This window comes from Hevea brasiliensis, chromosome 16 (genome assembly GCF_030052815.1).
Source record: "Hevea brasiliensis isolate MT/VB/25A 57/8 chromosome 16, ASM3005281v1, whole genome shotgun sequence".
Taxonomy (NCBI): Eukaryota; Viridiplantae; Streptophyta; class Magnoliopsida; order Malpighiales; family Euphorbiaceae; genus Hevea; species Hevea brasiliensis.
This window is the reverse complement of record NC_079508.1, coordinates 6888271-6960359: the sequence shown is the minus strand read 5'-3', so window position 1 is coordinate 6960359 and position 72089 is coordinate 6888271.

The following is a 72089-nucleotide window of genomic DNA, read 5'->3' as shown; positions in this document are numbered from 1 at the left end:
CAAGAAGGATACACCTTCGGAAGGTATGTCCATATCTTGTTATTTAGATTTTGATGATACTCATAGTTCATCTACAGCTTGGGTTTTAGATACTGGTGTCAGTTCTCACATTTCTAATGATATGCAGGAACTAGCAAACAGTAGCAGCTTGCGTTCTCAAGATATTAGAGTCCGGATTAGCAATGGTTCAACTGTTGAAGCTTTAGCCATAGGATCTAAATCTTTTTACATGTTTGGACATGTTTTGTGATTGGATAATATTTTATATGTACCTGATGCTTTTAAGAACATCATTTCTATATCTAGTTTGACTAGAAATGGCTATGAATTTCCGTTCACAAATGATGTTTGCAATATTTATTTTGGAAATAAATATGTTGGTTCGGATTATATGAATGATGGTCTTTATTATTTGGATAATAATGACAAAGACAAATTGAATGCAAGTGATCTAAAAGAATGCAATGCCATGGTGAAAACCAACTCAAGTTCAAAATATATTTGGCACTTAAGGTTATGTCATGTTGCAGAAGATAGGATTGCAAAATTGGAGAAAATGGGGATTCTATCCTCATTGGGCTCTGAGCCTACTCCAACTTGTGAATCTTGCCTTCAGGGCAAAATGACTAGATCACCCTTTATTGGACAAGGGCTAAGAGCTGAAAATATTTTGGAGCTAATACTTAGTGATGTATTTGGTCCATTTAAAGAAATGGCTAGAGGGGGTTTTCATTATTTTATTACCTTTACTGATGAAAAATCAAGGTTTGGGTATTTGTATTTCATGAAATATAAACATGAATCCTTTGAAAAGTTTAAGGAATTTAAATCTAAAGTAGAAAATCAAACAGGAAATAGTATCAAAGCTCTTCGATTAGATCGTGGAGGTGAATATTTGAGTACTGAATTTGATGAATACTTGAGAGAGCATGGCATTGTTTCTCAGCTGACTCCTCCAGGAACGCCACAACTAAATGGTGTATCTGAAAGGAGAAATCGTACCCTATTAGATATGGTACGTAGTATGATGAGCTATACTGATATGCCAATCTTCTTTTGGGGATTTGCATTAGAATCAACTTTGTATATTCTGAATAGGATTCCATCAAAATCAGTTTCTTCCACACCTTATGAGATATGGCATGGAAGAAAACCAAGTCTTAAGCATGTTAAGATTTGGGGTTGTCCAGCTTATATCAAAAAGCTGAACACTGATAAATTGGAGACCAGATAAAAAATAGGTCGATTTGTTGGATATCCAAAAGATAGTTTTGGATATTATTTTTACTTGCCTACTTCACAAAAGGTTGTGATAAGTAGAGATGCCACATTTCTTGAACAACAGTTTGTTCAAGAAGGAGGCAAAGGAAGACAAATAGAGTTAGAATTGGAGAATTCTGACCAACCAACAGATCAGATGGATATAGATCCATCTAGTCAACCTATACCCATTCATGAAACATCTACAGCTATTCCTCGTAGAACAACTAGGGTATCTCACCCACCAGTGAGATATGGTTTTCTTCATGAAAAAGAACAAGAGTTGTCTACTCATGAAGAAGTAGATCATGGAGATGATCCACTTACTTATGAAGAAGCTATATCAAATATAGACTCTTCAAAATGGATTGATGCTATGAAATCCGAGATTGATTCCATGTATAAGAATCAAGTTTGGGATCTTGTTGACCCTCCTGAAGGTATTATACCTATAGGGAACAAATGGGTTTTCAAGAAGAAAATTGGTTCTGATGGAAAGGTAGAGACCTATAAGGCAAGGCTAGTAGCGAAAGGGTTTCGCCAAAGGCAAGGAGTCAACTATGAGGAGACTTTCTCGCCTGTTGCCATGCTTAAATCAATTAGGATTTTATTAGCAATAGCTGCATACTATGATTATGAGATTTGGCAGATGGATGTCAAAACAGCTTTTCTCAATGGATACATTGAAGAAAACATTTTCATGGAACAACCTAGGGGTTTTGAATCCCAAGATGGTTCCAAGGTACGCAAGCTAAAGCGATCCATTTATGGGTTGAAACAAGCTTCGAGGAGTTGGAACATCCGTTTTGATGAAGCCATTAAATCCTTTGGTTTTATCAAAAATGAGGATGAGCCATGTGTATATAAGAAGGTTAGTGACAGTGCTATCACTTTCCTTGTCTTATATATGGATGACATACTGTTGATGGGTAATGACACAAGTATGTTGACGACTATAAAGGTATGGTTGTCAAATACATTCTCCATGAAAGACTTAGGGGAGGCAACCTATATTCTTGGGATTCGCATCTATGGAGATAGAGCGAAAAGAATAATTGGTTTATCCCAAAGTCTATACTTGGAAAAGGTGTTAAAGAGGTTTAACATGCTTGATTCCAAGAGAGGATTTTTACCAGTGAGACATGGTATCCATCTTTCTAAAGAGATGTCTCCAAAGACACTTGAAGAAAGAGATAAGATGGCTAGGATTCCATATGCTTCGGCTATTGGAAGTTTAATGTATGCAATGTTGTGTACTAGGCCGGATATCGCATATGTTGTTAGTTTGACTAGCAGGTATCAATCCAATCCAGGTTTGGAACAGTGGATAGCTGTCAAGAATATCCTTAAGTACTTAAGAAGAACTATGGATTTATTCTTTATTTATGGAGGTGGAGACTTGCAATTGGATGGTTATACATATTCTGATTTCCAATCAGATATCGATGATAGAAAGTCTACATTTGGATATGTGTTCATTTGTAATGGAGGTGCAGTCAGTTGGAAGAGTTCCAAACAGAGCACGACTGTAGATTCCACTACAGAGGCTGAGTATATTGCTGCATCAGATGCTGCAAAGGAAGCTATTTGGATAAAGAAGTTAGCGACAGAACTTACAGTAGTTCCTTCCATTGAGTCAGCAGTTCCACTACACTGTGACAATAATGGAGCAGTCATACAGGCTAGGAACTAAGGTCTCACCCAAAATCCAAACACATAGAAAGGCACTACCACATTATCAGAGATATAGTTGGGCGAGGCGATGTAGCCATGCAGAAAATAGCATCAGCTGAAAATCCAGCTGATCCATTCACTAAGCCTATGTCACAGACTCAGTTAGACCGACATCTTGAGAAGATAAGTCTAAGATATTGTAATGAATGGCTCTAGTGCTAGTGGGAGATTGTTAGTAGTATGCCCTAGAGCATATCATTTAGTATGTATCTTGTACATATTTTTATTAATAAAAGGCATTTTCACTTTTCCGTTTACATAATATATTTATGTGTAATAGAAAAGGTCCATTGATATTTTGTTAGAAATATTATTCTTAAGTTGTTAATAATATGAGTGACAATATTTCTGGCACAAAGTATCATAAATAGGTTCACAATCGAGGATACTTCATAATAAGAACATGACTTATCCAGAAAGATTGTATTCATGTTTGTTCCCAAGTTATTTATATGAGATATAAATAACTTGGAATGGTGAGTCTCATGCCATATAACAAACATGATAGGAACTTATAAATGATAAGTAGGCCGAACCAGTGACACTTATGACAAGCACATGGAGTTTACTCTTGTCAATGTTTTGTCATAAATCATATCAGTGCATATAATCTTTAGACCTGAGATAGCACAGTTATCTTATATATAGGTAGTTTGAGTTTGATACTCCTTTCATACTTGTACTTTGTATGGGTATATGGGCATGTGTTGGCTCCTACTAGTTATATATGGAGGTAGGTGTTGATCAAGATGGAATCTGTTCCTCTAAGTAAATAGAGATAAAATCCTATGTTCATTTAATTGTTCTTGATGTTTCAAGTTCCAGGCCAGGACAGATAGATTTATTCAGAAAAGAGTTTCTGATGAGAAAATCTTTTTAATCAAGAATTGGAATTAAAAGAGAACATAATATTCATAGCAAATGGAGTTTGACATAAACCATGACTCTAGCCTGAGTTGGGATTTTGTAACAGAGAGATTCTAGTGCATGGTAACATATGATTATAGGTTCATTTAAGGTAAACCTTATTACTAATTGGGTGGCCATGGCATGCTATGCTAGGTGTTAACCATGGTTTATGAGGTTCATAAAATGATTTAGAGAAATCATTTATGATAAGAAAGAGTTCTGATGATATTAAGAGTTGATATCATGTCTCATTGCCAATTAGTGATGAGCCTAGTAAGTCACACACATGCACAAGTTATCACCTATTTAAATATGATTTAATTAATTAATTAAAGAGTTTAATTGATTAATTAAATAGGTTTGGTTTGCAATTAAATTGCAAAGTCCCTAGCATGACTTGAAACCAAATCTAGATTATTGGATGTGTAGTATAAATTAAATTTATGTTTAAAGTGTTTAAATATGAATTTAATTAATGAGAAATTAATTAATAGAGATTAATTAATTAATTTATATTTGATATAAATTAATTAGAAGAAGAAAAATAATTATTTTGGGTTAAGAACTCAAAATTAAGACACAGGGGCATTTTGGTCATTTCACAGTGTGACACGTGGCACCATGAGATGGTGACACATGGGATTACACATAAGCTTGCCAAATGTTTTTTAATCATGTAAGATGATTAAAATCAAGATTAAATATAGGTTTGACACTTGGCACAATGTGATTGGGTCACTTAAACCTAGAGCTAATCAAAGGGTGATATGTGGCAAGAGTTTAATGTGTTAACCTAGCTATTTAAGTGTGGTTATGAAAAGAAAAATAACCAGCAGCCACTCCTCTCCTTTGTCACGCCACTTTAAGGCTTTTCATCTATTCTTCTTCATCTCTCATCAATTCAAAAAGATTAGCCATCAATCTCTTGAATTAAGAACACTAGAAATTATTTCTAATGTCCTGTTTACATCTCTAATCTCTTAAAAGGCAGAACTTGAATTTCTAATTAATAGAAAAGCTTTAGAAGCTGTTCAAGGGCTGCCATAGGTGTTCTTGGTGTGGACAAGCTAGAGAGACAACATCTGGTGTCCTGAAGATGAATCTCAAAGGCACAGCTGCATCAAGTGCATCAAGAGGTTAGTGTAATCGTTCTTGATTTAATCTAGGGTTCTAAAATTAATCTGATTAATTTTAAAATCTTAAATGGCAAATACAGATCAAAAAACATATTAAAAGAGTTTTAATATGTTGTTTATCGTTGAAATCAAATAGATAAAAATAAATCTTGCATGATGCATGTGACCCTAGGTGAAAATTTTTGAATTCAATGGTATAAACTTGTGTTTTTCACGCTTCCGTTCCATCACCTAATCACCTAGAAGACTAAGAAAAGACCACATTTACATGCCCTTATAGCACTTTTGCATATAAAAGAATGCCCTTTGGTCTTTGCAATTCCTCAGCTACTTTTTAAAGATGCATGATAGCTATTTTTTTTTATTATATTAAAAATATAATGGAAGTATTTATTGATAATTTCTCTATTTATGGAACCACTTTTGATAAGTGTTTAGCTAACCTATCCAAAGTGCTATAAAGATGTGAGGAGTCAAACTTGGTACTAAATTGGGAAAAATGCCATTTCATGGTAAGGGAGAGATGGTCCTTGGTCACCTAGTATCAGAAAGAGAAATTGAAGTGGACAAGGCAAAAATCAAAATAATTAAGAAAATTTCACCACCTTCATCAGTCAAAGGAGTGCGAAGCTTTTTGGGACATACAGGCTTTTACAGGAGATTTATCAAAGATTTGTCAAAAATAGCTAAGCCAATAACTAACTTACTAAATCAAGATGCTCCTTTTGACATTGATGAAAGTTGCCTTGATTCATTCAAAAGGATAAATGAGGCATTGATTTTTGCACTAATTATGCAACCACTAGATTAGGAGCTACCATTTGAGATAATGTGATATGCAAATGACTTTGCAGTAGGAGTGGTACTTGGACAGAGAAAGGACAGAAAAGTTCATGCCATTTACTATGCCAGCAAGACACTTGATGATGCATAGGTCAATTATGCAACCATAGAGAAAGAACTCCTAGTAGTAGTATTTGCAATTGATAAGTTTAGGTCCTACTTATTTAGATTAAAAGCCATTATATACACAGACCATGCTATTATCCGGTACCTCTTGAACAAGAAGCAAGCAAAATCAAGGTTGATCTGGTGGATCCTACTTATGCAGGAATTCGAACTTGAAATCAAAGACAAAAAAGGGAGCGAGACAGTAGTGGCTGACCACCTCTCCAGACTTAAAAAGGAAGACACAGGGGACTACTTTGAAGATTTTCCAATTGATGACTCCTTTTTGAAAGACCACCCATTAGCAATCTCCCAAGCCCCATGGTATGCTGACATTGTTAACTATCTTGTGTACAGGATTTTGCCACCCAACATGTCCCACTAACAGAAAAATAAATTCTTACATGACGTAAGGGACTATACTTAGAAATAACCTTTTCTATTCAAGAGATATTATGATGAGATGATAAGAAGATGCATACCAGAGGAGGAAATAGAAAGTATACTACAGTACTACCATTCATCACCCTAAGAAGGACACTTCAGCATAACAAAGATAGCAGCCAAGATCTTACAAGCATGATTTTACTGGCCAAACTTGTTTAAAGATGTGAGAAACTTTATACTGACATGCAATCAGGGTTAAAGGGTTAGAAATATCTCAAGAAGGAATGAGATGCCACTCCATGGCATACTTGAAGTTGAATTGTTCGATGTTTGGGGCATAGACTTTATAGATTCATTCCCATCTTTATTTGGCAACAAGCATATCCTTGTTAGTGTAGAATATGTATCAAAATGGGTAGAAGTGATAGCCACACTAATAAATGATGATGGAGTAGTGATTAAGTTCCTCAAGTACATCTTCATAAGATGTGGCACACGAAGAGCAATCATTAGTGATGGGGGAAGTTACTTCTGCAACAACCAGTTTAAAACATTATTAAGGAAGTATGGAGTGACACACAAAGTGAAAACAACTTACCACCCTCAAATAAGTGGACAAGTGAAAATTTTAAATAGCAAATTGAAGAGGATCCTTGAGAAAATGATAAATCACTCAAGGAAGGACTGATCCCTGAAACCAGATGATGCATTATAAGCCTACTACACTGCTTTTAAAACTCCCATTAGAATAACCCTCTTTCGCTTGGTATACAGGAAATCATGCCACCTACTCGTCGAGCTTAAACACAAAGCCTATTGGGCAATCCAAATCTTGAACTTCGATCTAAAAGCTGTTGGAGAAAAGAAACTTTTACAACTTAATGAATTGGAAGAGATTAGGCAAGATGCCTATGAAAATGCAAAAATCTTCAAGGAGAGGATTAAAAGCTGGCATGACAAGTGCATAACAAGAAGATAAATCAAAAAAGGAGATCTTGTCTTACTTTTTAACTCTAGACTGAAGCTATTTCCAAGAAAGCTAAGGTCAAGGTGGTCTGGACCCTTCAAGGTTATACAAGTCTTCCCACATGGAGCAGTAGAAGTATAGAGTGGGACCTTAATAACCTTCAAGGTCAATGAGCAGAGGCTAAAATCATACTTCTTGGGAGAACCAATAGAAAAAGGAGCTACACAATCTTTTAGCGACTCTACAGCATAGCCATGAGACAAGAGGAATAGTCAAGCTAAAGACTATAAATAAGTACTCCTTGAGAGGTAACCCAAGATTTTAATTTTCCTTATAGTTAATCTTATTTTACATACTCTATCATAATTCTTAAGTTTTGTAGGAACCCCAAACCCTCACTTTGAACACACACTGGTAGAAGTAAGGAGGGGATGGAATCACCAAGTCAAAGTCACACAAGAGAGAAAATCACAAAACCGGGAAAGTATTTTTATTGCAAAAACTCCATGTGCATTTCATTCATATATTTAGAAACATGCTAGCATCAAAACTTAGAAAGACAGGAAGAGAAAGCACTAAAAAATACTTAGAAATTCTGGATCAGAAAGTTACATGGGTCTGACCCATGTAGTGGTACACGGCCTATATAACCTACTTAACCTAGCAATTCACACACAAAGACACTCTAAAAAGTTACACGGGGGTACCCCGTGTAATGCTACATGACCCATGTAATTAAAATAGGAGAAAGAGGAATGGGACAAAAAAAGACAGAAACTTACATGGGGGTGCCCCGTGTAAAGAGGAAGGGGCTAACAGAAAAGGAAAAATTAAGGTAAAAAGTTACATGAGTCTGATGTTAGTAGTATGCCTTAGAGCATATCATTTAGTATGTATCTTGTACATGTTTTATTAATAGAAGGCATTTCCACTTTTCCGTTTACATAATATATTTGTGTGTAATAGAAAAGGTCCATTAATATTTTGTTAGAAATTCTATTCTTAAGTTGTTAAGAATATGAGTGACAGTATTTCTAGTATAAAATATCATAAATAGGTTCACGATGGATGATACTTCATAATAAGGACATGACTTATCCAGAAAGATTGTATTCATATTTATTCCCAAGTTATTTGTATGAGATATAAATAAGATGGAATGGTGAGTCTCATGCCATATGACAAACATGATAGGCACTTATAAATGATAAGTAGGTCGAACCAGTGACACTCATGACAAGCACATGGAGTTTACTCTTGTCAATGTATTGTCATAAATCATATTAGTGCATATAATCTTTGGACCTGAGATAGCATAGTTATCTTATGTATAGGTGGTTTGAGTTTGATACTGCTTTCATACTTGTATTGTGTATGGGTATATGGGCATGTGTTGGCTCCTACTAGTTATATATGGAGGTAGGTGTTGATCAAGATGGAATCTGTTCCTCTAAGTAAATAGAGATAAAATCCTATGTTCATTTAATTGTTCTTGATGTTTCAAGTTCCTGGCCAGGACAGATAGATTTAATCAGAAAAGAGTTTCTGATGAGAAAATCTTTTAATCAAGAACTAGAATTAAAAGAGAACATAATATTCATAGCAAATGGAGTTTGACATAAACCATGACTCCAGCTTGAGTTGGGATTTTGTAACAGAAATTCTAGTGCATAGTAACATATGATTATAGGTTCATTTAAGGTAATCCTTATTACTAATTAGGTGGCCATGGCATGCTATGCTAGGTGTTAACCATGGTCTATGAGGTGCATAAAATGATTTAGAGAAATCATTTATGGTAAGAAAGAGTTCTGATGATATTAAGAGTTGATATCATGTCACATTGCCAATTAGTGATGAGCCTAGTAAGTCACACACATACACAAGTAATCACCTAATTAAATATGATTTAATTAATTAATTAAAGAGTTTAATTGATTAATTAAATAGGTTTAGTTTGCAATTATATTGCAAAGTCCCTAGCATGACTTGAAACCAGATCTAGGTTATTGGATGTACAATATAAGTTAAATTTATATTTAAAGTGTTTAAATATAAACTTAATTAATGAGAAATTATTTAATAAAGATTAATTAATTGATTTATATTTGATATAAATTGATTAGAAGAAGAAAAATAATTATTTTGGGTTGAGAACTCAAAATTAAGACACAAGGGCATTTTGGTCATTTCACAGGGTGACATGTGGTACCATGAGATGGTGACACATGGCACTACACATAAGCTTGCCAAATGTCTTTTAATCATGTAAGATGATTAAAATTAAGATTAAATATAGGTTTGACACTTGGCACAATGTGATTGGGTCAATTAAACCTAGAACCAATCAGACGGTGACGTGTGGCGAGGATTAAATGTGTTGACCTAGCTATGTAAGTGTTGTTATGAAAAGAAAATAACACAACCAGCAGCCTCTTTCCTTGGTGCCGCCACCCAAGAAGGTTTCTCTCTTCTTCATCTTCTTCTCTCATCTTTCCAAGAGATTAACAAACAATCTCTTGAATTAAAAATACTAGAAATTGTTTCTAGTGTCCTGTTTACATTTTTAATCTCTTAAAAGGCAGAACTTCATTTTCTAAATAATAGAAAAAGCTTTATAAGCTGTTCAAGGGCTGCCATAGGTGTTCTTGGTGTGGACAAGCTAGAGGGACAACATCTGGTGTCCTGAAGACGCATCTCAAAGGCACAAATACACTGCAGTGCATCAAGAGGTTAGTGTGTTTGTTCTTGATTTAATCTAGGGTTCTAAAATTAATCTGATTAATTTTAAAATCTTAAATGGCAAATATAGATCCAAAAATATATTAAAAGAGTTTTAATATGTTGTTTATCAATGAAATCAAATAGATAAAAATAAATCTTCGATGATGCATGTGACCCTAGGTGAAAATTTTTGAATTCAATGGTATAAACTTGTGTTTTTCACGCTTCCGTTCCTTTAATTGGTATCAGAGCCACTATATTTGGCATTTAGATTGTTGATTATATGATTTAATTGTGTGTTTTGATAATGAGATGATTTATCCATTGCTGGTTGCAATGGATGTGTGGCGGTTTGCTTGAAGAACACCAACATGGTACGCATGGTGTGGCTTCATGGGTGGCTCAAGGTTTGGCTTTTTAATTTGCAATTGTTATATGATCTAAAAGCTCATCCTATGTCTAATTAAATTATTTAATTAGAATTTTACTCACACAATTATATTTTGATTCAAATCATAATTTTAAAAATTGTTTGAATGTGATTCAAATCTGAATTTTAAAAGTTGTTTGAATGTGATTCAAATTTGAATTTTAAAAGTTGTTTGAATGTGATTCAAATCTGAATTTTTAAAGTTGTTTGAATCATATTTAAATCTGATTTTTTAAAGTTGTTTGAATAATATTCAGATCTGAATTTTTAAAAATTGTTTGAATATGATTAAAAATCTGATTTTTTAAAAATTATTTGAATGTGATTCAAATCTGAATTTTTAAAGTTGTTTGAATGTGATTCAAAAATGAATTTTTAAATTTATTTGAATGAGATTCAAATCTGAATTTTTAAATTTATTTGAATCAGATTCAAATCTGGATTTTTAAGTTAAATATGAGATATTCAATTTAATATAAGTATGTATATTTTATTTAATTGTTAAATAGTGATATGCATGATGGATGATCATGGACTATAAAAGACCAATATGATTGGATTTATTTCTTTTATATTTCTTTGGGATTGTAAATTAATTAATTTATTTTAATTTATTTTGAGCATGTATTGTAACACCCCTTACCCATCTACAGTGTAGCCGAGCAAGATATGCCACGCAGTGTATCGGAACATCCTATTTTAATTCAATCATTTTTTTATTCTTCCTAATTTATTTTTTTCATAGTTATGAAGTACAATTTATGAAATATAATTCATTTAAGTCATTTATTGAAATTATAATTTATTTGAGGTTCCGTAAATTTTATAGAAAATTCGGCAGAGTACCGGCTAAAAATGGAGAAAATAGTTTTTCGGAACCTGTGAAAAACACTTCCAATATTTTCAATCAATCCCAAACTCCATTTCATCAACAAAATCTCAATATTTTTTTCAACAATATTTCCATTTCTCAATAATTCATCTCATATGATAATCATGTAAACGTTATAAATAAATATTCACTTTTTCATTCATAAACACAATTTTCACTATTTACATTAATACCAAAATACATTACATAAGTTTCAATTACATATGAGAAAATAAAAGTTAATTACAAAATACCCAAAATGAAACTTAGTGTCCTACCAATGCACTGACGTCGGTGAGGTGACACGGACACTATGCAGAGCTGCAGAAGGTCTCACCAAGTTTGTAGTCTACTGGGCTCTCGGTCGGTCTCTCCAGAACCTACGCGTGGCAAAAGCAATGCGCTAAACAATAATGTTTAGTGGTGCTAATAACAAAATAAAAAGAAATAATAGAAAATAAATATGCAGCGCATGTTCTGATGTCTTATGCAGCCAATTTTTCGATCATTATTGGTAATCTTATTTATTTTGTATTTGTTATATTCGTAATTTCATTAAATTTATCTACTTTCATTTTTAGTTGCCCAAGTAACCTATACTGGATGACTGGACTGGATAAACGGATAAACTGGCACTGGATATCAAGTACCTCAGGCTGTCACACCATCGGTCACATATGTGTCTCCCAGTGTGCAACAGAACAACTAATAAGCTATAATAACATTAGGCACAAGGCCAAGTCTCAACACAATGTCAGAATGGCTAAAAGCCATGAAATCACAGAATGGCATAATGCCATGTGCAGTACTGCTAACTGAACCCTATTGGCATGCCAACCTATCCAAACCAATCTTGCTAGGTGTACTAGGGCATGTTACACTTTTAAACTTTACAATTCTTGAAATTTAAGTTTAGGTGTTACTATTCATTTCATTAGTAAACTAAAATGTTGACTTTTGTATAGACAATAGGTACATTGGTTCTAATACTCCCAACATACCACATTTTGCATTCTAAAATTGTTGGTATTGGTTGCCAATACCATTTCTAAGCTTAGTGTTAGTTGTTCAAAATTTTCAGATTTCAAGCCTTGTGTTTACTGTTTCATTGGTCATTTTTACAGTAGCAATTTGGCAAAATTGTCTTCATGAAAGTTTTTTCTTATTTTGTCTAGTTACATTTCCTTTTTTGAATCACTCCATTTGGAGTTTTGTAACTCGAGTTATGGCCTAAACACCATAACTGGCCGGATTGGATAGAATCGAAAATTCTGGGCAAAACTGGTTCTGCCAAATTTGGTAACCTAAGTTTGCTTGGCAATTTGACTAGGTTATGGTCAGAATTTGGATTTGTGTTCTCCATGAAAGTTTTAGGTCTATGTCTCATCTTTCTTCTGGTAAAATTTCAGATCAATTGGACTTTTCTACACTGAGTTATAGCCAAATGAATAAGAACTGTTCATTTGGCCATTTTGCCCAAGCAGAATGCAAGTCACCCTGATTAGGGCGATTTTTAGGTTAACTTAGTTTGGTTTTCTAGGCTGGGTTTCTTCATCAAAGTTGTGCCATTATGTGTCTAGTTTCATTTCCGATTGGTCTTGCACCAATTGAACCTCTACAACTCTATTTATAGCTGCCCAAACCTGTTGGACTCATGCTCAGTCCTGCAGGTCAGCCAAGGCAGCTCACCCATACACAAATGCCAAGCCTCAACTCACTTCAATTCCACATCATACATAGCCAAATGGTCACTAATTGACCATTTAAACTTTCATTCACCAACACATGAACAAAATCCAAGTTTTGTGCCTCAAACCCTAACTCCAACAACTAAAATTTTTATACACATACAATCCATGAATTTCAACACCAAAATCATGTTCAATGGCAGCTATACAGAAAATTTTTAGAAGAAATCGCCACTAACCTTGACTTAGGCACTTTCCAAGGCTTCAAAACTTCACTTTCTTCCCTTCTTTTTGCTGTCCAAAGCTTGCTCTAGGTGTGAGGATGAGTTCTTGTGAAGGGAGGCTAGGGTTTTGAGGTAGTTTAATGGATGAACCAATGCTTGGAAAAGCTTTAATGGAGTTTTCCTTCCTCTCTCTCTCTCTCTCTCTCCACGTTTTTTGGCTGCCCAAAGGTTGAAGAAGCAACTGATTTTTCTTTCTTTTTTGCTGCCCATTAAGTCATTTTAAATAAGTTAATGCCATGTGTCAAAGTTTGATTTGGTGGGAGGATTTTTAATGACATCATAATGATGTCATAATTCTAATTCCTTTAATTTTCTTTCCTTTTCTTGTCTACTAAATTTCAATTTAATTTTTAGCAATACTTATTCACATATTATGTCATAACAATTATTTACTTAACTGGACAAGTCGGCCAAAAATCATCTCTAAAGACGAAATGACCAAAATACCCTCCGTTTGGCTTAACAGACTAAAATTGTCTATACTGATTGAAAAATTCTTCTAAGCATTTTCTTGGCATTCTAATGCCATAGAAACCTCAATGACCCTTCTCTAGAGTCCCAAAAATTATTTTATGAATTTTCCCCCAGGTCTAGGGCTCCTAGTTGTGAGAACCGCAACTTCCTACTAGGTTACCCATCGCTAGGGCACCTGCTCATTTTACTTAGTTGTATTTTATTTCTAAAATTTTTTCTAAATTTTTCTTATTAATATTTGAGTTAATTATGGTTCCTCACTTTAGTTTAAATATTTTTCCAGACATTCTAACTGTCTGGACTGACACTGGTCACTGAAACAGTAAAATGTACGGAGTTGCTATAGGGAAGATGTTACAACTCTTCCCCTCTAATTTAAATTTCGTCCTCGAAATTTACCTGATGCAAACAGTTAAGGGAACTATTGCCTCATCATCTCTTCACTTTCCCAAGTTGCCTCCTCGGTGTTGTGGTGCCTCCAAAGCACTTTCACCAGTGGAATCTGCTTATTCCTCAACTCTTTCACTTCCCGAGCCAGGATCCGTATGGGTTCTTCTTCATATGTTAAATCTGATTGTACTTCAATTTCTTCTATGGAGATGACATGTGAAGGATCTGAGCGGTATCTTCTTAGTATAGACACATGGAACACATTGTGGATCTTATCCAACTCTGGTGGTAAAGCTAGCCTGTAGGCCACTGGACCCACACGTTCAATGACTTCATATGGGCCAATGAACCTAGGGCTTAACTTACCTTTTCTTCCAAACCATAGTACCTTCTTCCACAGTGACACCTTGAGGAATACTTTGTCACCAACTGCATATTCTATTTCTTTTCTCTTCAGGTCAGCATAAGATTTTTGTCTATCTAAGGCAACCTTCAGATTGGCTTTGATTATCTTTACCTTCTCCTTAGTCTGTTTCACCAGGTCTGGCCCTACCAGTTTATTTTTGCCCAATTCAGTCTAGCACACTGGAGTTCTACGTTTCCTCCCATACAGTGTGCTTCATACGGGGCCATTTGGATGCTAGCTTGGTAGCTATTGTTGTATGCAAATTCTGCCAGTGGGAGGTATCTATCCCAACTTCCCTCAAATTCAATGACACAACTCCTCAGCATATCCTCAAGGACCTGACATATATTTCACATTATTATTACCATTTCAGTTCAATATGTGTATCAATTCAATTGGTTTCAATTGTTTACCTGGATTACTCTTTCTGATTGCCCATCCGTCTGAGGATGGAAAGCTATGCTGAAGTGGAGTTGTGTACCCAAGGACTCATGCAACTTCTTCCAAAATCTCGATGTAAACCTTGGGTCTCAATCATATATGATGGAAAGTGGAATTCCATGCAGTCTAACTATCTCACTGATATACAATTCTGCTAACTTCTCCAATGAGTAGTCAGTCCTTACTGGCAGAAAGTGTGCTGACTTCGTCAATCTATCTACTATCACCCACACTGCATCATGCTTCTTCTGGGTGAGAGGTAGACCACTTATAAAATCCTTAGTGACCCGATCCCATTTCCATTCAGGTATGCGTATAGGCTGTAGTAAACCCAATGGAACTTGATGTTCTGCCTTGACTTGCTGACATGTCAAGCATTTAGTCACATAGTCAGCTATATCCTTCTTCATACCAGGCCACCAATACTGAAGTTTCAGATCATGATACATTTTTGTACTTCCTGGGTGCATAGCATAGACACTGGTGTGTGCCTCTTTCAGAATACTGGCTTTCAATTCCCCATCATCTGGTACACATACTCGTCCTTAGTAGTACAGACACTCATTTGCTTTCATCTCATAGTCAGTTGCTTTCCCTTCTGAGATTTTAGTCACAGTAGTTATTAATTTCTCATCTACCTTTTGCCCATCTAAAATCTGTTGTAGCAGGTTTGGCCTCACTTACAACTCAGCCAAAATAGCTCCATCTCGAGCCAAAGATAGACGGGCATTCAATGATCTCAAAGTTGTGATGGATTTTCTGCTCAAAGCATCAGTAACTACATTTGCCTTCCCAGGATGATAGTCAATCACACAATCATAGTCCTTCAGGAACTCAATCCATCCCCTCTGTCTAAGGTTGAGCTCCTTCTGAGTTGGCAAATATTTTAGACTTTTATGGCCTGTGTAAATGTAGCACTATTCACCATATAAGTAGTGCCTCCATATCTTCAGTGTGAAGATAATTGTTGCAAGCTCTAGATCATGGGTAGGGTAATTCTGTTCATGTGGCCTTAGCTGCCTGGAAGCATAAGCGACCACCTTCTCTTCTTGCATCAATACACACCCTAACCCATTATGAGAGGCATCACTGTAGACCACAAAGTCCTTTTCTGACACTGGCTGTGTTAACACTAGTGCCTCTGTCAACATAGCCTTCAACTTCTCAAAATTGGTCTGACACTTGTCATTCCAGTCAAATCTGACATTCTTGTGTAACAACTTGGTCATTGGAGCAGTTATTAAGGAAAATCCCTTCACAAATCTTCTGTAATACCCAGCTAGCCCCAAGAAACTTCTGACCTCAGTTGTATTCCTGGGAGGCTTCCATTCCATCACTGCTTCTATTTTCTTGGGATCCACTCTAATCCCATCAGCTGACACTATGTGTCCAAGGAATGTAATTTCATTTAACCAGAAGTCACACTTAGACAATTTAGCATACAGCTTCTTTTCTCTTAGGATTTGCAGAACAATCCTCAAATGTTCATCATGTTCTTCCCTAGTCTTGGAATACACCAAAATATCATCAATAAAGACCACTACGAACCGATCTAGGTATGGATGGAAGATACAGTTCATAAGGTGTTAGTAGTATGCCCTAGAGCATATCATTTAGTATGTATCTTGTACATATTTTTATTAATAAAGGGAATTTCCACTTTTCCGTTTACATAATATATTTATGTGTAATAGAAAAGGTCCATTGATATTTTGTTAGAAATATTATTCTTAAGTTGTTAAGAATATGAGTGACAATATTGCTAGTGCAAAGTATCATAAATAGGTTCACAATCGAGGATACTTCATAATAAGGACATGACTTATCCAGAAAGATTGTATTCATGTTTGTTCCCAAGTTATTTATATGAGATATAAATAAGATGGAATGGTGAGTCTCATGCCATATAACAAACATGATAGGCACTTCTAAATGATAAGTAGGCCGAACCAGTGACACTTATAACAAGCACATGGAGTTTACTCTTGTCAATGTTTTGTCACAAATCATATCAGTGCATCTAATCTTTAGACCTGAGATAGCACAGTTATCTTGTATATAGGTAGTTTGAGTTTGATACTGCTTTCATACTTGTACTATGTATGGGTATATGGGCATGTGTTGGCTCCTACTAGTTATATATGGAGGTAGGTGTTGATCAAGATAGAATCTGTTCCTCTAAGTAAATAGAGATAAAATCCTATGTTCATTTAATTGTTCTTGATGTTTCAAGTTCCTGGCCAGGACATATAGATTTATTCTGAAAAGAGTTTCTGATGAGAAAATCTTTTTAATCAAGAACTGGAATTAAAAGAGAACATAATATTCATAGCAAATGGAGTTTGACATAAACTATGACTCCAGCTTGAGTTGGGATTTTGTAACAGAGAGATTCTAGTGCATGGTAACATATGATTATAAGTTCATTTAAGGTAAACCTTATTACTAATTGAGTGACCATGGCATGCTATGCTAGGTGTTAACCATAGTCTATGAGGTTCATAAAATGATTTAGAGAAATCATTTATGGTAAGAAAGAGTTATGATGATATTAAGAGTTGATATCATGTCTCATTGCCAATTAGTGATGAGCCTAGTAAGTCACACACATACACAAGTTATCACCTATTTAAATATGATTTAATTAATTAATTAAAGAGTTTAATTGATTAATTAAATAGGTTTGGTTTGCAATTTAATTGCAAAGTCCCTAGCATGACTTGAAACCAAATCTAGATTATTAGATGTGTAGTATAAATTAAATTTATATTTAAAGTGTTTAAATATGAATTTAATTAATGAGAAATTAATTAATAGAGATTAATTAATTAATTTATACTTGATATAAATTAATTAGAAGGAAAAAAATAATTATTTTGGGTTAAGAACTCAAAATTAAGACACAGGGGCATTATGGTCATTTCACAGTGTGACACGTGGCACCATGAGATGGTGACACATGGGATTACACATAAGCTTGCCAAATGTTTTTCAATCATGAAAGATGATTAAAATCAAGATTAAATATAGGTTTGACACTTGGCACAATGTGATTGGGTCACTTAAACCTAGAGCTAATCAAAGGGTGACATGTGGCAAGGTTTTATTGTGTTAACCTAGCTATTTAAGTGTGGTTATGAAAAGAAAAAATAACCAGTAGCTACTCCTCTCCTTTGTCACGCCACTTTGAGGCTTTTCATCTATTCTTCTTCATCTCTCATCAATTCAAAGAGATTAGCCATCAATCTCTTGAATTAAGAACATTAGAAATTGTTTCTAGTGTCCTGTTTACATCTCTAATCTCTTAAAAGGCAGAACTTGAATTTCTAATTAATAGAAAAAGCTTTAGAAGCTGTTCAAGGGCTGCCATAGGTGTTCTTGGTGTGGACAAGCTAGAGGTACAACATCTAGTGTCCTGAAGAGGAATCTCAAAGGCGCAGACATGTTGCAGTGCATCAAGAGGTTAGTGTAATCATTCTTGATTTAATCTAGGGTTCTAAAATTAATCTGATTAATTTTAAAATCTTAAATGGAAAATACAGATTCAAAAACATATTAAAAGAGTTTTAATATGTTGTTTATCATTGAAATCAAATAGATAAAAATAAATCTTGCATGATACATGTGACCCTAGGTGAAAATTTTTGAATTCAATGGTATAAACTTGTGTTTTTCACGCTTCCGTTCCTTCATAAGGTCCATGAATGCTGCTGGTGCATTTATTAGGCCAAAGGGCATCCCTAGGAACTCATAATGCCCATACCTGGTCCTGAATGCAGTCTTTGGCACATCTGCATGCTTCACCCTCAACTGATGATACCCTGATCTGAGATCAATTTTGGAAAATATTCCTGCACCCTTCAACTGATCAAACAGATCATCAATTCTAGGCAACGGATATTTATTCTTCACAGTTACTTTATTCAACCGCCGGTAATCGGTGCATAACCTCAAAGTCCCATTCTTTTTTTTCACAAACAGCACTGGAGCTCCCCATGGTGACACACTGGGGCATATGAACCCCTTATCCAGTAACTCCTATAACTGGATTTTCAGTTCTTTCAATTCTGTGGGTGCCATCCTATAAGAAGCAATAGAGATTGGTGTTGTACCCGATAATATCTCAATAGCAAATTCGACTTCCCTTATTAGTGGCAATCCAGGCAATTCTTCAGGGAATACATCTGGGAAGTCTCTTACTGTGGGTATGTCACACAGATTTGGCTTAGCCTGTCTAGTGTCCACCACATGTGCTAGGTAGGCTTCACAGCCTTTTCTCATCAGTTTTCTTGCAATTGTGGCTGAGATGACATTGGACAAGAAATCTGTCCTTTCCCCCACAACTGTAATCTCATTACCCTCATGAGTTTTCAATGAGATCCTCTTCAACCTACAATCAACCATTGCCTGATGACATGACAACCAGTCCATTCCCAAAATCACATCAAACTCATGGAAAGGTAACTCAATAAGGTCTGCCAAGAATTCATACCCCTGAATCCTTAACGGGCAACCCTTGTACACTTTGTTCACCACTATACTATGGCCCAATGGATTAGTAACCAGGATGTCCTGGTCACTCTCCCCTACTAGTATCCCCCTTTCTACGGGTGGGTTAATGCAGATGTATGAATGAGTGTATCCTGGATCCACCAATGCATGCACAGATGTATTGTAGAGGGAGAACGTACCCCTGATGACGTCCGGGGCATCTTGCTCCTCCTGAGCTCTCATGGCATAGGCTCTGGCAGGTGGTCTGCCCTCAGGCCTCTCTGCTGGCTCAGATGCAGGCCTCTGTGATGGTCCCACTGCCTCAGATTTGCCAGATTTCCTACCCCTTTGTGGTGCAGGAGCAGGTCTATCTGCTTGTGTTGGAGCAGCTATAGTAGTTCTACATGGATAGCTCCTCAGCTGATGCTCTGTCGACCCACACCTTAAGCAGGCATCGGTCACTCTCCAACACTCCCCCTTATGCCACTTCAGGCAATGCGGACATTCAGAAGATGCTGGGGCTGGTCCCTAAACCCCGTCCCTGGAGAGCTGCCTACTGATGGTGTGGACTGACCTCTCCTAGGGGTGAATTGTGGCCTGGATCCCTGGGACTGACCCTAACCTTGTGGTTAACCTGAACTCTGTGCAGGTGGACCTTTAAACTTCTTTCCTGGTGCAGGAGATGAGCTAGACTGACCCGGGCCCCTCTTCTGCTGTCTCTCTCTTCTGGTTTGCTCACTTATTCTCACTTTCTCCACTTTTAATGCAGCTTCCACTAACTTAGTGAAGTCTATAATTCCCAAGGTAGTGATCATGATCTTTATGTTGTCATTTAATCCCTCTTCAAATCTCTTACACCTTTCGACTTCATTAGGGACTATCTCCCTTCGATAGCGGCTTAGTCTGACAAATTCCTTTTCATACTCGACCACTGTCAACTGTCTCTGCCTCAGGTTAATGAACTCTCTTCTTCTCTCTTCTAGGTATACACTACCCACATATTTTTTCTTGAATTCTGAGAGGAAGAAGTCCCAAGTTATTACTTCTAGCTGCAATTCACTGGACACCGTATCCCACCATTCATATGCATCATCTTGCAACAGAGATACAGCAGCTTCTAAATTTTGTTCTGGAGTGCAGTGGAGTTGTTTTAAAACCTTTCCTGTTCTGTTCAACCAATTTTCTATTGCAACAGAATCATCTTCTCTCTTGCCAAAGAAATCCACTGCTCCAAATTTTCTCAGTCTTTCCAGGTGTGATTTTTGTTGTGGAGGTGGTGGTGGTGGTGGCATTACCCCAGCCATTTGTCTGAAGAATTCGGCCATTTGCTGGAACATGGCTTGTGGAGGCTGAGCAGGCTCTACTTGAGCTGGCGGAGCAGGTTCTCCCCTATCCCCAGTCTTAGCTACTACAGGTGGAGCATGATTCTCCATTTCCTCCTCAACTGCCCTCTGTGATGTAGGGTCCATATCCTATTCAAAATAACAAAGACAAATAAATCTGCATTAGTGTCACCTCGACTCTTATAAACGCAATGCATGGTATGGACTCAATCTAGGCCTAGAAACGCCTAAACTGTGCTCTGATACCACTAAATGTGACACCCCTTAGCCGTCTACAGTGTAGCCAAGCAAGATATGCCACGCAGTGTACCGGAACACCCTATTTTAATTCAATCATTTTTTTATTCTTCCTAATTTATTTTTTTTATAGTTATGAAGTACAATTTATGAAATATAATTCATTTAAGTCATTTATTGAAATTATAATTTATTTGAGGTTCTGCAAATTTTATAGAAAATCCGGCAGAGTACCTGCTAAAAATGGAAAAAACAGTTCTTCGGAACCTATGAAAAACACTTCCAATATTTTCAATCAATCCCAAACTCCATTTCATCAACAAAATCTCAATATTTTTTTCAACATTTCCATTTCCCAATAATTCATCTCATATGATAATCATGTAAAAGTCATAAATAAATATTCACTTTTACATTCATAAACACAATTTCCACTATTTACATTAATACCAAAATACATTACACAAGTTTCAATTACATATGAGACAATAAAAGTTAATTACAAAATACCCAAAATGAAACCTAGTGTCCTACCAATGCACTGACGTCGATGAGGTGACAAAGACACTATGCAGAGTTACAGAAGGTCTCACCCAGTCTGTGGTCTACTGGGCTCTCGGTCGGTCTCTCCAGAACCTACGCGTGGCAAAAGTAACGCGCTAAGCAATAATGCTTAGTGGTGCTAATAATAAAATAAAAATAAATAATAGAAAATAAATATGCAGTGCATGTTCTGATGTCTTATGCAGACAATTTTTCGATCATTATTGGTAATCTTATTTATTTTGTATTTGTTATATTCATAATTTCATTAAATTTATCCACTTCCATTTTTAGTTGCCCAAGTAACCTATACTAGATGACTGGACTGGATAAACAGGTAAACTGGCACTGGGTATCAAGTACCTCAGGCCGTCACACCATTGGTCACATATTTGTCTCCTGGTGTGCAACAAAACAGCTAATAAGCTGTAATAACATTAGGCACAAGGCCAAGTCTCAACACAATGTTAGAATGGCTAAAAGCCATGAAATCACATAATGGCATGATGCCATGTGCAGTACTACTAACTGAACCCTATTGGCATGCCAACCTATCCAAACCAATCTTGCTAGGTGTACTAGGGCATGTTACACTTTTAAACTTTAAAATTCTTGAAATTTAAGTTTAGGTGTTACTATTCATTTCATTAGTAAACTAAAATGTTGACTATTGTATAGACAATAGGTACATTGTTCTAATACTCCCAACATACCACATTTTGCATTCTAAAATTGTTGGTATTGGTTGCCAATACCATTTCTAAGCTTATTGTTAGTTGTTCAAAATTTTCAGATTTCAAGCCTTGTGTTTACTATTCCATTGGTCATTTTTACAGTAGAAATTTGGTAAAATTGTCTTAATGAAAGCTGTTCCTTATTTTGTCTACTTACATTTCCTTTTTTGAATCACTCCTTTTGGAGTTTTGTAGCTCAAGTTATGGCCTAAAAACCATAATTGGCCGGATTAGACAGAATCCAAAATTCTGGGCAAAACTGGTTCTGCCAGATTTGGTAACCTAAGTTTGCTTGGCAATTTGACTAGTTTATAGTCAGAATTTGGATTTGTGTTCCTCATGAAAGTTTTAGGTCTATGTCTCATATTTCTACTGGTAAAATTTCAGGTCAATTGGACCTTTCTACACTGAGTTGTAACCAAATGAATAAGCACTGTTCATTTGGTCATTTTGCCCAGGCAGAATGTAAGTCACCCGGATTAGGGTAATTTTTAGGTTAACTTAGTTTGGTTTTTTGGGCAGGGTTTCTTCACCAAAGTTGTGCCATTATATGTCTAGTTTCATGTCCAATTGGTCTTGCACCAATTGAACTTCTACAACTCCATTTATAGTTGCCCAAACCTGCTGGACTCATGCTCAGTCTTGCAGGTCAGCCAAGGCAGCTCACCCATACACAAATGCCAAGCCTCAACTCACATCAATTCCACATCATACACAGCCAAATGGTCACTAACTGACCATTTAAACTTTCATTCACTAACACATGAACAAAATCCAAGTTTTGTGCCTCAAACCCTAACTCCAACAATTAAAATTTTTATACACATACAATCCATGAATTTCAACATCAAAATCATGTTCAATGGCAGCCATACACAAAATTTTTAGAAGAAATTGGCACTAACCTTGACATAAGCACTTTCCAAGGCTTCAAAACTTCACTTTCTTCCCTTCTTTTTGCTGTCCAAAGCTTACTCTAGGTGTGAGATGAGTTCTTGTGAAGGGAGGCTAGGGTTTTGAGGTAGTTTGATGGATGAACCAAAGCTTGGAAAAGCTTTAATGGAGTTTTCCTTCCTCTCTCTCTCTCTCTCCACGTTTTTTGGCTGCCCAAAGGTTGAAGAAGCAACTAATTTTTCTTTCTTTTTTTCTGCCCATTAAGTCATTTTAAATAAGTTAATGCCATGTGTCAAAGTTTGATTGGGTGGGAGGATTTTTAATGACATCATAATGATGTCATAATTCTAATTCCTTTAATTTTCTTTCCTTTTCTTGTCTACTAAATTTCAATTTAATTTTTAGCAATATTTATTTACATATTATGTCATAATAATTATTTACTTAACCGGACAAGTTGGCCAAAAATCATCTCTAAGGACGAAATGACCAAAATGCCCTCCGTTTGGCTTAACAGACTAAAATTGTCTGTGCTAATTAAAAAAATTTTCTAAGCATTTTCTTGGCATTCAAATGCCATAGAAACCTCAATGACCCTTCTCTGGAGTCCCAAAAATTATTTTATGAAATTTTCCCCATGTCTAGGGCTCCTAGTTGCGAGAACCGTAACTTCCTACTAGGTTACCCATCGCTAGGGCACCGGCTCATTTAACTTGGTTGTATTTTATTTCTAAAATTTTTCCTAAGTTTTTCTTATTAATATTTGAGTTAATTATGGTTCCTCACTTTAGTTTAAATATTTTTCCGGACGTTCTAACTGTCTGGACTGACACTGGTCATCGGAACAGTTGAATGTACGGAGTTGCTATAGGGAGGGTGTTACATGTATTATTAAGTTTGTAATAATTTTTGGGTTGTAATTTCATTTATTTAAGTTCTTGTAAATTCTCCTTGGTATGCCAAGAATTACTAGGTAATATTGGATTGCAAGAAGTTCAAGGAGGTCAAGAGCATTGGTGGGACCAGTGGGAGGAATTCAAGATCAAGTATTGATTATGTACTCCTTCAGCAACTCTTGTAAAATGAATGAATGAAATGCACCTAGGAATGCCCTGATTCAATTCTTGGTGGCTCAGAATTGAATCCCTTAGAAAGTCCATGATCATACCATATTTACTGCTTGTCCATGAATGCATGAGATGTATGGGAATGTATGCAATTATATGATATATGCATGCTAAATGGATAATGTGCAAAGTGAGACCTTAATAGCAATTAGGATGACCATAAAATCTTCCAAACAAATGATTAAGTTGGAAATGCTATAATTAAAGTAATTATAACATGGGCCCTCCATTGGGGCAATTATTTTAAGAAATTTTAAATAGTTGCATAAGATGCAATTAATTTAAGAGATTTTCTTAAGAATAATTGTTAAGCATGAGATGTTGTAAATATGTAAATCATTTGGTGGCCAATATTGGATGTACCTAAGGACATTAAAATTATTTGCATAATTACTGGCCCAATGGGATCAACTTAACTAATGCAAGATAAGTCAACAATGGATGTACCTGAGATTTTGAGCATTAGGGGCTAGGTAAAGGATTGAACCTCACATGAGATGTGATGGGCAAGGAGTTCGTCACTTATAGTTTATTGTAATTCCAATAATGGATGTACCGGAGGATGATCAATAGAATTATAAGAATTCAATCACCCACTGGAAATCCATCCAACTAGGATTTCCGTTTTCTACTTTGAAAGTGTAGGATTCGCTAAGTTAGTGGGAGGACTAATTTGGTTAAAAGACCATAATAATTTTGGTTAATTACTTGATACATTTACTAATTAATCTGGTTATTTTCTACAGTTAATTTTCTAATAATAATGAGCACAGAACAACCACCACCATCCAATATCCTTGCAAGCATACTTGATCACAATAGGTTGACCGGACCTAATCTGTCTAATTGGCTAAGAAATTTGAAACTTGTCCTGAACCTTGAACATATAGGATATGTTCTAGATTCAAATGTTCCTGGTCCCTTACCTCCAGAGGCCACTCAAGAGGAACATGAAACTTTGGACAAGTGGAAGGAGCATGATATGAGAGCTAAGTGTTACGTGCTTGCTTCCATGAGTAATGAGTTACAGAAGCAGTATGAGAACATGCAGAGTGCGAGTGAGATCCTCCTTCACCTACAAGAGTTATATGGTGAGCACAGCAGGAATGCTAGGTATGAGATATCGAGGCAGCTGTTCCGCATGAGGATGTCTGAGGGACAGAATATTGGGGATCATGTCCACAAAATGATTCGGCTGATTGAGCAGTTGGAACATCTTGACTTCAACATGGATTTCCAACTACATATGGATTTGATCCTTCATTCCCTTCCTGAGTCTTTTGGGAATTTTGTGACAAATTTCTATATGACTAAACAGGAATGCACCTTAGCTGGTTTACTCAACATGCTGGTTATTGCCCAAAAGAATATGCAGGGCAACAAAGGAAAAGAGGTTGCTTTGATTGCATCTTCTTCTGCTGGAAAGTCCAACAAGAAAAAGGGCAATAAGAAAAAGAAACATCAGATTCCTGGTCCTTCCAAGAAAATAGCTAAACAGAAAGGGAAGACTAAAGCTAATGGAGGCAAAGGAAAGTGTTTATACTACCAGAAGGATGGGCACTAGAAAAGGAACTACCCAAAGTATAGCAATCTAAAAGAATGCAATGCCATGGTGAAAACCATTTCAAGTTCAAAATATATTTGTCACTTAAGGTTATGTCATGTTGCAGAAGATAGGATTGCAAAATTGGAGAAAATGGGGATTTTATCCTCATTGGGCTTTGAGCCTACTCCAACTTGTGAATCTTATCTTCAGGGCAAAATGACTAGATCACCCTTTGTTGGACAAGGGCTAAGGGCTGAAAATATTTTGGAGTTAATACATAGTGATGTATGTGAACCATTTAAGGAAATTGCTAGAGGCGATTTTCATTACTTTATTACCTTTACTGATGATAAATCAAGGTTTGGGTATTTGTATTTGATGAAATGCAAATATGAATCTTTTGAAAAGTTCAAAGAATTTAAATCTGAAGTAGAAAATCAAACAGGAAAGAGTATTAAAGCTCTTCGATCAGATCGTAGAGGATGAATACTTGAGAGAGCATGGCATTTTTTCCCATCTGACTCCTCTAGGAATGCCACAGCTGAATGGTGTATCTGAAAAGAGAAATCGTACCCTATTGGATATGGTACGTAGTATGATGAGCTGTACTGATATGCCAATCTCCTTTGGGGATTTGCATTAGAATCAGCTTTGTATATTCTGAATAGGATTCCATCAAAATCAGTTTCTTTCACACCTTATGAAATATGGCATGGAAGAAAACCAAGTCTTAAGCATGTTAAGATTTGGGGTTGTCCAGCTTATGTAAAAAAGCTGAACACTGATAAATTGGAAACCAGATCAGAAAAAGGTCAATTTGTTGGATATCCAAAAGATAGTTTTGGATATTATTTTTATTTGCCTACATCACAAATGGATGTGGTGAGTAGAGATGCCACATTTCTTGAACAACAGTTTGTTCAAGAAGGAGGCAAAGGAAGGCAAATATAGTTGGAATTAGAGAATTTTGACCAATCAACAGATCAGATGGATATAGATCCATCTAGTCAACCTACACCCATTGATGAAACATCTACAGCTGTTCCTCGTAGAACAATCAGGGTATCTCACCCACCAGTGAGATATGGTTTCCTTCATGAAGAAGAATAAGAGTTGTCTACTCATGAAGAAGTAGATCATGGAGATGATCTACTTACCTATGAAGAAGCTATATCAGATATAGACTCTTCAAAATGGATTGATTCTATGAAATTTGAAATTGGTTCCATGTATAAGAATCAAGTTTGGGACCTTATTGACCCACCTGAAGGTATTGTACCTATAGGGAACTAATGGGTTTTCAAGAAGAAAATTGGTTCTGATGGAAAGGTAGAGACCTATAAGGCAAGGCTAGTAGCGAAAGGGTTTCACCAAAGGCAAGGAATCGACTATGAGGAGACTTTCTCGCCTTTTGCCATGCTTAAATCAATTAGAATTCTATTAACAATTGCTGCATACTATGATTATGAGATTTGGCAGATGGATGTCAAAACGGCTTTTCTCATTGGATATATTAAAGAAAACATTTTCATGGAACAACCAAGGGGTTTTGAATCCCAAGATGGTTCCAAGGTATGCAAGCTAAAGCGATCCATTTATGGGTTGAAGCAACCTTCGAGGAGTTGGAACATCCGTTTTGATGAAGCCATTAAATCCTTTGGTTTTATAAAAAATGAGGATGAGCCATGTGTATATAAGAAGGTTAGTGACAGTGCTATCACTTTCCTTGTCTTATATGTGGATGATATACTATTAATGGGTAATGACATAAGTATGTTGATAACTGTAAAGGTATGGTTGTCAAATACATTCTCCATGAAAGACTTAGGGGAGGCAACCTATATTCTTGGGATTCAGATCTATAGAGATAGAGTGAAAAGAATAATTGGTTTATCCCAAAGTGTATACTTGGAAAAGGTGTTAAAGAGGTTTAACATGCTTGATTCCAAGAGAGGATTGTTACCAGTGAGACATGGTATCCATCTTTCTATAGATATGTCTCCAAAGACACCTGAAGAAAGAGATAAAATGGCCAGGATTCCATATGCTTCGGCTATTGGAAGTTTAATGTATGCAATGTTGTGTACTAGGCCGGATATCGCATATGCTATTAGTTTGACTAGCAGCTATCAATCCAATCTAGGTTTGGAACACTGGATAGCTGTCAAGAATATCCTTACGTACTTGATAAGAACTAAGGATTTATTTTTTATCTATAGAGGTGGAGACTTGCAATTAGATGGTTATACTGATTCTGATTTCCAATTAGATATCGATGATAAAAAGTCTATCTCTGGATATGTGTTCATTTGTAATAGAGGTGCAGTCAGTTGGAAGAGTTCCAAACAGAGCACGACTGCAGATTCCACTACCGAGGCTGAGTATATTGCTGCATCAGATGCTGCAAAGGAAGTTGTTTGGATAAATAAGTTCGTGACAGAACTTACAGTAGTTCCTTCCATTGAGTCAGCAGTTCCACTACACTGTGACAACAATGGAGCAGTCATATAGGCTAAGGAACCAAGGTCTCACCAAAAATCCAAACACAGAAAGGCGCTACCACATTATCAGAGAAATAGTTAGACGAGTCGATGTAGCCATGCAGAAAATAGCATCAGCTGAGAATCCAGCTGATCCATTCACTAAGCCTATATCACAGACTCAGCTAGACCGACATCTTGAGAAGATGGGTCTAAGATATTGTAATGAATGGCTCTAGTGCTAGTGGGAGATTGTTAGTAGTATGCCCTAGAGCATATCATTTAATATGTATCTTGTACATGTTTTATTAATAAAAGGCATTTCCACTTTTTCGTTTACATAATATATTTATGTGTAATAGAAAAGGTCCATTAATATTTTGTTAGAAATTCTATTCTTAAGTTGTTAAGAATATGAGAGACAGTATTTCTAGTACAAAGTATGATAAATAAGTTCATGATCGAGAATACTTCATAATAAGGACATGACTTATCCAGAAAGATTGTATTCATGTTTGTTCCCAAGTTATTTATATGAGATATAAATAAGATGGAATGGTGAGTCTCATGCCATATGACAAACATGATAGGCACTTATAAATGATAAGTAGGCCGAACCAGTGACATTTATGACAAGCATATGGAGTTTACTCTTGTCAATGTATTGTCATAAATCATATTAGTGCATATAATCTTTAGACCTGAGATAGCACAGTTATCTTGTGTATAGGTGGTTTGAGTTTGATACTGCTTTGATATTTGTACTGTGTATGGGTATATGGGCATGTGTTGGCTCCTACTAGTTATATATGGAGGTAGGTGTTGATCAAGACGAAATCTGTTCCTCTAAGTAAATAGAGATAAAATCCTATTTTCATTTAATTGTTCTTGATGTTTCAAGTTCCTAGCCAAGACAGATAGATTTAATTAGAAAAGAGTTTTTGATGAGAAAATCTTTTAATCAAGAACTGAAATTAAAAGAGAACATAATATTCATAGCAAATGGAGTTTGACATAAACCATGACTCCAGCTTGAGTTGGGATTTTCTAACAGAGAGATTCTAGTGCATGGTAAACTATGATTATAGGTTCATTTAAGGTAATCCTTATTATTAATTGGGTGGCCATGGCAAGCTATGCTAGGTGTTAACCATGGTCTATGAGGTGCATAAAGTGATTTAGAGAAATCATTTATGGTAAGAAAGAGTTCTAATGATATTAAGAGTTGATATCATGTCTCATTGCCAATTAGTGATGAGCCTAGTAAGTCACACACATACACAAGTAATCACCTAATTAAATATGATTTAATTAATTAATTAAAGAGTTTAATTGATTAATTAAATACATTTGGTTTGCAATTATATTGCAAAGTCTCTAGCATGACTTGAAATCAAATCTAGGTTATTGGATGTACAATATAAGTTAAATTTATATTTAAAGTATTTAAATATAAACTTAATTAATGAGAAATTAATTAATAAAGATTAATTAATTGATTTATATTTGATATAAATTGATTAGAAGAAGAGAAATAATTATTTTGGGTTGAGAACTCAAAATTAAAACACAGGGGCATTTTGGTCATTTCAAAGGGTAACATGTGGCACCATGAGATGGTGACACATGGCACTACACATAAGCTTGCCGAATGTCTTTTAATCATGTAAGATGATTAAAATTAAGATTAAATAGGTTTGACACTTAGCACAATGTGATTGGGTCAATTAAACCTATAACCAATCAGAGGGTGACATGTGGCAAGGTTTAATATATTGACCTAGCTATATAAGTGTTGTTATGAAAAGAAAATAACACAACCAGCAGCCTCTTTCTTTGGTGCCACCACCTAAGAAGGTTTCTCTCTTTTTCATCTTCTTCTCTCATCTTTCCAAGAGATTAACAAACAATCTCTTGAATTAAAAATACTAGAAATTATTTCTAGTATCCTATTTACATCTTTAATCTCTTAAAGGCAGAACTTGATTTTTCTAAATAATAGAAAAAGCTTTAGAAGCTGTTCAAGGGTTTCCATAGGTGTTCTTGGTGTGGACAAGCTAGAGGGACAACATCTGGTGTCCTGAAGATGCATCTCAATGGCACAAATACACTGCGGTGCATCAAGAGGTTAATGTGTTTGTTCTTGATTTAATCTAGGGTTCTAAAATTAATCTGAGTAATTTTAAAATCTTAAATGGCAAATACATATCCAAAAATATATAAAAAGAGTTTTAATATATTGTTTATCATTGAAATCAAATAGATAAAAATAAATCTTGCATGATGCATGTGACCTAGGTGAAAATTTTTGAATTCAATGGTATAAACTTGTGTTTTTCACGCTTCCATTCCTTCATCTGACCCATGTAGTGGTACACGACCCATGTAACCTACCAAGATGCAAATAAAAAAAAAGAGACAAAAGATTATAGGGGTCTGCCCCGTGTAGTGATACATGGACCCTTGTAATTCTTCACGGCTTCAACAGTGAAAAGGCATGAAACAGAAATCCAAAAGGCATGTGCATCCCTTTAAATAGCCCCCAAACCTTTCAAAACCCATTTAAACTCTCTAAAACCCTTCCTCTTCAAGAATCCCCATAAAACCTCCACTCAATCTTGATTTTCTCAAACCCTAACCCTTCTTTCATCTTTCTTCAATGGCTCCTGTGAAGAGACCTGCAAGAAGAATAGGTTCTTTTTCTAGGGAGAGAGATGACTCACAATCTCTACCCTAAAGACCAAGAACTAGGTAGGCAAGATAATAAGAACCTAAACCCCTGCCCCAACTACAGCCCTAACCCCAGCCCTAGCCCAAGCCCTTACCTCAGCCATAACCCCAACCCCAGCCCCAGCCCCAACCATAACCACAACCTGACTTTTCCCTAGCCTGGCCATTCAAAAACACAGAACACAAGGATATCTGCACTAGGCTCAATATCAGGAAGATTGTATCCACAAAATACATGGATACACTATTGTTGGAGCAATAGGGATGTTAAAAAGAAATAGACAGGCTCCTAGATAGCATTGGATGGATAAGATTCACCCAATTGCAGTATCCTGCATACAGGGACACAACCCTAGAATTCTTGGGCAGTTTTAAAGCAACACTTTGGGTCACGGAGAGAGGTAACAAGGGCAAGATCGAGTTTGGGCTTCTAAGTGTTGACAGAGTGATGAATATGGATGACTTTAATGCCATCTTCGAATTTGATAGTGAGGGACTCTTGGAGATCCCTCAAAATAGGATTGTATATGACAGCATTAAGTTTTGGAGGACCATTGCATCAAACACTGAAGTATACAACTCCAGCAGGTCAAAATCATTGGGATTGACCAGCCCTGCATTGAGGTATATGCATAGGTTTGCAGCCCTCACCATAATGGGCTGCAGTGATAGCCTGAGCATGGTTAATGCCAATAAGTTATTCTTCCTGTGGTGCATGGTGACAGGACAATGATACAGCGCTGGGTATTTCCTATGCAACTACCTGATGAGGATTTCTCACTAGGCTACCAAGTACATCATGTTGGGGGGCCTCATTACTATAATAGCCCTGCATTATGGATTCGTGCCAGCACATGTCACGTTGTGCCGCATCTTCGGTACCACCAGGATAAACCAGACCATCTACATATCCATGGAAATATGCAAAAAAGTTAGGGATGCATGCCTCTTAATTAATGCAGAGGGGAATATCATCCCTAAAAGACAACAAGTAGGAGTAGAACCAGGGGAGTCATCTACAGCACAAGAACAGAGAGAGGAGTAGCGATAAGAAGAGTAAGACCCCCTCCTCCAAGGATCACCAAACAGAGTCTCTCCATACACACTACCACCTGTAGACCCTGTACTTGCATATCTGCAAAGGATGGAGACAACTCTTACTACCAGGATAAGGACTCTGGATACCAACATCACAGACAGGATGCGAGCATTAGAAGACAATCTCCAGGAGGCCTATAACAAGTTATACATGATCCTTGAGAGGCAAGATGCAGATGCACCTTCCTCACCATCAGAGACCTTCTAGATATAAGACAGTATACTAGGACACCTCTTTGATGTACTACACAGGCATATGCCTTAGTCCTAGTCACTACCTACGTAGATAGGCCTATTTTGTTTAAACTATTCTTTCTATGTTTATTTTATCTTGCCTTAATACATAATATGCTTTTCTATATGTCTATTGTCCTATCTTTAATTATCTTTACATATTTTGTTGCCATTGTGGATAATGTCAGATTTGAATTTGGGGGTGCACACATGCATTTCATTCATACATTCTTTACCCTATTATATCTATATTATATTTGTGTATCAAAATCAAAAATTTTTGCAAATTTTGAAAATTTTAAACTTTTTCAAAGACTTTTAACTTAGAATTATAACTAAAACCTTAACAAGCTAATGATTGGACTCTCTAGGAAAGAGGAATCGATGTGACTTGATAGGTAAAAAGACTTCAATATGTTGTTTGTGAAAAATTTAATTACCTAAGTGAAGTCAAACTAGTTAAACCCCTTCATAGTCATTAGTTTGTCACATTAAACTTATAAAATTGGGAGAAAATTTTTGAAATAAAAACAAACCCAAAAATGCCTCACAAATCCTAAAACATGTCTCTTGGATCTATCAAGGTGAAATTCTAGCATATCCTTGATGAAGAGATAATTAAGGCGTTCTTTGTTCATAACCCCATTAAGCCTTAACAACCTTAATTAAAATATATATCCCTTGTAGCCAACTTAAGCCTATATTTTTACCTATATGATTTTCCTTGTTTACCCACACTATTTACCTAGCCTTTAGCCTAAACAGCTATCCTGCCCTTTGAGGAAGCTAAGTGCATAAGTAAAAAGGTAGACTAGGTGCCAAAGTAAATATGAAAAGAGGGTGTAAAACTCAAGAGCAGGTGCAAGTGTGTAATTAAAAGCAAAGGAAAAAAATTTATCTTTCCAACCCATTAAAAACAATGAGTTTAGGGGAGAGGATAAAAATGGATTCAAATATATATATATATATATATATATATATATATATATATATATATATATATATATATATATATATATAAAGAGAAGTCTAAAAGTGAGCATCAAGCAAGCATACTTGGCACTAAAAACTAAAAATCTCTCTGTTCCATACAAAATCTGTAAAATAAACTTAGTATATTTGGTTGCATAATAGCAATCCTCATATTTGTATTCCCTAGAAATCCTTCATTAGCAGCCAAATCACTATCTTTTATCCCCATTACAACCCTTTTAAAGACCTTTTGATCTTTTGAAAAGTATACTATATTAATAGAGATAGGGAATTGAGATATGCCTATGGGGTTGGAATTAACTTGCTTCAATCATCCATAGTAGAAGCAAGTTTAGGAGAGCGAGTGTTTCTCAAATCTATCCTGATAAAGCAGGTTATTTCTGACTTATTAATGGCCTTACAAGTGGAATAATTAGTTAAAACTCCATGAAGGGGATGAGATTCTAGCAAACAACTATTGATATCTTTATACCTTGAAAGTGGGAAATTGGTATAAAGGTTGAAGCATGCTCAATTATATACAAGTTAAGCTTTTGGTTATGTTTCTAAGTACCTAATGAGTTTTTAAAAGTTTTATTTTGCTTCAGGACAAGTAAAAATTTGAGTTTGGGGGTATTTAATACACCTGTATCATATAGGTATTTTTAGGCATAATTTTATTACATTCTATAGCATATAGGTAGTTAATTGCATACATTATAGTTAGTTTCATTAGTTTTTGTTAAAGTGGCTAATCTATATTAAACTTCATATTTTCTATATCTTTTCAGGTGTTCTAAAGGAAGACCAAGGCATAGGAATCAAATAGACAAACTTTGGGGGAAGGAAAAGTAGGGCAAGCTGCTACACCAAAGTACACGGGTCATGTACAAAGCAAGCTAGACCCGTGTAACCCTTTGATAAAAGAAAATTAGAGAGAACCTAAAAAAGCCATAGTACACAATTCATGTAAAGGACCTCGTGTACCCTGTAAAGCCCCGTGTAACTCACTGGACACCTAAAGATTGAGGAACCGAAAGAAGGAAGACAGTACACAGGCCATGTACTTCACCCTATGTAAAACTAAAAGCCTTGTGTAATCTTCTGTCTCCCATCTAAAGGAAGCCATGTGCAATCCAGAAACTTACAGGCCCCTGGGCCGTGTAGTGCCACATGAGTCGTGTACTATACAATAGCTAGGATTCTGATGCTACTCCAACTGCTCTTTTCTCGTGCTGAACAGACTTCTGATGCTCTTGAGACTCTGAAACATAACCCTAAGGCACTTAATATAAATACCAGAAGACCGAAAGTAGGAACAAGGACACATCTTCGGGGGAAGCCCTTTTAATTTAGTTTTAGCTTAGCAAATCTGAAGAGAAACTACATCAGTAATCAAGGAGGAGATCTCTCAGCTGAAGTTCCACAAGTCCAAGGCTGCAGAACCTTTTTCTGGGTTCTTTTGTTTTAATTCTTTAGATTGCTTTTATGTTCTTTTATTTTAAATACAATATGTTTGTTAAACTCACCATAAGTGAGTAGTTTATTTAATTATGGAATTAGGAGAGTAGCACTTTTAATTTCTATTATGGATGTATATTAAGTTTATTTAATGGAATTGAGCCTTGTGCTTTGATTCAATATTCTGTGTTCTCAATGTATGCTATGTGTTAGTACCCACTTACCCATGATATAAGATATTAATTGATGAACCGAAAGGTGAAGATTAGTATTGGAAATCAGGATTTTAAACTTAGGAAATCTGATATAGAGATAGGCTGACATCCTTTGTGAAATTTCACAATTAATCGAAGATCTTAAAGGGTTTTAATTAAGATTAATCACCATGAAAGTATGGTTTAGACTAATTAAAGTATACCTTAAGTGTCTTGAGAGAGGACCTAGGATACCTTAGGATTAATTTCCATAAAAGAAAGAATCCGCAATCTATTGAATAAACAAGGTTAAAAACCATAATAGGGTTAAAGTGTGAAATCTTAATTTTAGAGTTGCTTCCCTCATAGATTCTTTTAAATTAAAATCTCAACTTTATTCTCTCTTGTTTTCCAATATTCTCAACAGTAGTTTAGATTTAATCTCTTTATAAATTTGGTAATTTAAACAGTTAAAATTGTTATCTAGCTTAGTACTTATGCCTATAAATTCCTCATGGGAATGATACTTTACTCACTACTCTATTACTTGTTCGTGATCCATGCACTTGTGGGGTTATAAACCAGCAAAAACTAGGCCACACAGCCATCATGACACTCACAATACCTCATGGTCACATGCACATGATGGACACAAAAAGAGTGGTCACATGAGACCATATGCACACTCTTATGCATATAGACAAAGAACAAGAAGGTTCAATGGTCATTGTTATTATTGTGGCAAGTTTGGTCACACCAATTATATGTGTGCTATTAGGAAAGTTCATCTTGGGTATGGTAGAATGTTTGATTTTCATGATGATGGAACTACTAACCTCCAAGGACCCAAGTACGTTTGGGTACCTAAAGTTGCTTAAATTGTTTTGTGTGGATGTGCTTGAAATCCTCAAGGCTTGAGAGTAAATGGTATTTAGATAGTGGATGTTTAAGGTACATGACCCAAAATGCCAACCTCTTTATTTATCTGGAAAATAAGGATGGAGGTGGGCAAATAACCTTTAGTGACAATGACAGAGGTAAAATTATGGGGATAGGTAAGATTGATAAGGAAAACTCTCCTATTTTTGATAAAGTTCTTTTTATTGATGGTTTGAAGCATAATTTGCTTATCTTGTTTTGTTTCTAAGATGTGTGATAATAAAATATTATTTTTTGGTGAAATAGTTGAGAATATTTAAGTTATTGCTTTGCATATTATGTCCAATAAGGATGTCAAGTGTTTTGTGTCTGTTAGTGATAACTCTTAGACTTGGCATAGAAGGCTTACAGATACTAGCATGAAGCTTCTTGCAAACTTGAACAAGGATGAGCCAGTTGATGGGCTTCCAAAGATCAAGTTTCAAAAGGATAAGGTGTGAGATGCTTGCCAAATAGGTAAGCAAGTCAAAATTTCATTTAAATCAATTCATAAGATATTTACCTCTAGACCTCTTTAATTGTTGCATATGGATTTGTTTGGTCCTACTATAGTAGCTAGCTTTGGTGGCATACATTATGCATTTGTCATAGTTGATGACTACTCTAGGTATGCTTAGGTTGCATTCCTTGCTTATAAGAACGAATGTTTTCATGTATTTGAAAGATTTTCAAAAAAGGTTCAAAATGAAAAAGGTTTTTAAATTTCTTCTATTAGGAGTGATTACGGTAGAGAATTTAAAAATGAAATATTTGAAAAATATTGTGCTTACTAGGGATCACTCCTAACCTATCATCTCCTAAGACTCCCCAATAAAATGGTGTTGTTAAAAGAAAAAATAGCACTGTTTTAGATATCTCCGATTATGTTAAATGTATATAATTTATATACTTATTTTTGGGTGAAAGCCATTAATACAACTTGTTATATTTCAAATAGAGTTTTGATTAGACCTATTTTAAAGAAAACTCCTTATGAGTTATGGAATGGTAAAAAACCTAAAGTAGGCTATTTTAGAGTTTTTGGTTGTAAGTGCTTTATTTTAAATACTAAAGATAATTTGAATAAGTTTGGCTCCAAAACTAATGATGGTATCTTCTTGGGGTACTCTACATCTAGTAAAGCATACAGAGTATTCAATAAAATAACCTTAGTTATTAAGGAGTCCCTGCATGTTGTATTTGATGAAGCTAATCCCTTTAGTCTTAGAAAGGATCTTTCTTATGATGATGATGTTGCAAGTAACCTTCATGAGTTGACCTTTAGAGATCCTCAATCTAATAGAGATCAAGATCAACTTAAGGAAGATCCCTTGAAGGCTTTGGATATGATGAGGTTGAGCTTTAAGAGTAACAAGGTCAAATAGTTCCATATCAAGGAGTTTAATAAGACTTGCCCAAGGATTAGACCTTCAAGAAAGATCATCCCAAAGACCAAATCATTGGTGAAAAATCAACTAGATCCTCTTTTAGACATATTTGTATTAATCTTGCATTCATATCACAAATAGAACCTAAGTCCATAGATGAGGCCATTAATGATGAAGGTTGGGTACTTACTATGCAAGAGGAACTCAACCAATTTGAAAGGAACAAGGTTTGGACCTTAGTTCCTAGGCTTAAGATTCATCCATCCATGGGCACCAAATGGGTGTTTAGAAACAAATTGGATGAATATGGCAACGTAACTGGAATAAAGCTAGGTTAATAGCCAAAGGTTATAACCAAGAGGAGGGCATTGACTTTGTGAGACCTTTTCCCCTATAACTAGATTAGAGGCCATTAGAATCTTAGCTGCATATGCATCATACATGAATTTTAAACTTTTTCAAATTGATGTTAAAAGTACTTTTCTAAATGGTTTTATTAATAAGGAGGTTTATGTTGATATATCTCTCAGTATTGAAAATCATGAGTTTTCAAATCATGTTTTTAAATTAACTAAAGCCTTGTATGGTTTGAAACAAGCTCCTAGAGCTTGGTGTGAAAGGCTTAGTAATTTTCTTTTATAAAATGGTTTTTCAAAAGAAAAAGTTGATACAACTCTTTTTGTCAAAAATCACGAAAATGATATCTTTATAATGCATATATATGTTGATGATATTATATTTTAGTGCTACTACTAAGTGTTTCTGTGAAAAGTTTTCTAACACTAGGAAGAGTGAGTTTAAGATGAGCATGATGGAAGAACTCAAGTTCTTCCTTAGGCTTCAAATTAAGCAAGCTAAGGATGGCATCTTTGTCAATTAAGCCAAGTACACTAAAGAGTTGATCAAGAGCTTTGGGATGGAGAATAGCAAGCCAAGTAGAACTCCAATGAGCACAACCACAAAGTTTAATAAGAATGAAAAAGATGAAAAGCTTTATAAATGTATGATTCGTAGCCTTTATAACTCACGACTAATAGATTGGATATTATATTTTTTATATGTTTGTGTGCACATTTTCAATCTTTTCCAAAAGAGTCTCATTTGTATGTTGTTAAATGCATATTTAAATACTTGAGTGGCACATTACATTTAGGTTTATGGTATCCTAGAAATGCATCTTTTGATTTGTGTTTTCACTCGGATGCCAACTTTGCCGGAAACATCCTTGATAGCAAGAGTACCTCAGGTACTTGTCAACTTCTAGGACATTCTTTAGTTTCTTGGTATAGCAAGAAACAAAAGTCGATTGCAATCTCTACTACCAAATAGAATATGTGGCTACGAGTCTTTATTGTAGCCAAGTTCTTTGGATTACACAATAATGAAGAGACTTCAAAGTGTCTCTTTATCACATTCCTATTAAATGTGACAATACAAGTGCAATAAACTTGACCAAGAACCCAATACAACATTCTAAAACTAAGCATATAGACATAAGACATTATTTTATTCGTGATCAAGTGTTAAATGGTGATGTCGTTCTTAAGTTTGTTGATATAAATAATCAATTAGTTGATATCTTTATTAAACCTTTATGTGAGGATAGGTTTAATTTCATTAAAAAAGAATTAAGAATGCTTGATGGCAATGTTGCTTGAATGGTTAATGTTTTTGATGTCTATATGTAGTTAAAGTCTTGATTTTCTATGTAGCTATGCTTGACTATATATATATGATTGAAAGTGTTTAGATATTTCTTTTTAAATTTTCTTTAGAACATTTTTTTTTTTTTGTTTTTCTCTCAAAACTCTAACTCTGCCTAAGTAGTTTGTGCTTAGCCGGTCCCAAGCCCGGATAAAGGAGGAAGGTTGCGGTAGGTGACAACCAGCGTAAAAATTTCGTCACACCCTATGATATGGATTCAAATTATATAAACGTTGGGGCGTCCTCTACTAACGACGCGCTACATCGGAGCCCGGGTGTAGTGATAAATATGCAAGGGTGTAGGGCGTTCACCGAAAGCGACGCCACATGTCGGCGCCCGGGTGTGGTGTTAAGTGAGCAAGGGTTCCCACATTATGGACGGGTGTGGGTAAAGAAGTTAGTCCATAGGACAGACAGTAGAACAAATAGTGGAACAGAACACAAGATAGACATAGAAAACAATAGAAGATATCATAGAAGGAGACCAATTAGGAAGGAGCAGGATAGGAGAAGGATCAGGATTGGTACTTGGAATATTGGATCACTTACAGGAAAATTAATGGAGCTTGTGGATACCTTGGAAAGGAGAAGGGTGAATATTGCTTGCATTCAGGAGACTAAATGGGTAGGAGAGAAAAGTAAGGAAGTGGGTAATTCAGGGTACAAACTGTGGTTTACCGGAAAGGAGAGAAACAAGAACGGAGTGGGTATAATCATAGACAGAACATTGAAAGACGCAGTAGTAGCTGTGAAAAGAGTAGGAGATAGAATTATACTAGTAAAGCTAGTACTAGAAGGAAAAACAATAAATATAGTTAGTGCTTATGCCCCACAAATAGGACTAGACAGTGAGAGTAAACAAAGGTTTTGGGAAGATATGGATAATTTAATGCAAAGCATACCGAATAAAGAGAATGTTTTCATTGGTGGAGATTTGAATGGACATGTAGGAAGTGATAGGTAAGGTTATGAGAATGTTCATGGAGGTTTTGGTTTTGGCAGCCGAAATGAGGAGGGAAAAAGCATCCTGGATTTTGCTATGGCATACGACCTAATACTAGCAAATACCTACTTTATAAAAAGAGAGTCACATTTAGTGACTTTCAAAAGTGGGCAACATAGAAGCCAAATCGACTTCCTCTTAACCAGGAAGACAAATAGAGCTCTATGCAAGAATTGCAAGGTCATTCCAAGAGAGGCTTTAACAAGTCAACATAGGTTGGTGGTCTTGGATGCCAAGTTTATGAACAATTCATGTAAGGTCAGAAGAAATAGTGTAGCTCGAACAAAGTGGTGGGAGTTCAAAGGAGTAAAGCAAGTGAAGTTCAAAAATGAGCTTATCGAGTCCGAAGTATGGAAGCCAGATATGAAGGCCAATGATATGTGGATACAGATGGCATCAAAGATTAGAGAAGTAGCTAGAAAAGTACTTGGAGAGTCTAAAGGACATGGACCACCCTCAAAAGAGAGATGGTGGTGGAATGAGGAAGTACAAAAGGCAGTGAAGAGAAAAAGGGAATGGTATAAGACATTACCTAAATGTGATAATAATGAGGCATATGAACAGTACAAGATAGCAAAGAAAGAGGCAAAAAAGGCAGTTAGTCAAGCAAGAGCACAGGCCTTTGAAAAGTTATATGAGAAACTTGGAACTAAAGAAGGGGAGAAAGATATTTATAGATTAGTAAGGAGTAGAGAAAGGAAATGTCAAGATCTCAATCAAGTTAGGTGCATTAAGGATAAAGAAGGAAAAGTGTCGGTGAAAGATGAGGACATTAAAAAAAGATGGAGAAATTATTTTAATGATCTCTTTAATAATAGTCAAAATGAAAATAGTGTGAATATAGATTATAGAACAATAGAAAAAAATGTAAATTATACTAGAAGGATTAGATTTTTAGAAGTAAAGGAAGCACTTAAGAGAATGAAAGTGGGTAAAGCCTGTGGACCCGATGAAATACCAATTGAAGTGTGGAAGTATTTGGGAGATATAGGAGTGGCATGGTTAACTAAATTATTTAATAAGATTCTAAACTCAAAGAAAATGCCTGATGAATGGAGGAAGAGTATTTTAGTACCAATTTTTAAAAATAAGGGAGACATACAGAGTTGCTCAAACTATAGGGGAATTAAACTCATGAGCCATACTATGAAGTAGTGGGAGAGAGTTGTGGAGCATCGACTACGTCATGATACTTCTATCTCTCTCAATCAATTTGGTTTCATGCCCGGTCGTTCAACTATGGAAGCGATCTTTCTCATTAGAAGCTTGATGGAGAAATATAGAGATGGGAAGAAAGATCTACACATGGTTTTTATTGATTTGGAGAAGGCTTATGATAGTGTTCCAAGAGAGATCTTATGGAATGTGTTAGAACAAAAGAGGGTATCTATTAGGTACATACAAGTATTGAAAGATATGTATGAAGGAGCAACTACTATTGTGCGCACAGTGGGAGGGGACACAAGAGAATTTCCAATCTCAATTGGATTACACCAAGGATCAGCCATAAGCCCTTACATTTTCACATTAGTTTTAGATGAACTGATGAAACATATACAAGAGAGTATTCCTTGGTGCATGATATTTGCGGATGATATCGCTCTGATAGATGAGACACAAGAAGGAGTCAATACGAAGCTAGAACTTTGGAGAAGTACTCTAGAGTCAAAGGGTTTTAAGTTAAGTAGAACGAAGACAGAATACATGCATTGCAAGTTCAGTGAAGGCCAAACTGGTGATAGGGAAGGAGTTAGTTTGAATGGAGTAGTACTGTCCCAAAGTAATCACTTTAAATATCTAGGCTCAGTCCTTCAAGTAGATGGGGGATGTGAGGAGGATGTTAGTCATAGGATTAAAGCCGGATGGTTGAAGTGGAGACGTGCCACGGGAGTTTTATGTGATCGTAAGATTCCCAATAAATTAAAAGGAAAATTTTACCGTACAGCCATACGACCGGCTATGTTATATGGTAGTGAGTGTTGGGCACTGAAAGAGTCATTTGCATCTAAGATAAGAGTTGCAGAGATGAGAATGTTAAGGTGGATGAGTGGCCATACTAGACTAGATAAAGTTCGTAATGAAAGTATTAGAGAAAAGGTAGGAATGGTGCCAATTGAAGATAAGTTGAGAGAAGGGAGATTAAGGTGGTTTGGTCATGTGAAGCGTAGACATACGGAGGCTCCAGTTAGACAAGTAGAGCACATTAGGTTAGAGGATAGAAAGAAAAAAAGAGGTATACCTAAATTGACTTGGAGGAGAGTACTACAACATGACTTAGAAGCATTACACATTTCTGAGGATTTAACCCAAAATCGTTCAGAGTGGAAAAAGCAAATCCATATAGCCGACCCCAAATTTTTGGGATAAAGGCTTAGTTGAGTTGAGTTGAGTTCTCTCAAAACTCTGCCTTTAAGATCCTATCTATCAAAAAAGGGAGAGAAAAAGAGTGTTTGAAACAAAATTTTTGATTTGGAAAGTTTTTTTTTCAAAATTCTGGTAGTGGTAATTTTGACAACTAAAACTTCCACTTTCAGCAATTAAAAGTTTAATTAACTTTTTGCACTTTTGAGCAAAACCGAAAGCAATTGTCGAAACCTATTAAAACTTTTTTTATACATCAAACAGTTTCAATAGCAACATTCGAAACCTAGTGCTCTAGTAGCTAAAGTTGGATTTTTAAAACTCCCTTTTTCCTCTTTCTTCGATGTTTTAGTAGAACTCTATTTCTCTCTTTCGTGTGCTCCCTCTCCCACTTTTCAAACTCCCTTTCTTTCCCTCTCTTCAACCTAAAATCCCTCAAAAACCATCTAAATCTCACTTCTCGTTCCTCAATCTCACATTTCATCGGTTTTTAAATTGTTTGTTCACTTTTAGGGTTTTATCCTGTTTTTAGGTATATATTTCAATCTTTTTATTTTTGAAGTGTTCCTTCACTTTTAAGATTTTATTTTATTTTTAGGTATGTATTTCAATCTTTTTGTTTTTGGCTCTTTTGTTCAAAATTATTAGTTTCGTTTGTGTTTTTATGCTTATTTGTTATGCTTTATATGTGTTTTTGTTATATTTGGGTTGTGCTTTGCTTTATACTAGTTCTTCCCCATTTCGCATTTTTCTCTTTTCAGGTAAGTTTCTTATTACTCGTTTCTTCTTTTAACATTGTTGTTCTTGTTGTGAAAATAAGTGTTGGTTATAAGTAAAATTAAGGATTACTTGTAAATGTATAACTAGATTAGTTATACTTTTTGAAAATGTTAGAGTTATTAAATTGTCTGTTTTACAACTTGTTGTTTGAACAACCGGAATGTTTGTACAAATTGAATATAATGCTTCTTGTGCAGCTGCATATACTGATTTTTTTTTTTTTAACTTTTCTATGGCTGCTAGTTTTTGCAAACTTCATAAACCTTTTTAAAGTGTATCTCACACTGTCATTATATGACACTTTCAACATCAATATGTTCACACTAGGGTTGCTTATGGTTACTTAATATTACATTATGTCCTGGAACCATATTTATGAATTGAAAAGTGATTAAATATCCTTTTTCATGATCAAGTGCAATCTTTTATATATTGTTGTTACTGGTTATAATCCTAAATATATAAATTTTTCAAACACTTATGATTTGCTACTAAAATTAGGCTTTGTACTGCTGTTTGGTTTTACATTGCTTGAATTTGTTTTAGTTCCTTGCCAAACTCTTGTTTCACAAACCTAATTGACAACATTCCTTATGTTCTTATAAATACTTTGAGAAGTCTTTTGTGGTATGTGCTTATAATTGAGCTATATTCTTTTTGCTACTTAAAATTTCCTTAAGTTTATTCTTTAGATTTGAACTTGATATAAGTATTTGTTTTGCCATTATATGTTTTCATTTTGAGTTTTTAATCAAAATTTCTTTGTGCCTTTTTAAAATGGAAATTGTTTCTCTTAACACAATTCCATTTTTGTTTTTTTGGAGCTTATGTCTATCTTACTATGCTTTTGAAAGGTACCTATATAAGTTGCTTTTAAATCACAATTGCTACACATTAAGATATTGTTTATGAGTTTATTTGTCTTAAAGTGTGTACTTTGTGACTCTGTTTTATCTAAATTATATATTTTTGGTTTCTTTCCACTAAATTTTGGTTATGTTTGCTACAAGATAAAGTGCAATTCTACTGACTTAAGCTATGTGTGGTTGTTCTAAGTTCATGTGCTCTTGGTGATATATTTATGGTATGTTGTTTATGATGTTATTTTTTGGTGCTTGTAGTTTTGTCTCTACCTCTTTTTCTTTGCTCTATGGGTCAAAAGAGGGCGTGTCATAAACGACCTAGGGGAGAGTCTAGTAAAGGTCCTCCACCTACCCAAACCCCTCCAGCTTTTGAGTTTTTTTATAGTCACTAGGAACTCTTAGAAATATGCTCCATTTTCTAGGAGATTAGTACACCTGGGTAGACTATTGACCACCCTTGCTATCTTAGCTGAGCACCTAAGGGTCCCAAACACTAGTGAAGTTGTGACTAATACTCACCAGTGGATTACCGAGCCTTACACTCTCACAAACTAGGTTAGGATTGTCTCTAGGGGTAGTGCCCTAGGTTGTGCACCATATAGTCACACATTAGATTATCCCGAGAGTAGGTCATAGGTCTAATCTTACCTATGTTGACATGTTTGTCATGACCAATCTCCTAGAGAGATGTCCTCTTAATCTTCCAGTTTTGACCATTCATACCACGATCACTGCCCTTAGGCACCCAATTGCTTATTGCCCCTATGGTCATCTAGTCACTAGTTTTCTTAGGGCTCTTAGGGTTAATCCTAATACAGAAGCTGCCATGACCATTCCTAAAGACTATGGTTTTTATACCATGGATACATTTCCACACATAGGGCTTACTACTTACTAGGATAGTTATGAGCATGCTCGGAGGGACCGCCCACATCTTCTTAGAGATTATAGCCTTGGAGTGTAGCAGTAGGAGCATTTTCAGATCAGGGTGGTGTAGCCACAGCAGTAGTCCACCCTAATGGCACAGTTGACTAGGGCAAGCCATCCTTGACTTCTCATGACATTTATGACACCCTAGCTCTCTTGAAGCTTAGATCTATCCAAATGGAGGAAAAACTGTAAGGGATGGAGGATTAACAGCTTCACCATCAGCAGCATATGGAGGAGCAGATGGCTTAGATTTTCTCTCTTCTCCATCACATGGCCTCTAGTGTTCCTCCATCAGGTACAGCCACTCCACCATCTCTAGAGTCCTGACCTTTGTTTTTGCTTGGAGTTTCTTTGTATTCATCTTTCCCTTTGTTTAGTATTTTGATAATACTAAAAGGGGGACATATGTTGCTAATGGATGTATTCTTAACCTCTTAGATGTTTTAATTAACGGATGTATAGTTGTAGGTTTTTATAACTTGTATACATGCTGCTCTTAGCCATTGGCTATATTGGCTTTTTGGATGATGATTATTCTTTTTGGCTATTTTATGATATATTAATTCATATAAAGGCTTGTTATCTCTCTTATTGGATTGTTTTTGATCTAGCAATGCTTTTTGCATTATCATTCATTTAGGACTCATGGCATCATGTCATTGCATTTATTAAGTCAAAACCTCTCTTATGTGCTCTCCTTATTTTTTCTATTAAGACATTAATTGTTTTTAAAAGGGAGAGTTCACTAAGGGGGTGAATTTTTTGAAAAGCACACACTTCAGTTGTGCTTAATTTTTTTCATTCACTAATTAATTGTCATCATCAAAAAGGGGAAGATTATTAGACTTAGGGGCCTTAATCCATATTTTGATGATAATAAATAATTAGTATGCTACTAATCTACCTTGAAAGTGTTTCTGTTAAGATTGTAGGTCCCAAATTCAAAATTGTGAAATTGCTTCAAAATCAAGATTAAATGAGAGCAAGGAATTAAAGCAAAGCTCATGGGAGACTCTACAATGTAATTTTTTTTTTCTTTATACCATGTGAATCTCAAATTAATTAATTGTGTTGGCTCAAGTCATTTACAAAAATTTCTTAGTGTCTTGCTTTTTACCTATTTCTTGACTAAGGGGGAGTTAAATGAAATTTTCATTTTTGAGAAAGTTTTTGAAAATGCTTTAGTTGAAAATTTTATTAAATTAGCTTTCCAACAGCTCAAATAGATCAAAAATCCAGTTTTGGGACAAAAGGTTATGCATTTTTTAAAGCTTTTGCATGTTTTAGTCCAGTAAGGACTTTGGCAGCTGAAGTAGAGAACTTTGGCAGCTAAAGTCATGTTTTCAAACTCGAGTTTTTAGCGTCCCAACCTTTGACAACCGAAGCAAGGGACTTCGGCAGCCGAACTTGGATTTATGCAACTCGAAATAATGGGTTTCTAAATGGTTAAATAGTTATTTTTGCATTTAATGCATTCCAATGGTCATTTTTGTTGCTAAAACTATAAAGAGGGACCATTTATGATTGTAGATAAGTTATAGCTTTTTATTTCAGAATTTATTTAGTTTTAAAGCATTTTTTTACTTTCTATTTCTAGAACTTAAGCTTTTACAATTAATTCATTAGAGCTTATTTATTGTGCTGTATTTGTTGTATTCTGAGAGTGAGTTTGAAGTTGTTGAGAATATTTATTGTAGCAAGAGTGTGCTAGAGCATTAAATTGCTCTTATGGCAAGAGAGATTTATAAAAGAGCAAGGGTTTGCTCTTGTGGATTTGTAAGGGGTTTTGTTCTTCATACAAAGAAGAAATTTTAGTGGAGTTAACTCTCAAGGAGGGCCTTGAGGAGAGGAAGTAGGCTTAGGATAGCCGAACCTTTATAAATCAATTGTGTCATCATTGTTCCTCCACCCTTCTTTGTGTTTATTTTTCCTAATTTTCTTTTAGTCTTCAAATTTGTAATTAGAACCCAATTTAACCACACCAACCCCCCTCCCCCCCCCCCCCCCTCTTAGGTTGCTTAAGGGACAACAACAATAATAACAACAACTACAGGCAATAACAACAATAACAATAACAATAACAATAATAACAGCAATAATAATAATAATTTATGAAGGGGAGAAGATTAAGCTTGACAAAAGTACTTGTATTGATTTATTATAATGACAATAAAGGAAGATTTTATTTTTTAATATTATATTAAATTTTAATTTTTCAGATAACTTATGTAATATTAAATTAGCAAAGTCCTATATGGACTTTAATTATAAGGCTTGATAAATTCTTACAGCACTAGAAAATTTTAGGAATAATATATTTGCAAAGTCCTATATGAAATTTAGTTAGGACTTTAATTATAAGGCTTATTCAAATTCTTAAGGTGCCTCTTCTACATAACCATAGTATATTAACTTTAATTGCATCCTATAATCACATTCAGCTTTACTTTTCTTTCATCATTGAGTCTACCTTTAGTATTAAAATACACAAGAGGGCCTTTGTTTACCCTAGTAGACTTCCATTGCATCTATTTCATGTTTAGTATGATTAATAGGATACTACTTCCTCTCATAATTCATATCATTTATGCAACATAATTCAATTATTTAAGGATATAAATTGACAAGTTCATCTTGTTCTTTTGTCTTTATCATTTCCCTATTTACTTTTATTTACAATTAAGGAACCCAACGTTCCCCCTCTTTTACTTATAAAATTATGCTTTACGCTTTCAAAGTACATTATGCTCTTGTAACACCCTCCCGGTAGCAACTCCATACATTCTACTGTTTCGGTGACCAGTGTCGGTCCGGACAGCTAGAACGTCCCGAAAAATATTTAAACTAAAGTGAGGAACCATAATTAACTCAAATATTAATAAGAAAAATTTAGGAAAAATTTTAGAAATAAAATACAACCAAGTTAAATGAGCCGGTGCCCTAGCGATGGGTAACCTAGTGAGAAGTTGCGGTTCTCCCAACTAGGAGCCCTAGACCGGGGGAAAAATTCATAAAATAATTTTTGAGACTCCAGAGAAGGGTCATTGAGGTTCCTATGGCATTAGAATGCCAAGAAAATATTTAGAAAAATTTTTCAATCAGTCTGCACAATTTTGACTCGTTAAGCCAAACGGGGGGCATTTTGGTCATTTCGCCTTCAGAGGCGATTTTTGGCCGACTTGTCCAGTTAAGTAAATAATTATTATGACATAAAATGTGAATAAATATTGCTAAAAATTGAATTGAAAATGAGTAGCAAAGAAAAGAAAAAAAATGAATTAAAATTACAATTTTGACCTCATGCTTATGTCACTAAGCACTCTCACCCAATCACCTTGTGACACATGTCCATAAACCAATTAAAATGAGTCAAATGGGCAGAAAATTGAAGCGAAAAAAACTGAACCCTTTTCCCTCAATTCCCGTCCACCATAGCCATGGAAGCCTCCATTTCCTTTTTTCCTTCTGGCTTGAATTTCTCTCTATTCTTACCCCAAAACCCTTAGGTCCCTTCACTAAAATTTGTCACCCAACCTTGCTAGAGTGTTTGGCAGCCAAGAAAACAAAAGAAAGTGAGGAATTTACAAGGGAAAATTCTGCCCTACTAAGGTTAGTGCTTATTTATGCATATTTCTCTCTTTATTCCATGTTAGGGACTTAAAATGAGTATGAAATTGTAAATTAAATGAAATAAAACTTATGTGTATGTACACCATGGAATTTGGCAGCCCTAAGGAAGGGATAATGTTGATGGTTTTGATGAATTTAAAATGGCTTAGAAATGGTGTTGATGTGTAGATATAAAGTTGAAATGGATTAGTATGCCTAAATGACATGTATTGTGTGAACCTTGAAATTGAGCTAGGGTTTTGGAGAGAAATTTGGACTTTGCTTATGTAATGGTGAATGAACATTTTAATGGTCAATTAGTGACCATTTGAGGTAAGTTGACCATAATTTGGAGTGAATTATAGCATTACAAACTGATTTGGTATGCTGCCTAGTGAGAGCAGCAGGTGTGGCTGTGAGTCCAGCCTATTTGGACAGCCATAACTTGGGCTGTGTAGGTTCAATTGGTGTTTCGCCAATTGGACATGAAACTAGACACATAATGGCACAATTTTGGTGAAGAAACCATGCCCAAAAGACCAAAGCAAGTAGACCAAAAACTTGCCCCAATCCGAATGTCTTGCAACCAGATTCTGCAGAATGACCAAATGAATAGTAATTATTCATTTGGCCATAACTCATTGTAGAATGGCTCAATTGACCTGAAATATTTACAGCAACAAGTTAAGATATAGACCAACAACTTTCATGAAGAAACCTACCTCAAATTATGACCAGAACCTATCCAACAAGGCAGTTGCAGTCACTGTTCACTGCACTGTAGATATGGTCAGTTCTGAAATTTTTCAATCCGGCCAGTTGTGGTTTCTGGACTATAACTTGAGCTACAAAACTCCAAATGGAGTGATTCAAAAAACGAAATTCAACTAGACAAAATAAGGAACAACTTTCATGTTTATCATTTTCTCAAATTCTCACTGCAACAGTAACTAATAGAACAGTAAATTTAGGGTATAAAAACTGAAAATTCTGCCCTATTAGTTTTAAGCTTAGAAATGGTATTGGTGATTAATGCCAACAAGTTTTGAATGCAAAATGTGGTATGTTGGGAGTGTTAAAACCAATGTACCTATTTTCTATGTAAAAGTCAACATTTTTGTTGACTAATGAAGTGAATAGTAACACCAAAGCTTGAAATTCAAAAATTACAAAATTCAAAAGTATCAAATGCCCTAGTATACCTAACAAGATTGGTTTGGATAGTTTGGCATGCCAATATGGTTCAGTTAACAGTACTGCACATGGCATTATGCCATTCTGTGATTTCATGGCTTTTAGCCATTCTGACATTGTGTTGATATTTGGCTTTGTGCCAATTGTCATTATAGCTTATTAGCTGTTCTGTTGCACACCGGGAGATACATATGTGACCGATGGTGTGACGGCCCGAGGTACTTGATACCCAGTGCCAGTTTACCTGTTTATCCAGTCCAGTTGTCCAGTATAGGTTACTTGGGTAACCAAAAATGAAAGTGGATAAATTTAACGAAAAAATGAATATAACAAGTATATAATAAGTAAGACTACAAATACTCATTGAAAATTTATTTGTAATAAGACATCGATACATTCACTGCATGTTTATTTTTTTGTTATTTCTTTGTATTTTATTATTGGCACCACTAAGCATTATTGCTTAGCGCGTTGCTTTTGCCACGCGTAGGTTCTGGAGATACTGACCGAGAGCCCAGTAGACCACAGACTGGGTGAGACCTCCTGCAGCTCTGCATAGTGTCCGTGTCACCTCACCGTCATCAGTGCATTGGTAGGACACTAAGTTTTATTTTGATATTTTGTAATTAACTTTTACTTCCTCATATGTAATTGAAACTTATGTAATGTATTTTGGCATTAATGTAAATAGTAGATATTGTGTTTGTGAATGAAAAAGTGAATATTTATTTATGACCTTTACATGATTATAATATGAGATGAATGATTGAGAAATGGAAATGTTGTTGAAAAACATATTGAGACTTTGTTGATGAAATGGAGTTGGGATTGATTGGAAATGATTATTGGAAGTGTTTTTCACAAGTTCCGAAGAATTGTTTTCTCCATTTTTAGCCGGTACTCTGTCGGATTTTCTATAAAATTTTCGAAACCTCAAATAAATCATAATTTCAATAAATGACTTAAATGAATTATATTTCATAAATTATATTCAAAACTATGATAAAAATAAATTAAGGAAGAATAAAAATGATTGAGATAGAATGGAGTGTTCCGGTACACCATGTGACATATCTTACTCGGATATACTGTAGACGGGTAAGAGGTATCACATTTAGTGGTATCAGAGCACGGTTTAGGCGTTTCTGGGCTTAAATTGAGTCCATACCATGCATTGCATTTGTAAGAGTCGAGGTGACACTAATGCAGATCTGTTTGTCTTTGTTATTTTGAATAGGATATGGACCCTACATCTCAGAGAGCAGTTGAGGAAGAAGTGGAGAGTCATGCTCCACCTGCAGTAGCTGAGACTGGGGGTAGGGGAGAACCTACTCCGCCCGCTCAAGCAGAGCCTGCTCAGGCTCCACAGGCCATGTACCAGCAAATGGCCGAATTCTTCAAACAAATGGCTGGGGTAATGCCAGCACCACCGCCACCACCACCTCCACAGCAGAAATCACACCTAGAAAGACTAAGAAAATTTGGAGCAGTGGACTTCTTTGGCAAGAGAGAAGATGATTCTGTTGCAGCCGAAAATTGGTTGAACAGAACAGACAGAGTTTTAAAAAAACTCCATTGCACTTCTGAACAAAATTTAGAAGCTGCTGTATCTCTGTTGCAAGATGATGCATATGAATGGTGGGATACGGTGTCCAGTGAAGTGCAGCCAGAAGTAATAACTTGGGACTTCTTCCTCTCCGAATTCAAGAAGAAATATGTGGGTAGTGTATACCTAGAAGAGAGAATAAGAGAGTTCATTAACCTGAGGCAGAGACAGCTAATAGTGGCCGAGTGTGAAAAGGAATTCGTCAGATTGAGCTGCTATGGGAGGGAGATAGTCCCTAATGAGGCTGAAAGGTGTAAGAGATTTGAAGAGGGATTAAATGACAACATAAAGATCATGATCACTGCCTTGGGGATCACCGACTTCACCAAGTTAGTGGAAGCTGCAATAAAAGTTGAAAAAGTAAGAATAAGTGAGCAGACCAGAAGAGAGAGACAGCAGAAGAGGTGCCTGTGTCGCTTTAGTTCATCTCCTGCATCCGAAGAAGTTCAAGGGTCCACCCGCACAAAGTTCAGTCAACCACAAGGTCGTGGTCACCTCGGGGCCCAGAGCCACGCTTTACCCTAGGAGAGGTCACCCACACCATCGTGGGCATCTCTCCGAGGATGGGGTTCGAGGACCAGCCCCAGATCTTCTCGCATGTCCACATTGTCCGAAATGGCATAAGGGAGTGTTGGAGAGTGACGTGCTCGCTAAGGTGTGGGTCGACAGAGCATCAGCTGAGGAACTGTCCACGCAGAACTACTACAGCTGCTCCAACACAAACAAACAGACCTGCTCCTGCACCACAAAAGGGAAGGAAATCTGGCAAATCGAAGGCAGTGGGACCATTACAGAGGCCTGCATCTGAGCCAGTAGAGAGGCCTGAGAGTAGACCACCTGCAAGAGCTTATGCCATTAGAGCTCAGGAGGAGCAAGATGCCCCGGACGTCATCAGGGGTACGTTCTCCCTCTACACTACATCTGTGCATGCATTGGTGGATCCAGGATCCACTCATTCATACATCTGCATCAACCTACCCGTAGAAAGGGGGATCCTAGTAGAGGAGAGTGACCAAGACATTCTGGTCACTAATCCATTGGGCCACAGTGTAGTGGTGAACAAAGTCTACAAGGGTTGCCTGTTAAGGATACAGGGGTATGAATTCTTGGCAGACTTGATTGAGTTGCCTTTCCATGAGTTTCACGTGATTTTGGGAATGGACTGGTTATCACGTCATCAGGCAATAGTTGATTGCAAATTGAAGAGAATTTCTCTGAAAACTTCTGAGGGAAATGAAATCACTGTTGTGGGTGAAAGGACAGATTTCTTGTCCAATGTCATCTCAGCCACAATTGCAAGAAAACAGATGAGAAAAGGCTGTGAAGCCTACCTAGCACATGTGGTGGATACTAGGCAGGCTAAGCCAGATTTGTGTGACATACCCACAGTAAAAGATTTTCCAGATGTGTTCCCTGAAGAATTGCTTGGTTTGCCACCAGAAAGGGAAGTCGAGTTTGCTATTGAGGTAATGCCGGGTACAGCACCCATTTCCATTGCTCCTTATAGGATGGCACCCACTGAATTGAGGGAGTTGAAGACTCAGTTGCAAGAGTTGCTTGATAAGGGGTTTATACGCCCCAGTGTGTCACCATGGGGAGCTCCAGTGCTGTTTGTAAAGAAGAAAGATGGGACTTTGAGGTTATGCATCGATTACCGGCAGTTGAATAAAGTGACTGTGAAGAACAAATATATGTTGCCTAGAATTGATGATCTGTTTGATCAGTTGAAGGGAGCAGGAGTATTTTCTAAGATTGATCTTAGATCAGGGTATCATCAGTTGAGGGTGAAGGATGTAAATGTGCCAAAGATTGCATTCAGGACCCGATATGGGCATTATGAGTTCCTAGTGATGCCCTTTGGCCTAACAAATGCACCAGCAGCATTCATGGACCTTATGAACCATATCTTCCATCCATACCTAGATCGGTTCGTAGTGGTCTTTATTGATGATATTTTGGTGTATTCCAAGACCAGGGAATAACATGATGAGCATTTGAGGATTGTTCTGCAAACCCTGAGAGAAAAGAAGTTGTATGCTAAGATGTCCAAGTGTGACTTTTGGTTGAATGAGATTGCATTCCTTGGACACATAGTGTCAACTGATGGGATTAGAGTGGATCCCAAGAAAATAGAAGCAGTGATGGAATGGAAGCCTCCCAGAAATACAACTGAGGTCAGAAGCTTCTTAGGGCTAGCTGGGTATTACAGGAGATTTGTGAAGGGATTTTCCTTAATAGCTGCTCCAATGACCAAGTTGTTACACAAGAATGTCAGATTTGACTGGAATAACAAGTGTCAGACCAGTTTTGAGAAGTTGAAGGCTATATTGACAGAGGCACCAGTGTTAACACAGCCAATGTCAGGAAAGGACTTTGTGGTCTATAGTGATGCCTCTCATAATGGGTTAGGGTGTGTATTGATGCAAGAGAGGAAGGTGGTCACTTATGCTTCCAGGCAGCTAAGGCCACATGAACAGAATTACCCTACCCATGATCTAGATCGTGCAGCAATTATCTTCGCACTGAATATATGGAGGCATTACTTATATGGTGAAAATTGCTACATTTACATGGACCACAAAAGCCTGAAATACTTGCCAACCCAGAAGAAGCTCAACCTTAGACAGAGACGATGGATTGAGTTCCTGAAGGACTATGATTGTGTAATTGACTGCCATCCTGGGAAAGCAAATGTAGTTGCAGATGCTTTGAGCAGAAAATCCATCACAGCTTTGAGATCATTGAATGCCCGTCTATCTTTGGTTCAAGATGGAGCTATTTTGGCTAAGTTGCAAGTAAAGCCAAACCTGCTACAGCAGATCTTAGATGGGCAAAAGGCAGATGAAAAGTTAATGGCTATTATGAGCAAAATCCTAGAAGGGAAGGCAACTGACTATGAAGTGAAAGCAGATGGGTGTCTATACTACAAAGGAAGAGTATGTGTACCAGATAATGGGGAATTAAAAGCCAGTATTCTGAAAGAGGCACATGCCAGTATTTATGCTATGCACTCAGGAAGTATAAAGATGTATCATGATCTGAAACTTCAGTATTGGTGGCCTGGTATGAAGAAGGACATAGTTGACTATGTGACTAAATGCTTGATATGTCAGCAAGTCAAGGCAGAGTATCAAGTTCCATCGAGTTGCTACAGCCTATATGCATACTTGAATGGAAATGGGATCGAGTCACCATGGATTTTGTAAGTGGTCTACCTCTCACCCAGAAGAAACATGATGCAGTATGGGTGATAGTAGATAGATTGACGAAGTCAGCACACTTTCTGCCAGTTAGGACTGACTACTCACTGGAGAAGTTAGCAGAATTGTATATCAGTGAGATAGTTAGACTGCATGGAATTCCACTTTCCATCATATCTGATCGAGACCCAAGGTTTACATCGAGATTCTGGAAGAAGTTGCATGAATCCTTGGGTACACAACTCCACTTCAGCACAGCTTTCCATCCTCAGACGGATGGGCAATCAGAAAGAGTAATCCAGGTAAACAATTGAACTAATTGAATTAATACAAATATTGAACTAAAATGATAATAATAACATGAAATATATGTCAGGTCCTTGAGGATATGCTGAGGAGTTGTGTCATTGAGTTTGAGGGAAGTTGGGATAGATACCTCCCATCGCGTAATTTGCATACAACAATAGCTACCAAGCTAGTATCCAAATGGCCCCGTATGAAGCACTGTATGGGAGAAAATGTAGAACTCCAGTATGCTGGACTGAATTGGGCGAAGACAAACTGGTAGGCCCAGACTTGGTGAAACAGACTGAAGAGAAGGTAAAATTAATCAAAGCCAATCTGAAGGTTGCCTCAGACAGACAGAAATCCTATGCCGACTTGAAGACAAAAGAAATAGAATATGCGGTTGGCGACAAAGTGTTCCTCAAGGTGTCACCGTGGAAGAAGGTACTGAGGTTTGGAAGAAAAGGTAAGTTAAGCCCTAGGTTCATTGGCCCATATGAAATCATTGAACATGTGGGTCCAGTGGCCTATAGGCTAGCTTTACCACCAGAGCTGGACAAGATCCACAATGTGTTCCACGTATCTATGCTAAGAAGATACCACTCAGATCCTTCACATGTCATCTCCATGGAAGAAATTGAAGTACAACCGGATTTGACATATGAAGAACAACCCATACGGATCCTGGCTCGGGAAGTGAAAGAGTTGAGGAATAAGCAGATTCCACTGGTAAAAGTGCTTTGAAGGCAGTACAACACCGAAGAGGCAACTTGGGAAAGTGAAGAGACGATGAGGCAACAGTTCCCTCAACTGTTTGCATCAGGTAAATTTCGAGGACGAAATTTAAATTAGAGGGGAAGATTTGTAACACCCTCCCCGTAGCAACTCCGTACATTCTACTGTTTCGGTGACCAGTGTCGGTCCGGACAGCTAGAACGTCCCGAAAAATATTTAAACTAAAGTGAGGAACCATAATTAACTCAAATATTAATAAGAAAAATTTAGGAAAAATTTTAGAAATAAAATACAACCAAGTTAAATGAGCCGGTGCCCTAGCGATGGGTAACCTAGTGAGAAGTTGCGGTTCTCCCAACTAGGAGCCCTAGACCGGGGGAAAAATTCATAAAATAATTTTTGAGACTCCAGAGAAGGGTCATTGAGGTTCCTATGGCATTAGAATGCCAAGAAAATATTTAGAAAAATTTTTCAATCGGTACAGACAATTTTGACTCGTTAAGCCAAACGGGGGGCATTTTGGTCATTTCGCCTTCAGAGGCGATTTTTGGCCGACTTGTCCAGTTAAGTAAATAATTATTATGATATAAAATGTGAATAAATATTGCAAAAAATTGAATTGAAAATGAGTAGCAAAGAAAAGAAAAAAAAATGAATTAAAATTACAATTTTGACCTCATGCTTATGTCACTAAGCACTCTCACCCAATCACCTTGTGACACATGTCCATAAACCAATTAAAATGAGTCAAATGGGCAGAAAATTGAAGTGAAAAAAACTGAACCCTTTTCCCTCAATTCCCGTCCACCATAGCCATGGAAGCCTCCATTTCCTTTTTTCCTTCTAGCTTGAATTTCTCTCTATTCTTACCCCAAAACCCTTAGGTCCCTTCACTAAAATTTGTCACCCAACCTTGCTAGAGTGTTTGGCAGCCAAGAAAACAAAAGAAAGTGAGGAATTTACAAGGGAAAATTCTGCCCTTCTAAGGTTAGTGCTTATTTATACATATTTCTCTCTTTATTCCATGTTAGGGACTTAAAATGAGTATGAAATTGTAAATTAAATGAAATAAAACTTATGTGTATGTACACCATGGAATTTGGCAGCCCTGAGGAAGGGATAATGTTGATGGTTTTGATGAATTTAAAATGGCTTAGAAATGGTGTTGATGTGTAGATATAAAGTTGAAATGGATTAGTATGCCTAAATGACATGTGTTGTGTGAACCTTGAAATTGAGCTAGGGTTTTGGAGAGAAATTTGGAATTTGCTTATGTAATAGTGAATGAACATTTTAATGGTCAATTAGTGACCATTTGAGGTAAGTTGACCATAATTTGGAGTGAATTATAGCATTACAAACTAATTTGGTATGCTGCCTAGTGAGAGCAGCAGGTGTGGCTGTGAGTCCAGCCTGTTCGGACAGCCATAACTTGGGCTGTGTAGGTTCAATTGGTGTTTGGCCAATTGGACATGAAACTAGACACATAATGGCACAATTTTGGTGAAGAAACCATGCCCAAAAGACCAAAGCAAGTGGACCAAAAACTTGCCCCAATCTGGATGTCCTGCAACCAGATTCTGCAGAATAACCAAATGAACAGTAATTGTTCATTTGGCCATAACTCATTGTAGAATGGCCCAATTGACCTGAAATTTTTACAGCAACAAGTTAAGATATAGACCAACAACTTTCATGAAGAAACCTACCCCAAATTATGATCATAACCTATCCAACAAGGCAGTTGCAATCACTGTTCACTGCACTGTAGATATGGTCAGTTCTGAAATTTTTCAATGCGGCCAGTTGTGGTTTTTGGACCATAACTTGAGTTACAAAACTCCAAATGAAGTGATTCAAAAAAAGAAATTCAACTAGACAAAATAAGAAACAACTTTCATGTTTATCATTTTCTCAAATTCTCACTGCAACAGTAACTAATGGAACAGTAAATTTAGGGTATAAAAACTGAAAATTCTGCCCCATTAGTTTTAAGCTTAGAAATGGTATTGGTGATTAATGCCAACAAGTTTTGAATGCAAAATGTGGTATGTTGGGAGTGTTAAAACCAATGTACCTATTTTCTATGTAAAAGTCAATATTTTTGTTGACTAATGAAGTGAATAGTAACACCAAAGCTTGAAATTCAAAAATTACAAAATTCAAAAGTATCAAATGCCCTAGTATACCTAACAAGATTGGTTTGGATAGTTTGGCATGCCAATATGGTTCAGTTAACAATACTGCACATGGCATTATGCCATTCTGTGATTTCATGGCTTTTAGCCATTCTGACATTGTGTTGATATTTGGCTTTGTGCCAATTGTCATTACAGCTTATTAGCTGTTCTGTTGCACACCGGGAGATACATATGTGACCGATGGTGTGACGGCCCGAGGTACTTGATACCCAGTGCCAGTTTACCCGTTTATCCAAATCGATGCCCAAAGATAGGTTACTTGGGCAACCAAAAATGAAAGTGGATAAATTTAACGAAATAATGAATATAACAAGTATGCAATAAGTAAGACTACAAATACTCATTGAAAATTTATTTGTAATAAGACATCGATACATTCACTGCATGTTTATTTTTTTGTTATTTCTTTGTATTTTATTATTGGCACCACTAAGCATTATTGCTTAGCACGTTGCTTTTGCCACGCGTAGGTTCTAGAGATACTGACCGAGAGCCCAGTAGGCCACAGACTGGGTGAGACCTCCTGCAGCTCTGCATAGTGTCTGTGTCACCTCACCGTCATCAGTGCATTGATAGGACACTAGGTTTTATTTTGATATTTTGTAATTAACTTTTACTTCCTCATATGTAATTGAAACTTATGTAATGTATTTTGGCATTAATGTAAATAGTAGATATTGTGTTTGTGAATGAAAAAGTGAATATTTATTTATGACTTTTACATGATTATAATATGAGATGAATGATTGAGAAATGGAAATGTTGTTGAAAAACATATTGAGACTTTGTTGATGAAATGGAGTTGGGATTGATTGGAAATGATTATTGGAAGTGTTTTTCACAGGTTCCGAAGAACTGTTTTCTCCATTTTTAGCCGGTACTCTGCCGGATTTTCTATAAAATTTTCGGAACCTCAAATAAATTATAATTTCAATAAATGACTTAAATGAATTATATTTCATAAATTATATTCAAAACTATTATAAAAATAAATTAAGGAAGAATAAAAATGATTAAGATAGAATGGAGTGTTCCGGTACACCGTGTGACATATCTTACTCGGATATACTGTAGACGGGTAAGGGGGGGGTGTCACAGCTCTTCCATTTAGTTTTAAAGGAAACAATGAAGGAGCAGAAGCATGAAAAACACAAGTTTATACCATTGAATTCAAATATTTTCACCTAGGGTCACATGCATCATGCAAGATTTATTTTTATCTATTTGATTTCAATGATAAACAACATATTAAAACTCTTTTAATATGTTTTTGGATCTGTATTTGTCATTTAAGATTTTAGAATTGATCAGATTAATTTTAGAATACTATATTAAATCAAGAACAAATACACTAACCCTTGATGCACTGCAGTGTATTTGTACCTTTGGGATGCGTCTTTAGGACACCAGTTGTTGTCCATCTAGCTTGTCCACACTAAGTTCACCTATGGCAGCCCTTGAACAGCTTCTAAAGCTTTTTCTATTAATTAGAAAATCAATTTTTCCCTTTTAAGAGATTAAAGATGTAAACAGGACACTAGAAACAATTTTTAGTATTTTAATTCAAGAGATTGTTTGCTAATCTCTTGGAATTAATGAGAGATGAAGAAGAAGAGAGAATGGGAGCTTCAAGGGTGGCGGCACAAAAGAGGCAACAGCTGATTGTTATTTTTCTTTTCATAACAACACTTATATAGCTAGGTCACAACTTAACCCTTGCCGCATGTCACCTTCTGATTGGCTCTAGGTTTAATTGACCCAATCACATTGTGCCAAGTGTCAAACCTATATTTAATCTTAATTTTAATCATCTTACATGACTAAAAGACATTTGGCAAGCTTTTGTGTAATGCCATGTGTCACCATCTCATGGTGCCACATGTCACCCTGTGAAATGACCAAAATGCCCCTGTGTCTTAATTTTGAGTTCTCAACCCAAAATAATTATTTCTCTTCTTCTAATCAATTTATATCAAATATAAATAAATTAATTAATCTTTATTAATTAATTTCTCATTAATTAAATTCATATTTAAACACTTTAAATATAAATTTAACTTATACTATACATCCAATAATCTAGATTTGGTTTCAAGTCATGCTAGGGACTTTGCAATCTAATTGCAAACCAAATCTATTTAATTAATCAATTGAACTCTTTAATTAATTAATTAAATAATATTTAATTTGGTGATTACTTGTGTATGTGTGTAACTTACTAGGCTCATCACTAATTGGCAGTGAGATATGATATCAACTTTTAATGTCATCAGAACTCTTTCTTACCATAAGTGATTTCTCTAAATCGTTTTATGCACCTCATAGACCATGGTTAACACCTAACATAGCATGCCATGGCCACCTAATTAGTAATAAGGTTTACCTTAAATGAACCTATAATCATATGTTACCATGCACTAGAATCTCTCTGTTACAAAATCCCAATTCAAGCTGGAGTCATGGTTTATGTCAAACCCCATTTGCTATAAATATTATGTTCTCTTTTAATTCCAGTTCTTGATTAAAAAGATTTTCTCATCAGAAACTCTTTTCAGAATAAATCTATCTGTCCTGGCCAGGAACTTGAAACATCAAGAATAATTAAATGAACATAGGATTTTATCTCTATTTACTTAGAGGAACGGATTCCATCTTGATTAACACTTACCTCCATATATAACTAGTAGGAGCCAACACATGCCCATATACCTATACATAGTACAAATATGAAAGCAGTATCAAACTTAAATCACCTATATACAAGATAACTATGCTATCTCAAGTCTAAAGATTTTATGCACTAATATGATTTATGACAATACATTGATAAGAGTAAACTCCATGTGTTTGTCATAAGTGTCACTGGTTCGGCCTATTTATCATGTATACTTGCCTATCATGTTTGTCATATGGCACGAGACTCACCATTCCATCTTATTTATATCTTATATAAATAACTTAGGAACAAACATGAATACAATCTTTCTGGATAAGTCATGTCCTTATTGTGAAGTATCCTCGATTGTAAACCTATTTATGATACTTTGTACTAGAAATACTGTCACTCATATTCTTAACAACTTAAGAATATAATTTATAACAAAATATCAATGCACCTTTTCTATTACACATAAATATATTATGTAAACGAAAAAGTGGAAATGCCTTTTATTAATAAAAACATGTACAAGATACAGACTAAATGATGTGCTCTAGGGCATACTGCTAACAATCTCCCACTAGAACTAGAGCCATTCATTACAATACCGGCTCATCTTCTCAAGATGTCAGTCTAGCTGAGTCTGTGACATAGGCTTAGTGAATGGATCAGCTGGATTTTCAGCTGATGCTATTTTCTGCATGGCTACATCGCTTCGTCCAACTATTTCTCTGATAATGTGGTAGCACCTTTCTACGTGTTTGGATTTTTTTTGAGACCGGGGTTTCTTAGCCTATATGCTGCTCCATCATTGTCACAGTGTAGTGGAACTACTGACTCAATGGAAGGAACTACTGTAACTTCTGTCACGAACTTCTTTATCCTAACAGCTTCCTTTGCAGCATCTGATGCAGCAATATACTCAGCCTCGGTAGTGGAATCTGTAGTCGTGCTCTGTTTGGAAATCTTCCAACTGACTGCACCTCCATTATAAATGAACACATACCCAGAGGTAGACTTTCTATTATAGATATCTGATTGGAAATTACAATCAGTATAACCATCCAATTGCAAATCTCCACCTCCATAGATCAAAAATAAATCCTTAGTTCTTCTCAAGTGCTTAAGGATATTCTTGACAGCTATCCAGTGTTCCAAACTTAGATTGGATTGATACCTGCTAGTCAAATTAACAGCATATGCGATATCCAGCCTAGTACACAACATTGTGAAGGAACGGAAGCGTGAAAAACACAAGTTTATACCATTGAATTCAAAAATTTTCACCTAGGGTCATATGCATCATGCAAGATTTATTTTTATCTATTTGATTTCAATGATAAACAACATATTAAAACTCTTTTAATATGTTTTTGGATTTGTATTTGCCATTTAAAATTTTAAAATTAATCAGATTAATTTTAGAACCCTAGATTAAATCAAGAATAAGCATACTAACCTCTTGATGCACTGCAGTATATTTACGCCTTTGAGATGCGTCTTCAGGATACCAGATGTTGTCCCTCTAGCTTGTCCACACTAAGAACACCTATGGCAGCCATTGAACAGCTTCTAAAGCTTTTTCTGTTATTTAGAAAATCAAGTTCTGCCTTTTAAGAGATTAAAGATGTAAACAGGACACTATAAACAATTTCTAGTATTTTTAATTCAAGAGATTGTTTGTTAATCTGTCACACCCTACTCCCCCGTAAGATGTAACATGATCCCGTAGTACACCTAATGAATTACCATACTTCGCCTACCGATAACCCATTAGATATACTACAAGGGATTTTAAAATAATTTTCGTGAAATTTAAATCATCGATTAATGTAACACCCCCATTTGTATAGCCTGGTATATTTTACTATTCTGGTGATCGATGTCGGTCCGGACAATTAAGGGGAATAGAACCACACTTAAGACAACTAGAGAAGCTATAAATACAAATAATTAGTAACTGCCAATTAGTTAAGTATAAATAAAAAAAATAGAACATAAGAAGTTAAACGAGCCGAGAGTCAAAGCGATGGGTGACCTTCTCGGGAACGACTGCGAAGTCAATTTAAACTCAACTTTCGAACCGTAAAATGTGACGCTGCGGTCCTTAGGACCCTTACAAACACAGTGAAAAAGAGAAAATCACGAAAAAGAATTGTTAAGCCAGTCAAATAATTAGGTCAGGGAGTCGAAAGAAATATTGAATTATTTACAAACCGGGTTGAACCGGCGAGGCGCAATTTGGTCAATTGACCCCGAGAGCTGACTCCTGACCTAACTGTTAAACAAAATCGGAAAAAAGAAAATCTTGGTATCGAGAATTAAATTAAAGAACTAAAAAAAAAAAGAAGAGAAAATGAAAAAGTTAAAAAGGTGTAGGAAGATGACATCATGTTAGTTTTTAATATAATGTTTAAATTCATAATTAAGTAGTTGAATTACACTAGAAATTGTGGAAAAATGAAATGAAATAAATTGTTGAAGGACCAAACCTAAATTTTAGTCAACTAGGGTTTGAGGATGTGTATGCATGAACTTAGTGAATTTAAAGGTGTATGTGAGCTTATTGGTGTTGAATGATCATGATTAAATGTTTTGAATTAGTTAAATGCAACAAGTTAGTAAGTTAGGGTTTTGGGACACTTAGGGTTAGAGACAAAAAATGTGAAAAACTTGTAAATGATATCTTTGACCTAATGTGAAGTGAAAAATGGTCATTTGTGACCAAATGAGATGTGTTAGAAGTGTTGGAATTAAAAGCCAATTCGGATTGGATGTGCTGGCAGCATGACCAAAATTCCCTTTAAGGGACCAAAAATGAAATTTTACAAATCCAATGGATATGGGACCAATTGGAAATGAAAATAGGCACTAAATGACACAATTTTCATTTAGGAAGCCTGCCCAAAAAGTGACTAAAACCTAGTGAACAAAGTGACCGAAGTTGAGAAATCGCAGGCTACCACTGCACAAACTGACCAAATGAACAGTGTTTGTTCATTTGGTCATAACTCGAGCTAGAAAGGTCTAAATGACCTGAAATTATACCAGTGGTTAGATGAGATATAGACCTAAAACTTTCATGAAGAACACCAACCCAAATTATGCCATTAACCCAATCAAATTACTGAGCAAAGTTGGTGACCTGAATCTGCAGAACTGCAGATTTCCATATGAACAGTAAAGTTTCAATGGCTATAACTCTCTCTAGAAAACTCCGATTTAGGCGATTCTTGAACCGATGGAAATCTAAGACATAGTAGAACATTTTATATGAAGAAAATTAGACCAAATTATGGACCTAACTTGATCAAATTACTGAATGAAGTTGGATCAACAAATCTGCAAAACCAATATTTTGCAGCATGAACAGTAAACGTAATTTGCTTATAACTTGAGCTACAAAACTCCAATTGGAGTGATTCAAAAAGGATAATAAACTTAAGACAATAAGGAACATTTTCTATGAAGAAAGTTTTGCCAAATTCTAATAGTAAACTGATCAATGAAACAGTACAATTAGGGACACCAAAATTAAAAATTTGACAATTTTGCCTAAAAGACCTAAGTTTTGGGAAAGTGACCAAAACCAACAAGTTTGGTGACCAAAATGTGGTATGTGAGTGAAGTTGGAGTTCCCATACCTAGTAAGCCTTAGAAATTCAATAATTTGACTTGAATAGTATAGTGAATAGTAACTCAAAACACAAAATTTCAAGAACGTCGAATTTAGCACGTTAGAGCTAGGTAAAAGTGAAGTTAAATTTATTATTGGATTTATGCTAAGTTATGGTACTGAAACACTATGAAATTGTTTGTTTCAGTGAAAAAGAATACCGGGACAGAACCCGAGGAGTCGAGTCAAGGCCAACAGGCGACTCGTTTGAGGTTTGTGCACAACGTGTACTTTTTATAATCATCTTCTGCATACTGTTTTGAATAATGTGAAATATTGAATTATGGCATTCTTATGATGTTTGATTTAAATTGTGAAAGTTATTGTGTATATTTGAAATGACAATGTTTAGCAAATTGTTAAGATAAGTTTTGAAACCACAGTGTTATGACCATACATTTGAACACCTCACTAGCACGACTAGTGGGGGTAATTAGTTTCGAATTTTGATTCCTTCTCTGGAGAAGTGTTGAGGTGTGCCAGTAGAAGAGGATGTGAATGGATATCCATATATTTGAGCTAGCTAGCCTTGTGATGTGATTTCTCTTTAGTCTCTGGCTATTGTGATTCTATTTGTTTCGAATGGCATGATCTAACTGTGGGTTTTATGAAATGTGATTTGATACTTCAAAATGAAATTGTTTGGGATTAAAACCTCATAAATTATGTTTTGTGTTTAACTTGCATGCTCAGTTCAAATTTTGAATAAATGTTATTTAAGTTTTGCATAAAGATTATTTTAGTATGTTGTGCACCACTGAGTCCTAGTACTTAGCGATAGCTTTTATTGCTGTCGCAGATACATAGACTAGAAGAGCAGTAGACTGAGCTGCTAAGGATTAAAGATCATTCTGCTTGAAGTTATCGGGTATAATTTATACCCTAATTGTAAATATTTATTTTGATGTATATATTGCACATAAATGTATGGACATGTAAAAATGGGTCTTGAGCAGTTTGTATAAAATTTGTATAAAGTTGTAATATATATTATAGTTTGAAATTCTCTTAATGTAAATTTTGTAATGATGTATCTAAATTGTTTTGTTTCTAATAAATTATGAATGGAACTATTTTATTTAATTTGAATGAAATGGATTGCTAGTATTTTGATGATCATTGGATAGTGGATTTGAAATTTGAAAGTTGATAAATGTGTTGAGAAATTGATTGAGATTGAGTATGAAATTGAAGCAGTTGTTGAGGAAAATTTTTAGAAGTGCTTTTTATAGGTATTTGAAGAACTGTTTTCTCAAAATACAGAGGGAACTCTATCAAAATTTTTATAAAATTTGCGTAAAAATAAAATGGGCCAAAAATATTAACTAGTTTTAATTTTAACTAAATATTTTAAGTACTTATTAGAAAATGCTCACCACTTATCAAAAGTAAGAAAATTGTTTTAAAATCCCTTGTAGGGTACTTAATGAATTATCAGTAGGTGAAGTTCGGTAGTTCATTAGGTATTCTACAGGATCATGTTATGCCTTACAGAGGGGTAAGGTGTGACAATTAAAATCTGGTGTTATAAAATTTTTTTCAAAATTTAGGCAAAGTGCCGATTGTATTTTGAGAAAACAGTTCTTTAATCCTGCAAAAGAAAATACTCCCAATATGTTTTCTCAAATACAACTCCAATAACTTCATTTCAATTCACAATTCAAATCTCTATAAACAATCAATTCATTTTCAAACCAATCTCATCATAAAGAAACATTTCATTGATTACAAGACTCAAAATTTATATTTCAAAACTATTCAAGCAAATGAAATCTCAAATTTACATTTACAATAATTTACATTTAATTACATACTAAAATATTTTACAAGAGTTTTTGTACAACTACTCAAATAATTTACGTACATATTATTAGATGCATACATCAAAACCTGTGTACATGGCTAAACCTGGAGCTGATCTGAATGTCTCTTCAAAGAAGCTTACTCAATTGCTCTATGCTCTTTTCACCTGCGATAGCATACAAAGCTATCACTGAGTGGTGAACTCAGTGGTGCACAACTATAATTTAAAACATAGTACAATATACATTGACAAAATTTACAGCAAATAATTTGGAAATCTGAATACTCATCAAATTCCAAAACTCAAAATATTCATTGCCAATAATATAAATCATTTATATAAAATGACTTTGATCACAAAATTCAATTTGTCAAATCATAACTAACTATTTAAGGTAATTCCAACAAAATCGATTATACATAAATCATAATTGAAATCACAATTCTTTACTATTCAAAAACCATTCTTTATCTCAAAAACCATTCTTTATCTCAAAAACCATTCTTGATCTCATTAACTATATAAGCCTAATCCGAAAGGGCTATCTTCGAGGTGATTCTAACTCCCTATGGTCGGGGAGGTCGAATCATCGTGCACAGTACACACCACAATAATAAATCTTCCGAAAGGGCCATAACATAAAAAACTTAGATCTAACCTCTAATAAGAGGAGAATCTAAGCCTGTGCACGTACCATGGTAATCAAAACATAGCTAACTCCATTGTCTTCTCAACAAATGAGAGAGACGGATAATAACCTAGTCAAGGATCTATAGTGAGATATAAAACAATATCACAATCCTTTAAATGAGCATAAATCACAATACAATTCGATTCAAAGTCAATTCCAATATCTAATAAATTTTATGCTCATCACAATTCAAATCATAAATTTGCATTTTTCCATGCAAATTGCCCATCACAATTCAAAACATGTTCTATCACAATTTTCCAAAACATAATTTATTCAATTCATAACAATGCTTAATACTTGTGGAAATACCATTTCACAAAGCTAAATTCATGCATACTATAACAATTTCAATGATCATTGAATTAAATCCAATGCTTTTTAAACATAATACATAAGAAAAATATGTCATTTAATCATATGAAATATTCTGAACAAAATCAGTTAAAAACTAGTTGTGTACAAACCTCTGATAAATGTCTCTTGGTCCTGACTCAGTGTTTCCTTCTCCTCCCCTGAGTCTTTGCTAACTGAAACACATAATTTGAAGTGTTTCAGTACTCATTTAAATTGTCTCTAACAATAAGGCTTAATAATTAATTTATTGAATTGTATTATTTTCCTTAGTCAACCTAAAATGTTGACCCTCGATGCACTCTAGATGAATTAGGCTTAATGTTACCAATATGTCATATTTTATAACCTTTTAGTGTCGGTACATGTTGCCAAATTCACTTTCAACTATATTGCATTTTATTGCAATTTGCTAGATTTCGGTGTACAATTTTGACCTAGCCGGATGACTTAGTTCCCTCAGTTTTTGGATTTTGGTCCAAACTACAAACTTGTAGGTCTATACCTTATTGCACGTGGGGCAAAATTTTAGGTCATTCTGAGTTGTGTAGACCAAGATATGGTCAATTTACCAATGCTGGACAGAATGCACCAAAATGGTAACTTTTAGGTCATTTTTAGGTCACTTTTGGTTCGGCCAGTTTTGGTACCGTAACTTGTTCAAGCTATTTGGCTTGGTTCTGGCCATTTCTGAGCTTTGGTGTCTTCATAAAAATTGTAGATATATGTCTAAAATATTCATGGTAAAAATTTCAGGTCATTTGGACCTATTTTGAGTGAGTTACGGTCAAAACACTAACTACTGCCCAAATGGTCAATTTTTAGGCTTTCAAGTCACTAATCTGGATTTGGTCATTTTTCAAGTCACCTTATAGGCAGAATTTTGGTAAGCTTCCTTCATAAAAGTTGGCACATTTTGTGCCTAGTTTCACCTCCAATTGGTCTCATACCAATTGGAGTCACACACTTAAGGTTCTAAGCTAAAATGTACACTGCCCTATTACACATTGTTTATCCTTACCAGTTACACATCCAACACTTACCAAATTAATTCTTCCATGCCAATGCTGGTTTGAACCATAACATCAACACACTTTACTTCACATTTTTGGTTATTTTGGTAGCTTGTAACAACTCTCAACAAACACATTATAACTTAGAATTTTTCCAAGTCCAATTACAACAATTAACCACATGACATACCTCAGTTACATGTCCAAATTCAAACCATTATACACATATCCATGCTGCCATCAATAACAACATCTTAGACAACCATAAACAAGTAAAAACAAGCTACATATATAGAATTTCCATGGCTGCCAAAATGTACATCTCCATTAAAACATCAAACTTCAAAAATTCTTCCATAAATCAATTACCCACAACCTTGGTTACACTTTTAATGAAACAAGAATTGAAAGCACTCACTTACCACTTTTGAAGTTCTTCAAAACCTCACCAAAACTTAACTTTCTTGCCCCCAATAATTTGCCCAAGAGGTATGCACCACTTTTAATGAAGAATTTTGCAAGAAACCATGGCTTAATCATGGTAGATGGAGCTTGTGGTATGGTGCAGCCATGGAAGAATTTTTTAGAGAATTTGGTTTGGCTTGGAGAAGAATGTAGAAGAAGAAGAAGATGGAGTTAGTGTAGTTGGCTGTCCACTTAAGTGATGTTAGTGGAGCACTAATTGATTAAAAATCTATTTTAATGTTAAACTTTCCAATTTTTGCAATTTGGCCACCACACTTTCACTATTTACATAATATATCTCATTTTAATTTTTTATGGTATTTTCAACATTTAATATCATTTATTTTTAGTGGACATTTAGGTCAAAAGGAAACTAGGGATGTCAATTGACCACAATGCCCCTATTCGGGTTGCATTCCCGATTTTTTGGAAACACCGAGTTTTGTCGTTTTCTCGATTTCTCGTTTTTCTTTGTACTAATTAATTAATTTTTATTTGATATTTCTAATGACATTTATACTTAAATAGATGTTTTTTTAAGTCTTAAAAATATTTTTCAGGGTTCCATGTGGTCAAGGGCTAGTCAACGGTCCACGCCGTAACTTCCCAGTGCGGTCACCCATCGCTATGGTTCTCGGCTCGTTCAACTTGGTTACATTTCATTACTATTATTTTTCCTTTGTTTTTCTTGTATTTTCTTTTCTTGTATTTCATTATTTTATGTCTTCTCACCCATATCTAAGTGTAGTTCTAGGCATCCTAGCTGTCCGGATAACACTGGTCACTGGAAGAGTAGAACGCACTATCAAACATAGGGGTGTTACAATTCTCCCCCCCTTAAAATAAATTTCATCTCGAAATTTTACCTGGCATCAGTCTCTGAATAGCTGTGGGTGTTGTCTCCTCATATCCTATTCGCGTTCCCAAGTAGCTTCCTGGCCTTTATGATGGTTCCACAGCACTTTAACCAGGTGTATCTGTTTATTCCTCAGCTACTTCACCTCATATGCCAAAATTTCTATGGGTTCTTCCTCATATAAGAGGTCTGGATTTATCTCAATCTCTTCAACTGATAGAACATGAGATGAGTCAGATATGTACCTCCTTAACATGGACACATGGAAGACACTATGTATCCTTTCTAGCTCTAGAGGTAATGTTAATTGGTATGCCAAAGAACCCACTCTCTCCAGAACCTAGTATGGTCTGATAAAATGAGGACTCAGTTTCCCCTTTCTGCCAAATCTCATAATCCTCTTCCAATGAGAAACTTTAAGGAATACCTTATCACCCACTGCATATTCAATATCTCTCCTTTTCAGATCAATATAGGACTTCTTATAGTCTGATGCAGCCTTGAGTCGATCTCTGATCAATCTGATCTTTTCCTCTGTCTGTTGAACAATTTCTAGCCCAATCATCTTCCTTTTACCTACTTCATCCCAACATAGGGGAATTCTGCACTTTCTGCCATATAAAGCTTCATATGGAGGCATCCCAATGCTTGATTGGTAGCTGTTGTTATAAACAAACTCAATCAAAGGCAAGTGTATATCCCAACTACCTGCAAACTCAATTGTACAAGCCCGTAGCATATCCTCCAATATCTGAATTACCCTCTCAAACTGGCCATCTGTCTGTGGGTGGAATGTTGTGCTGAAGTTCAATCTAGTTCCTAGGGCTCTCTGAAGACTACCCCAGAATTTAGAAGTGAACCTAGGATCTCTGTCAAATAAAATCGATCTGGCACTCCATGCAGTTTTATAATCTCATTTATGTACAATCTAGCCAATCTCTCCAACTATAGTCCATCCGGACTGGCAAAAAGTCAGCAAACTTGGTTAGTCTATCAACTATGACCCATACTTCATCATGACTATTCTGTGTCCTCGGAAGTCTCATCACAAAATCCATAGTTATTCGTTCCCTTACAATGTTTCATAGGGTGCCATTTGTATGCTAGCTTGACACTTATTATTGTATACAAATTCTGTTAGTGGGAGGTATTTGTCCCATCTCCCCTTGGATTCAAGGACACAAGTTCTCAGTATATTCTCAAGGGCTTATTACATTTTACAGGTTATTATTATCATTTCATTTCATTATTTACAAAAACTCAATGAGTTTCAGAATTTACCTGAATCACTTGTTTCGACTGTCCATCCGTCTGAGGATGATAAGTCATACTAATATCTCTAAACTTATAACAATCACTATGGTACAGGTAGTTCACATTATTGTAACTGAGTTACTCACTCCAGCTACCTTACAAGTGTAGTCTTTCGATAGGCTAGTTCTGAAGTTTTAAATTTCCGACTAAAATTTTCACATTTATTTCTCGTAATAGTACTCTATTCGGGCATAACTGTATCAATTTATAGATTACTTACAAATATTCTTATTTTATTGTACCACGAGGAAGCACGTAGCTCTACACAATAATCCCATGTCGGTACTGTAATCTGCAGCTTACAATACAAATATCGAGAATATTACATAGTCACTACGTTATAACCTCATGGACTAGGTTTTCTAACATCTTATATTTCTCGAATCCACTGATATCCTAAATCGATTCTGATTACATTATCCCTTGACAATTCCTAACAGTAACATCTTTGCCCTCATCTAAAGCAATTCTATTACTGTAACTTACTTTTAGGTCCTCTTACCTTACATTAAGTAGGCTCGCCAATTAGCTTTATAATTTATGGTGTGTTAGAAAATACTTTTAGCTAACAATTCTTCCAAAATTAATGTCAATCATACTTGTTATTATAGATTTTATCCTAAAGGACTAGTTACTAATACATCAAAATTCATTCTCATGTAAAGGAATAGCAACAGAACATATAGTTCTAACACTAGCACATAACTAATTAGTGCTGGGATAAAATAATAATTAATTATTTCTTTGAAAAATTAAGAACTTACCAGCAGCTACATCTGAAGTTTTTGTTCTTTCCCCTGGGCGCATAGTGGACGCTCTGACTGGTGCGCTACTATATTCGGGTTGATTCACTGTGTTATGGTGGTGAGGAGTACCAACTCTATTTCTATCTTGACTCTGACTGACTGTCTGTGAACTCCGGAGAGCATATCGAGGTGCTCTAGTACAATCTCTAACAAAGTGTCCAAGCTTTCCACAATTGTAGCAAGCTCCAGTGGCCTTACGACAAATACCTCCATGTAGCTTACCACAAACAAGGCAGAAACGGGCAGAATAGGAACTTTTGATTGTTCGACAACTAGATATTGGTGTTCTCTGCCCTGATGATCCGCCTTTGTCATATCCCTGAGCTCAGGGCTCCTTAAATTCTTTTCTCTTCCCCAAATTACTGCTCGAGCTCTGACCCATATGTTTCTCCCTCTTCTCTATTTCACACTGCCTTTGTGGGGGTTAGGTTTGTGCTTGAGCTTGAGCTGACAGAGTATCAGCCATTTGTTGAAAGAAAGTGGCCATTTGTTGGGTCATTTGTGCAGTAATTTGTACCGGTAAAATTGGTACAGTCGAGCC